This window comes from Poecilia formosa, unplaced genomic scaffold (genome assembly GCF_000485575.1).
Source record: "Poecilia formosa unplaced genomic scaffold, Poecilia_formosa-5.1.2 Scaffold39, whole genome shotgun sequence".
Taxonomy (NCBI): Eukaryota; Metazoa; Chordata; class Actinopteri; order Cyprinodontiformes; family Poeciliidae; genus Poecilia; species Poecilia formosa.
Window position 1 is genome coordinate 2705787 of NW_006799978.1, and position 69111 is coordinate 2774897.

Here is a 69111-nt window from a genome sequence, read left to right on the forward strand (position 1 = left end):
ATTGATGACACTTCTTGTGACACTGACAGAGAGGGATCAGCCGAGCAACCAACCACGTCTGCATAGCTCTGCTTGAGCCAGACGCCAGCCATGCTATTGTGTCATCGACACTGCCGCACACACACAGTGGGACACAAGTAAACACGTCTGCCGACAAGTCAAACACTCATAATGAGTCTCTCGGAAAAAACAGGCTTGATTTATTATTGGTAAAACCCAGGTTCTGATTCATTTTGCATAAATGCAGGACATGTTTACACTAATGCTAATCCACCTGTGATCTTAAAATGCTTCACTTTTGTCTTCAATCCAAAATCAGTTTCTAAGTTCCTGTTTTTATTCCACAGGTTCAGATTTCAGGATCTCCACGGTCAACATCTAAAACATTTTTATTTAAATACACATCAAGCTACATTTTTGACATATTTTAATCATTTTTTACAAATAAAACCATTGCGTAGTTTTTAGTGTCACAGTGAAGCCCACAATTATTCATACCTCTGGCAAATTCAACCAAGAAATGTGTTTCTTCTCTAAACTTAATAAAACAATGATACAGGAGGTTTTTATGCGATATGCCAGAAATAACTGATACCCTTCTTAATAATTGGTGCGAAAGTTTTAATTGGCTTTACAACAACCACATATCTCTTACAAGTTCTAATCAGCTGTTTGCATGTTTCCCCAAAGAAGTAAAGTAAATAAAATGTCACTATAAATACTATTTATCTCAGATTCCTAAACTTCTAGAACAACTTATGCCTCCACTCCAGGCTAAAGGTGGCAGTAATGCACCAAATCAACAGAGGAAGATGTTGTGTTGGAGGATTCCTTGACTTCACTGGCATTTTTCTTTCTGTTCCCAGTAGCAGTTTGAACAGCAACATGATTGTGTGCAAATTGTGCAACAGAGAATTGTCAAGCCTGGGGTGTGACTTAAATGCAAACCATGTTTCTGCAACCATGCAACACTGGCTATGAACGGCTGGGAGCCAAAATACATTCACATACCTTTTAATTGATTCAGTCTCTTGCCAAAATGTATTTACATTTTAAAACATTGCTTATTGTTTCGAATATTGCTTTTTTTAATTGCCTATGCTGCATATATGTTTTTTATATTTTTATCTTTGTGAAATAGAGATAACACAAATATTATTTTTATTCTATTCTGTTCTAAATATCCATGATTCATAAAGGTTGAAAACTAACAAAGTAACCCTAAAATAATATGTTTTTTCATGAATTGTTTATGAATATCAGTTTTTCCCAGTGTGGCTGCTCTAAAATCATAATTTTTCACTTTTCCTCTGCAGCTGTCCAGATGTATGATTTACAGCAGTCTCCAGTCATTTTCATTTTATTGAGTTATCAATTTCTCAGCGTAAAGAAAAAAACTTTCACAAACTCCTGTTACAACTCCAGGCCCACATTGAGATGACATTTAAAGAGCTGGCCGTTAACAATATATCTGGTTGCAGTGAGAAAGCAGGATTTTACTGCCGAGCGCATATCAAATAATGGCGTTTGCTGGCACGTCCGTGTGAACAGAACAATATCTTCTCAGCACCAAGTGGACCGCGGGGAACGCCGTATCCGGCGCCAACCAGAAAGACTGAAAATTCCTGACTTCATAAAAAAAAATCTGGCCCATCGCAGCGCCTGGTAATCAATATGAAGGGCACAGCTGTCACACTATAAAAAACAGGCCTAATTTGGGAAGAGCCCTTTTCTTTCAGAGTCCTCCTCTGTTGGAGGACATCAGGATCACCTAGATGTAGGTAAGTCATCCTCTGCTTTTCACTACAAAATACTTTTACAACACCATAATTACTCATTAAATGATCCTGCTTAATATTAGAGTTAATAATAAATATAACATCTCTCTTCAGTGTAGGCTCATTCTATGAATTTCATTTCCTGAAAACCTAGCAGTGAAATACTGTACCACAACGCTGCTTTGCAATCTGATACGCTGAAGACGAGACCTTGAAGAAGGCCAGAACCACATCTATCAGTGACTAAATCTGTCCTTGCATTCTCAGGGAAGACTCTTAAGGATGAGGCAAGTCTTCAAAAGCATCTCTGCCTTTTGATGTAAACTTCTGTGACTGCTGGGTGCCTCTTCAGCCCTGCCGTCTTTTAATTGATTATGTGAGGCAAAGGGCACTGTATTGTAAATGAGGTGCAAGACAAAGACTTGCAACACTCAGTGGCTTTCGCCCTGTTATTTTCCGCTACTGCGGCGGTTGACGGTAAAGACGGACGCAGTGTACCATTCAGGGAAAAGGTCATGGGAACATTAGGTACCAAGAGGGAATAAAAAAAAATATTTTGAGAAAAAGACCGCAACAAACATTTATAACTTTAAATTATTTCAGAACAGACACGTCTAGATTTGTCTGTCTTGCTTTTCCCCTCTATGGAGAAAGGAAAGTTGATTCTTAGAAGCTGCAGGAGTGGAAATGAAATAAATCTCCTCTGCTTGCTGCTCAGGGTAGCGTGACATTTGACAGTCTTTTAAGGGGCAGAATGAGGCATGTTTGGGTGCGGAAAAAATTCAATTGTGCTGTATTGATTCGCGGGCGTCTGTCATTATTCCCAGGTTGATTGACAGGTGGAAATTGGTAACGTTAAGTATTTCATATGTTATAGGGGCTGACATTTGTTTGTCTGCTCCCTATGTCAATATTGTTGGAGAGATCTGTAGCGTTATGAGATAGCATTATACACCGACTGTGGCTTTTGTGTGATGTTCCAATGTTTTTTCCGACATAATTTAAGATATATTAAAAAACCAGCTGAATCTCGATGTGTTTAATGCCAATATTATTGTCTTTCTCTAGGGGATCATGTATGTTCATAGTCGCTGGCAGCTCTCTGTGCGTGCACACATGTGTGCACTGCATGCTACACAATGCACACACATACACACACACACACATACAGAGAACTAAAAATATATCCCAGTCATGCTTTCAGGCAACAAACACGGCCATGACAGTCAAAGGGAGCTATTTTGATTTAACTGTGTCAACAATTAGCATAAGAATGAAGCTCAATGACCCCAGCATGCTGACAGTAGGCTCACCTGTTCCAGTGGTAACTGCAGTATTTCATCCATCCACATTAGCACAAATGTATATTTGTTTTGAAGTTCATGCCAAATTCATTGAAGCGCCAGTTTGTCTGGGTCAGGGGTCCTCAATTAAACTTCAGCAAAGTCCTCTGGTTTATCAAACAAAGGTCCAGAATGTAGAATATTTGCCACATTTATACAGCCAAAACTTTCTTGGCTTCATTTAGTAATAAATATATTTCCTTTTTTTATCACTGAATCAGACAGGGCAGCATTATACCTAAAAACAACAGGCAGTTGGTGTCAGAAAAGTTACGGCTCTCCTTTGATAACTATTTTCCTATTCCAATTTCTAATTTTGGGGTAACTTTAATACACTTTGCTCCCTCAGAACAAATAATGAATACACTCTGCAGAAAGAAAGAACATGGCGTCGATCTTGTCTTAAGGAAAATCTTTTTGTCTGTTTTCACCTCTTTTTAGAAACAGTTTGTTTTTAATCATTAGTTTTTTTCTGTCTCTCCTTCCCATTGGCTAAGTTCTCTGCAGACAGGAAGTCTTCTTGTTCTTGCTGTTCTGGAAAAGCTGTGTTTTTTAAATTACATACCTGTAAGTCAGATAAAAGATGAGCTTTAAAAAAAAATCAATTTACGTTCAGAAAAAACTGCTTTTTTTCCAGCTCAATACTCTAGATATAGGTATTATAATCAGGATCAAAATTAATATTCAATCCAAATTTAAATCTGAGGAAAGATTATGTCCATAATGATGATGAATTTTGTTTAAACTGAAATAGCACATGAAACCAGATGTTTTGGGATTGAAAAACCAACTATAAAATTTACAGTGTAAAAAAATAAAATGTTCATATAGTTTTATTATTTCATAAAATCAAACATTTTGAAACAAAAAGCAGGCAGTATGTATAACCTAATAGTGGAAAAAACATATGGAAATAAATATAAAAGTAACAGTAAAATGGTTTATATTATCCAAAATGAATTAAAGGTTCAGATTTCTGTGATATAACTAATAAAAAATTAATTCAATTCAGTTTTATAAGATTTGTATAAAACTCCAGTAAAATCCTGAGAAACGGCCAAACTGTACTGACAAATTGTCTGAATTAAAATAAATTAAAATCAACTTTAAGCTCGATGTGTGTCAAGATAAACATCTGTTATGTGAAGATTAATTAAGAGACTTATTCACAATTTAAATAAAAATACAGAATTATTAGTGACGTTGCTACAGTGGATATTTATACTGTTACATCTTTGCCAATGTTTTTTTCTCCTTTTGTTATTTTATTTTTGTTTGGATGAAAATAATTTATACTCTTATTCACTGATATAATTAAAAAAGACAAAAACATTCAGCCACCGACGCAGTATAAAGTAATATCTGATCTGTTGGTGATGAAAAGAGTAATTTTACCGGACGGAACGAACTCCGTTCTGTCTGAGATAAAAACACCGGTTACTTCATCATGGGTAGGTCAGCCTGGTTCCAGCTCTGACTTCAGCAAAGCTTAGCAGGTTTTACTGCCTTTAAAACACTAATTATGTCCATAATAATTCCTCAGCAGTGCTGGAGGCTAGATACATTATTACTCATACATTCATGCTGGCTGATAATTATCTGACTACAGAGGAGAGGAGTTACTGAAAAATATCAAATTTCCAGGAGCACTTATCAGTCTGTGGCTTGTGATAGAGTATTAAAGAAAAGGACGGATGTAAACCACACATTATCCAATAATAGGAAGAGTTTTATATACAAGAACCATTGGAGTACTAAAAATGTTGTTACCATGGTGCAAGATTAATGCAAACAAATCCATTTGTATCCCCTTCAAAAGCTTAATGCATTTCGTTTTGGCACATTTGTAACTGGGGCATAAGTTTTTTGATCCACACAGTAATATTCTGCTGTTCAGAATAATCCTGCTGTTTCAGGATTATTCTGGTCAAACCTAAAGGTAAATGTTTAGATTTTACTCACCCATCCCTTTTGCCACACTAACATAAGCACTGTCCACACAGACTTCTAGTCTTTGGTCAACATTGCATCTTAGCCGGACTTAAGAGTGACGTCAGTGGATCAGTGTTAAGGACATCTAGTTCAATCTGAATTTTATTGTTTAATTATGCAAAAATTGTCATAATGTGCAATAATTGCCCTTGAAATGTTTCGGCAGAAGGACGTTTCTCTTTCGGTACTGATAAAAAAACCTCAGACCTTTGTGTACTCTGCAGCTCCCATCCTTAGCCTGCAGCTACACTTATCAGGTCTAGTTTTAACCTGTTTTTCTGACGGACATCACCAGATGCTTAAGAGGCTCAAGGGTGTGGCAGTCTATTCAGAACAACCATTTCCCATTGTTTGTATTGCTATTGTTGTTTTTTGTTTTCCAATTGGCCTTAAACTGGAACAAGCAAACTCTGATCACTTTTCTAGTCTTACATGTAAAGCTTTGCTTTGCAATTTGACACATTGCTCCAGTTTCAAATTAATCTGGAATTTATTTTTAAATGGATTACAGTTCCAAAGTAAAACAATTATTAGCTACAAAAAAAGAATTGGTCAAAAAATGACTCCTATAAAAACCGATAAAAAGATGAAGGTTACAAAGCTGTAATATGTAGATATATCTTTATAAACCCAGAAAAGCTGAAGGATGTTCAAAGCATAAGTATATTTCAGTCAACCTCATTTTAAAACACATTTTGGCACAAAAACATTGTCTCAGTGGGTATAATAGTCACATTGCTATCGGAAGGTTGTAGGCTGTACATACGTGTAAATGTGTGTGTTTGTAGTGAAAAGCTTTAGTGGTCAGTGTGACTGAAACGACTGGAACGGCACTGACTTGAAGTCTCACAGTGAACACAGAGACAGACACAAACATGGAGCTCTTCACATAAGACAGGCCTTTTAAACGGAACTTAGTCAAATTAATGCGTGGCTACGTACTGAAAAAAGTAGTGCTCACTTTTCTTACATTATGCAGAGAAAATACAGATTTGTTTCAACCAACAAAACAGTCAGGATACGTTTTTGCCCAAGGATTATGAAATATTAAAATCTCAGATTCAGAAAACAACAGTAGCCCAAATCCTAACTCAACACAGATAATGTCAAAGCTAGTTAGCTGAAGCAGGGAGTCAACAGTCAGACCACTGATTTGTTGTTTCTAAACCCAAAGTTTATCCAAAAATAAAACACTCTTTAACCTCATATTTACATTTTATGTGTCTGCTGCCAGTAATGAATGTTTGGAGATCACATGGTAACATAAACCTTCAACTCTCTGCTAAGAGAGCCATAAGTTGCAGCTGTGATTGTTTCTTTTCTTTCCCAGTGTCTGAGCCAAATGAACCTCGTGATAGCCGCTGCCATCTGCGTATTTTAACTTTATCTCCAATGTGTATAGCTTTAAATGAATGTTTTATTGCAGTGCCCCATGTTGTGGGAAAGCATTTAGGTCTGGTTAGAAATTAAGAGTTTGGTTAGAAATAAAGTTTTTGAGTGCTGTGACTGCGATGATAATGTTTTTTGGGGATCGGAAGTGTCCTGATGCTTGCAGGAACAGTTTGGTAATGGTGATCAAAACAGAGCGAAACTTCAGCCTGGCCAGACTTTTATGTTCAAACCAGTTTCTGTCAGAAAAGTTTTAATGTACATATTGAGCTATATGCAGACTGGACTCTCATCAGAAAGCTTTTAAATTCATTTGTGGTGTGCCAGTTTGTTAGATCTCAAACTAACTTTCTCAGACAAAGTTTCTCCTGACTTCCTCCTTCTCACCAGATAAATCAGTACATCAGTTGTTACTTTATCAGCTCAACTTTGATCTGGAGGCTTTGTTGTCCCTATTCTTGTCTAAGGTGAACATTGGGTTATGCATAAACACATGGTTTAATATTTTACATGTAAGTTCATCACTCTTCATCAACTTTTGTTTTTCTCAGCTGCTTTTGTTTCCTTTCACACTTTTTTAAACACTTTTCTTGACTTTAGCAATGGATGTTATTATAACTATAGAATAAGATGTAAAAGCTTTGAAACATGCTCTTTTATTTTGAAAAGCAATGAGAATACATCACCGATTACTAGCACTAGTAAGCTAACCCCATGTGATGGTCATACACCACATGTGTTCAGACTTGGAGCACATTAAAGATTCATGCATGCCTGTAAGACAGAGTTCTGCTGTTACTGCTCCACATTCTGGGAAATGTTAAGTGGGGTAAATGTAGTTGACGTAATCCCTGGATTAGCATAGCTACCAGATAATGGCCAGGAATGGACACACAGCCTTTCAATATTTGTGCCCCTTAACCTGAGGCAACATGTTGGGTGGACTGTTTGGAGAGGGAGGACTTAGACCTCCAGCTGCCATAAGCTTTAGAAGAGGAGGTGAAGAGCAGCTCCAAGCTGTGACTTGTTCCTGCTTCGTCCAATCATTTATAGCTACAATCAGTTAAAAACAGGAAAAAAGGCACAATTTTCTTATTTGCATTTTTTTTTACTTGTTAACCAAGAACAATGTCATCCTCTCCTGTCTGTACAACAAACAACTGGATTTGAATGTCAAATAAAATAGAATTTTTAAAATTTGAATTAAGAAAAATTCAATATAAATGAATTAATCATCAAAAGTTGTTCTTTTTGATGATTTGATGAAAGTAAATGTTTCTGAATCTTCTTCCACAATGGCACACAATTCAACATTTTTACAGGTAAATTTGAAATTTGAAATCAATATTTTTTTTTATTTTAAGTTTATAGCAAATATTTCTAAAAAAAAAAAAAAAAAATAGCCACATTTGAAAGAGAAAAAAATTGGAAGAAGTGAAGTAAAAATACATTATTTTTCTGATTAGTTTACAGTCAGAAATATCTTCACTGATTTAAAAGGCTAATTTGGCAGAACAGTTTCATATATATATATAAATCTTTATTTTATCCGTGATGATGCTAATTCTTCATCACATTCCTCAGTGTTAGGCCAACAGAATGCAAATTGTGTTTGAATGTTGCTGCTATGATCTGGCACTCTGCAAACCTGGAAAAGTTAAATAAGCAGTCTCTCAACTTTTTTCACTTGAGTCGTCAAAAGCGCCCAGAGACTTTTCATCACCAATCACCACAGCGATCGCTCTGCATTCACACAAAAACCAAGGGGGAAAAAAAAGAAAATGACAGTTGGATCATGGCTGTCCACAAACGATGCCTCAAGGCTTGAAGTGTGAGTTTGACCAAGCGTAAAATGTCAGACAGGGAGCTTCCAGGGAACGCTTGTTGGCAGGACGAAGTGGAAACCCAGCTTTATGTGAGGGGGGGAGAGGACGTTCGGTTTGTACTCTGCAGCATGTGGATGGCTGTGTGCTCCTCTCAAATGTCATCCAAGACGGCCTTGCAACAGTCCAACCAGGAGCTGAAGTTGTAGCCTATATTTTAAGAGGGTGATTATTTATGTACCTGCCATGAATTTTCACTCAGGCTCACCATGTACCGAAACCTCCCACATCTCCCCCCAAAACCAGATGGAACAAGGCAGAGTAACCGCAAAGAGCAGCAGGCTCCAGAGATTTTCCCTGTCTTGAGTTATGAATTCAGCATATGCTGCGCAAAATTATACTTGTGAGTCGAAAGGCTGAGGTTTGTTTGTGAGAAGCTCTGTGAGAATAAACACTGCAATCCCACTCTAAGACCTCAATCAATCTTATCGGGTGGTAGGCTGGATTTGCATGATAAAAACAATCAAATTTGTGGTTTTCAGAGATGATTGCTCGTGGTATCCAGCACCCACTGTTTTTCACAGCCAATGCTAATGCATTATCCACAACTGCAAGAGCAGCATCACACACTGGCTTCAGAATCCATTAATACTATATTCTTACTGAAGAAAAAGAAATCTCAAGCATCGTAATGTTACTCCACCAGCTTATCCCGTTTCAGCAAAGCAACGCGGCATACTGAAAATACACCATCACTGACAGAGAGCCTAATCCAGTGATTGGTTTTACCTTATCACACAACTTAAGGAGTGTACACTTCTAAGCTGACGGATTGAACCTCTGTTCGATACAGGTTTTCAAAACTGAATCTGTTGAGCCTCAAAGATTTGATATGGGTATTTAAAGCTCTGCGCAGCATTAACCGCAGAGCACAACAAATAGCCTGCCTTTTAACAGGGCTGGGGAATCCCGGGGCCAGTTGGGATGCAAATTGAAATGATCCAAGAGTGGATTGAGAAGGTGAGGGTGGGCTCGGATGGGGCTGCACAGGCTGGGTGAGGAAGGTGGGGGCAGAATGAGACAAGTTGGTTGGAGGCTCGTGGCGAAGGCTGCCGGGGCCCTGAGGGGTTAGCCATGATTAGCCTCAAACTCCGAGTTCATCATGTGGGTGACAACAGTTTTGTGACAAACAGCAATAAAAAAATGTCAACGTACGTTTTCCACCTCCTCTCCACAGTCGGTCTGCTGCACCGCTCCGGTTCTCCCTGAGCTTTGTGTAGCCAACCAACTAAATGTTGAGATAAACAATAAAAAACAGGAGTCAAGACCTTCAAAAACCAGACTACACCGACAGCATTTTCCACAAATAAAAGTGAAATACAAAGATCTGTATGCGCTCTTCTTCATTCACTAGAAAAACAAGTTGGTGTTTTAATTCAAAGCCTCCAACCCAGGCTGACTGTCTTTAATGTAAAAGTTGAGTAAATCATTTTAATAGCAGATTGTACCATCCCAGTTTTAGGATTAGCCAGTGATGCCATCATTTGGGAACACTCCTCGGCTTCCCCACACACACACACACACACACACACACACACACACACACACGAGGCTCGCTCATTTTCCACCAGCAAAAATCCACTGACTAATTATAAGAGTGTAACTTGCATACTTTTCATCATTGTAATTAAAATGGGATAAATTAACACAGTGGACATGAAAAGAAGAAGACTTCCACTTCTTGACCTTGTTAATCTGGGCTGGAATGATCAACCTAACTGGGATTTAATTGCCTTCTGCTGCTTTTCTTGCAGCAGTAATTTGGTTTGCCGGGCTGCTGAGGCAAGCCAGGCGCTGTTGGCCCATTTAAAGCACTAAAGCAATCTTTTTATTTCTTAGGTTTTTTTTTTCTTTTTGTTGGGTGAGATGAGACAGGAAGAGGTTGGAGGATTGACAGAGGGATGGATGGCAACACACACTGGGCGACTCATGATTGGGAGTCTGCATGGAAGTCAATGTGAGACTATAAAGAAAGCAGCTTCCCTCTCTAGGGTGTGGTGAGGTTTAAGGGCTTTCGCATACAACTTTAAAGAGCCCAAGTTTTAAATCCTAGGATATACTGTTAAATCACATGGGAGGCTTATTGTTTTCAAGGCTTCACATATAAGCACTGTTAACCCTCTAAATGCCATTGAAACCAGTTCGATGTATGCTCATTATAGAGTACGAGCAGTCATCAGCCGGGCAGGTGTGAGTGAAAAGCATCTGTGATCAAGGGTGGGGTTTATGTACTGCTTTGTTTTACTATCCAATATCACGTTACCTTCTCCTTAATAAGCGATTGTCGCCCTTTACTCTGGTCTCCCTCTTCCATCTGCGTGTCCACAGACCAGCGGGCGGATGTCTGCAGCAGCAGCAGGCCTAAAACACCAGGTTTCTGAGCTTCTGCTAAAACATCCACAGAGCCCAGTTAGAGCTCTTACACACCTCCAACAGATGCACAGCGCTGCCAAAAACAGATATTTCTCTAATCTATTCAGTCAACATCAACAAATTTTCCTCCCAAGATAGAAGTTAATTTATTTTATTTTTTAGCTTATTTTCTGACAGCTGAGTTTGGAGCTTAGTGAATGTCACAAATACTTAAAAACAAAGACATTTAAGTAACCAACAGCCGATAAGTGGAACATGTGAACTGCTGTATGTGAAAATAAGGAAAATGAAACTAGAAAAAGCTGAATATTCATGTTGCTCTGAATACCAAATATGATGACGGAGATTATTTCAATCACAACTCCGAAATAGAAACAAGTTAAATTTATTTACATCAAGCCGTTTATTCAAAATGTTCTAGTAGAGACTGTAACAACTCTTTACAATGTATCAGTTGTGTTTTATGTGGAAACCTCAAGTATTCCTGATTAAAAATGTTCCTCATGGACACGAGGCTCAAGCAGGATAAAGAGAGAGAGAGACGGAGCGACGTCATCGTTTCAAAAAGATGCGTCTCGCTTGTAAACGGAAACATGGAACCACCATTCAGAAATGAATCCTCTCTGGGACCCAGACTCAAAAATGATTGTTTCTGCTCTCCCAAAACGCCGGAACAGTGAAGACTCAGCCTAAACCACAAAAACCTTTATGGGAACACAAAAAATACGTCTATGTGGAGGGGTCTGAAGCAATTTAATAAACTCCATACTGCCTTTGCCTTATTAATTTGTACTTATTTATATTCTTACTTTGGCTTTTAGCCAAACTTTTCTGTCAACTTTTAAAGAAAAGAAAAATCTTCACATTATTCGGCCACACTTTGCTTTACTTCTTTTCCAGTTCATTTAGAGTTGGACTACAGTGGACCCCGGTATTCATGGAGCCATTTCTAACCATCCACTAACAGACTGAGCTCCCATCTAAAAATGATAACTGCCTATTTTAGTAGTTCAAGAAGTAGACATGCTCTACAAAAACAATCACAAATAGGCAAATGTTCTGCAAATAGTTTGGAGTTATTCTACCTGAATTTTGTGTTGTTATTCTAGGTGTGTTTAGGTCTGTGTTTTTAAACAGAACAGGCTTAGACCTGAAAAAGGTCTGAAATAATGCAGAATTTTTTCATCTATTATTTATATTTTCTATTTCAGAAGTTGGGCTGTAAGCTGTTAAACTCACTTTTGTTATTTCAAGGCTGTCAGGTTCTGTTGAAATTTGACCACATTAAATACGTCTGGCATGCTTGGGTGTGTAAGGCATGCAGGCACCGTGTTAACCAATCAGATGTTGGTCTGGTTTCATGGTAAAAGTAAAAAAAAAAACAACTGTTTAGAAGAAAGTGTTCCAGACAACGTGGTTCATTTTTACATTCAGTAATATAAACTTTGCCAAACTTCATGTTTCTGTCGACTGAACTTCCAAACATTCAAACTCACTTCATTTTTTCAAGAGTTTAAAACTTTTTAAAGTCAGTTTATTTGTTGCTGAAGCAGCCTTCATAGTCGCTGTGGCTGTTGTTAAAACACAGGATGGAGCTGAATGAACTTTCCTGACGTATGTGGCTCACACACACACAATCCCTGCAGACTGCAGCCGGGAGTTTCCTGCAGAGCGCTGTGGAGATAAGCTGTTATTTTCATTGAAAAGTTCAAGAAATCTCATGAGACAAATTCACAAAAAATGTTTTTACTGTAAATATTGAAGTCCAGAGAATTATTATAGTTGACTAAAAAACAGTTGGTTATTTTTCAAGCTGCATAGCAGTGTGTATATGTTTCTAAATTAAAGCAAGTTGTGCAAAAACACTGAAAAGATTTAAAAAGCATCTGGTGAAAGCAAGATCTTTGATTTTTGCAAACTAAATCTCAATATTCAGATAATTTTACATTTAAGCGTAAAATTACCTCAAATAAAGCATCTTTATTTGAGGACATTTTACTGTTGCAACAGAACATAAATGTCACTAAAACCTCTAGAGTGAGCAGCTCTGCTAACCTCTCCCGTATTTTCTTGAATAAAATAAATCATTCCCAGAGTCAAATCCTTATTTTCCGGGTTGTTTTTCATTTCATCACCCGGCGTTCGCCCTCCCTCGCGTGGTGTGCCGTTCAGCGAGTGTCAAGAAGTAAGATATGATTGTATCTTCAGATATTGATTCCCGTCCCAATGTGCTTCATTGCCTCATATTGATTTCTCATGCTGGCGCTGGGGGCCTGAAATTGGTCTGTGCAGTGAATTTCACCTGTGCAGTGTTTTATTTGTCGTGAAAACATTCATGCACTGCTCACCCATGTCAATGCTCCCTCTCTGCCTGGTCAACTGTCTGCCATCTTGTGATGTGTTCAGCGTTATGTTCACAAGTCTTCAGCTTACATCCGGTTTTCTGCAGAATGTTTAACTACGTCTAATGACCTCTGTTTGCTAAGTTTAAAGGAAAATGTAATTTCAGCCTTGTGATTATTTGAGTTGACATTTTCCTTCAACTGATTTGAAGCATCTGATTTAATGTTAGAGCTGTGAGCAGTAATTATTGCTCAGCTCTGTTTCTAATTTCCTCCAAGAAAGGAAGGATGAGAAATCTTCAGTAATTAAAAAACAAATTGATTCAAATATCTCTGGTTGAAAATATTTATCAATTATCTGTATCATACAAATGGTAAAATATAAAATCACAAATGCTTTTTTGCTCAAAAGCTAAACAAATGGGATTTGACTTTCTTTGTACGAGTGGATGAGGAAAAGCGTAGAATGTGATTTAACTAAAAACACGAGTCGGCTCAGGGACTCCAGCTCCAGTCAGTCAGAGCGGCTGCTTTGTGCCGCTCCCCTGCTGATGACATCAATTTATTTTGAAACACAATTATATGGCGATTTTCAGGTCATAATTTGTCTGATTTGAAGCTGAGTTTTGGCTGTAATTCTGACTCTGTAAAAACCTCTCATTTGCTGTTTAAGGGAATATTAGTGAATGTGTAATTTCAACAGACTGAAATCTTTTACATCAAATATTCAGCTGTCAGTTTCTACTTCTGTTTGCTTTTTGTACGTTAAAAGATCCTCTATTTAAATATAGTTTGAGTATCCTGTCTTATATAAACACATTAAAATATTTAAGCACTATAATGTAATTATTATCTAAAATGTCGGTCTCACTCAGTCTTTCCCCTAATTGTGCTGAAAACTTGGCTTCAGCAGCCTGTAATCCTCCCTGACAGTGGCAGGGCCGTCATGCAGATTATGTGTTTTCACCACTGCAGATAACAGCCATTATTCCAAGGAACAGCCATCTAAACAACATGACTCAGCTCAGTCTAATGAACTCACTAATTTAATATGCCACTGTGCTTTGGTGGCAATAGATTCAAAATCTAATCTGGGCCAAAACTGATTAGGCCTATTAAGTGGTAATGGAGCACGGGGCACTTAGCATGCTTGGAGGTTAAGCACCTCTATCTAAGGCGTGGCTGCTCTTTTGTTGTCCTGCTGTTAAGCTGATTGCATGGCCGCGACCAGCTGCCTGCTTGTGTGGTCTTTGGTTTTTGGTCTTGAAATCCGCTCATCTGGAACTTGGAGATTTTCTCAGGGAAAAGTGAAAACTCAGACTTAATTCTCAGAAATACCAAATCAAAAGATTCTTATTTTCACCACATTTGTTGTTCAGTATATTTGTTTAAATTCCCCGTGTATCTAAACACCTGCAGCCACAGATTAATCCAGCTAAAGCAAAACAAATGTTTAAAGACAACAAAATGCACATTTCTTACTTAAGAATATGTTTGTTGGACAAATCAATTCCTAAATATCTCCATCTTAATCAAATGTCAGAAAATGAGTATGTGCTGAAATAAAATCTTTCCAACAGCCTATTGTGTCGAACATAAATAGTGGTATAAGCTGAGAGCATCTTTTGAAGTGTGAGTGATCTGCAGAGCAGCACCACCAGAAGACATTCCTCACCAGGAGAACTGGCTGCGGGTCTCCGCTCCCAGCCAGCGCAGGCTTCTTTGCCACGGCACGTTTTCCTCTTGCTCGCTGAGGGCCCTGACACTTTTCTGGCACGCCTGAGCGATGGATCACAGGACGTAAAAAAAGACAACGTCCTGCAGCGTTGAAAATTTATGGCCTCACTCACCCATATGTTAAATCTGGGGAGATGGGGCCCGCTCTGAAGGCGACAATCAAATACATCTCAATTAGAGCTGTTTGCTCCTGTAATACCTGCTTTAATTTGATGGGTCCAAGACAAATGAGCCAAGCTGTGATATGAAAGATTATTTCAAAGCGTTTGACATTAAGCTTAAGTTATTTTTGGTTCTTTTTATAATGCTTATTTTTTATTCTATTTTTGGAGGGCTATTTTTATTTTTTAAGAAAACTTGATTTTTAAGCGGGTCGTAAATGTCCTGGGTTTAATTAAAAGCTTTAAGAAAATGTCCTAAAGCAGATAAACTTGCAGAACAAAAGTATTAATCAGTCAGGAATAAATGCTATATTCATCTTCTTTAAACAAAAAAAAACACTTTCCTAGTTATTATCTAAATGTATTGTTAATTTCTTTTTTAACTCTTACAGAAACGTATCGTTATGAAGGTAAATAAAAAGACTTGAGCTGCACAAAAAGTGACGGCGACGGTCAGGCATCTAAAGCGGGGATCAGACGCCATCTACTGGTGACTCTGGCTATTTCATTTCTGCACAAGGTGCTAAAAACATATGGAATACAAAGAATGCAACATTTAAACTAAAAGAAAGGTGTAGATACTGAGTAAATTATGTTATATGATGTATATGTAATAGTTGGTAATGGTAAGTATGTATTTATTCTGAAGTCAAAGAGTCTTAATAACCAGAAATCATTCATTTTCCAGTTGCTAAAGCTCCACTCAGGACCGGATCAGCTGCCGTTTCAGTGCCGACTCCTGACAGCAGCGACACGGAGCAGCTGCCACCATCCTGTTGGTGACCCTGCAGCCCATCTGACCAGATGGACTCCTCTCCAGCCCGCCTGCCTCTGCTGCAGGCCTCTTCACTCGTTTCCCCGGGTCTCTGGGCTGCAGGCAGCTGAGCCGCTCTCCGATCCTCTGATACCTAAGCGAGCCGGGTCGGGCCAGACCTGGAGTCAAATTATGTGTGAGTTTGTTTTGGATTTGTTTGACTAAACAAGATTCACATCCTATGAAGCCTAGCCATGTTGTCATGTATTCTGTACTGTAAGTCACAGTGTTCTGGTATATAAGAAATATTTATTTGCTGATAATTCTTTCAAGCTTTTTTGAAGCTTTTTTGCACATCAGAAAGCAGATGGTCCTCCCTTTAGATAAAATTACTTCTGAATCCCATAATTTGTCTTAAACCTAAATTCCAATCATGTTTAATTGAATAAAACATGTAAAATGTGATGCTGGAATAAACAGCTCGATGATGCAGGAGAAAGATTAATGTGCAGGTACGTAGACCCATTGGGGGTTATTTTTACAGATGCCATTTCCCGTGACCCGGCTCTGTAAGACGACTCTGCCTCTCAGCAACCAGGTGGGAGTCTTCCCTCCTCAGGACCACGCCTTCGACGTGGAGGATCTCCTTCCAGTTGTGTTCTTATCGTTCCTGGACTTAAGCGTAGGCCACTTAACTATCTAAGCTTTCGTAGTGATCATCCCATTTATCTGGGATTATTGCAGTGAATTTACTGTTTGGTCTTCTTCCAGGCCTAAAATGTCAAGTCCAAAGTCATGTATGCAGTAGCTTTATTCGGTAAGACCTTCGCAGATCCGTCCAAAGCTGGTAGCAGTTGATCTTTGGATAGAGCATGAAATAAATAAATCCTCTTTAGCAGATCAATATTCATCCTATTTAATGCTGGATGTGAAACTGCTGGATTTGAGGTGGTAATGCTGATGTACAGCTAATCGTTGGAAAATAAGCAGCGGGGCTTTGTGATTCTCCAGCAGATAGTTTAAACAGGAAGACGGATGAGTAAATGCCGATTGTCTGGGCAGAGAAAAACCTGATAGCGGCTGCTTGTAATTTATAGCCTCTAATTAATACGCAGAACTTCTCTGCTTGAGTGGGATGTGATGGAGTGACGAGTGAGTTATTCAAGCAGGAAAATGAGCCGGTGACACGTTTCTAGCTGCAGCTTTGCAGCGAAGACATGGAGCCCTAATGATATTAGTCGACACTGCTTGCATAAACAGAGAGACAGGAAGTAAATTGAGACAACAGAGGGATGTGAGCGCTCATTATTATCCTGACTCCCTGTGTGTTTTATTGTATAAAGAAGAAGCAGGAGGACACGACCTCTGGCTGAATCAGAGGGAGGAAACATTTCTTCCTGTGTGTAAATCCAGTCTGCAGAAACAGCTCTAAAGCATACCTGTGACAGGCTGTGACAGTCACTCCTGATGAATAGCTACTGTTAGCTAAGTTTGCATTGCAGGGCCGGTTCTCATAGCATGAAGCAAAGTTATTGAGAACTCCACCAATATTATTTATGGGTATGAGACCCACCCACTCAGACTCCCAGCATTTCTTGATGAAGATTTACGGCACATGCAGCTACGAAGAGCTGAGATCTGATGTCTGCATACCTGCAGCTTCTAACATTAGCATGACTGCTGCAAACACACAGCCGCTGCTGTTCATCGCCTGTCTGGACTGTGGAGCCTTTTCTACAAGAAGCAGCATTTTAACAACAAATAGCTGAGGAGAAGAAAGTCACACTGGCACTAAATTACTGCTTCATTTTACTTCATCATCAACAATGGCTTCCCACTCCAAAACCTTTTATAGGGCTCAACAGTCAAATCAAAGAGGTTTCATAAAAAGCCTCTTTTCTTCTCTGAGTCATCCATTCAAGCGCCTTAGAAATGTCCAACAGCATAAATCCTTGCAGTGTCCTCAGTGGGACACAGTGATGGGAGAAGCCATGGATGGTAGAAACTGTGGTGCCTCAATTCAAACTGAAAAAACATGGCCGCCCGTCAGGACCTGCGGTGTTTTGGTAATGAGGGCGACAACCACAGGTGATGCACCCGCAGTAAAATCATCTCAAATACTGATGGATACAATTCCTACTTAATATTTATGCTTTACTTTCCTTATTTTATTGTACAGAATAGGTGTGTTATCATTAATGAACATAAAAACAAACTAAAAAACTTTTATTCATTTAGTTACAGATGGATACCAGGAGACATTAGTGCCCGTTTTCCTTTGGACAAAAAAAGTGTCCTGCTGAAATCTGTTTTTCTTTTTTTGTTTTGTTTTTTTACAGTGTGAGGCCTAATAAATGGTCATTGATTTGAAATATGAATATGGACGTCGTGTTAAAGCTGTGCCTCTGACTCTAAGGCAGCTGGTGGTTCCAAGCTGCCCTTTTCCCCACTGAAGCATCCGACCCCAAAATATCTGACTATAATACACAACAAATAACTTCCCAATATATTTATTAAAATATGGCTTCTAATTCTAGTCATTTTAGGCTCTTATAGATTTAATTCGGGATTCAACATTTCTAACCAAATAAGAATAAGAATTGTGTGGCAGCCATAGTTTTAATTTGTTGCTATGGTTTCAGGTTTTTTTAATAAAAGCCAGAGGAAGAATTTGGATGAATGGACTCTTCCAAAGCATAGAAATGCAGAAATGCCCCTCCCCCACTTGTTGCTTCTCTCAGTAATATTTGTAGCTGCTACCATTATGGGTCAGTGGGTTATGGGAACTAAAGGAACATCTTCCATCAATCTTACAAACATAATGCTGTTTTAGAGTCAGGCTGCCTGAACCGACAGCCTGATTAACTGACCAGATAACCGTAAAAACATGATAATATTCTGTGCAATAAGCCTTTACAATGCAACACCAACTCCAACTGGTGTTAATTCTCCCTCATTTTGCCCAAAGTAAATTATCATTAATCAGTATTCTGTCACTTTAAAAACCGTGGGAATAATTTTCTGTTTTAAATTAGCATAATGTGATCATGTTAGACTGAAATATTTGTGTAAATAAAGTGAATCTGAGTTCATCCATCTCATAAGCCTACATAAAAAACCTTTAGACATAAATATAAAGTCTGTATATTGGAGAAATGTATTTTTGATTGGGTCATATGATGGTCTGCAACAAGTAACTCTCCTTCCTGTAAACAATGTACGTCTAAACCAAGTGACCACTGTGTTCATCAAAGTCCAAGAAGTCATTGTGATATTTAAAGTTTTTATTGTTATTTCTGTGATTATGTGTGATGCGTCTGGGATTGTTTAGACATCAGATGAGACATGGACTATAAATTCACATTAGGTTAGTGAAACCGCTGAACACCAACCATCCCAGAGCAGGCGGGGGGAGCTGAGGGAGAGACCGGCTCAGTGCTACAAAGCTGCCGGACCGGGATGTTTACCAAGGATTTTTGGCTCACCAAGCCGAGAGCCTACGAAAGAAAAGAAGAAAGGCAAGACGAAAGAGGATGAAGATGAAAAAAAAAGATATTTGGCATTTCTGACTTTTCCTCAACAAACACCCGAGGGTCTAAGAGTCTCATTTAAATAAACAAAACCAAGGGGGCTGGATCAATTTGTGGACAATAAGCTTTGCCTCGGGGCCCCGTGCTCTGACGAGCTTTGAAAGTGGCGCCGGACTTTGTCTCAGTGAGTCAGAGGTAGAAATCCCATCCTTCAACAAGCTGTTGTGAAGAAATGTTCACAGGCTTCACTGGTGGCCTCGCCCGTCTCTGCAAACTTTGAAGTTTGTGGAACCAGACGCAGGCTGCAAATAGGCAAATCTCCATGTACAAAATGGCCGCTAGCCACAAAGTGTGTTGGAGTGGTGAAAAAAAATCAGATCCTGGTTGAGAGGAGAGGAGCTTGGCTGTAGAAATCAATGCTTGGAGCAGATTTAAGGTTGATGAAAGTGTCTGGATCGCCTGTAGGGATCAGCAGCATCTCTGTCTCAAAGGTCCTGATCTCTGTTCAGAGGTAGACAAAAGTGTTTCATCATGACTGTTTCCTTCACTCCACACTCCTACTGTAAAGACTGTGTGCCTGCCTGTTGTAGTTACAACAAATGGCCAGCAGATGGCAACCACAACACAAAGAAACCCCTTAAAACTGGAACGAGGGGTTTTAAAATGTTTAGAAAAAAGCCAAAAAAAAATTTCCACAAATAGTTCAGCTGTTTGGATATTTGATAGACATGTAGCATTTATAAGTTCATTATTTTTGTTTTATGATCATGAAGCAAGGTTGTAAAAATAAATAGCATTTGAAACAAGATTTGAGAATATCAAACTATCAGAAGTTTAATCTGTACTGAATTTAAAGAGATGAAGTCAGAAAAAAATAAAATGTGCTTGAATAAAATAACACAACACAAACATAACTGATGTGTTATAAGTACTGCTTGAAGTACTTTTGAAAACACTGATAAATCTCCTCTGCGTTACAGTGATCAGCTGTTGTAGATCTGGTGAGACCGAACTGCAGCTTCACGCTACAAAGAAACTAAACTTTCTCTGCTAACTTCCTTAGTTAGCAAAGAAAACCAGCACCGTCCAACTTTAATGTCTCTTAACTGAAGACATTGTATCTATTTTTGTTCATGTCTGTTTTTCATCTGCTCACATCATTCTTGGATCCACTCATTAAATTCCTCCTTAATCCGGTCGCCTCATGCTGAGCTCCAGGCTGCTCTTCACCTGAGTCTCATGTAGAAGTTTTATGTTTTTGCAGTCAGTTGACTGTTGATGAAGATAAATTGTGGACAGTTAATCATGATATGAAAATCATTGGCAATAATAAGGTTGTGTAAAAATATTTAATCAAAGACTGAAGAGCATAAAGCTAAGCTAGCAGTTGATTTAAATTGAATTCACATACATTTACTGTAACAAAAAATATAGAATGAACACCCATTGAATTAAGCTGTAATTGTTTAGTCCATTTAATATTGTACTTTTTTTGGCAATTGTGCCCCTTCTAGAGGAGCTCAGAGCCTAATCTTAAAATAAGGAATGGGTGGGGCTGCTCCAGTTTTCACAACAGGACGACGTTTCACAAATATTTTCAGTCAAATTTTCCATTTTCCATTTTCGGAAAAATGTAGGAGCCTTTGAGGAGCCAGCTCTTTGACAGTGTGCAGCAATAGGTAAGGGAGGGGTAGCACTTTGTTATTGCATTTTATTATTGGAAAACGAGAAAACCCCAATGACATCAGCAACTTTTGTGGCATCTCAACAGAAGGCATTGAGCCACTGGAAAATTATTGTTGGTATATTTTATAAAGGTGTGTTTGATCTTTATAAACCAAACTGGATTTATAGATAATCCTGTCTGATTATAATTACACCAGGTCTGGTTTCTGTTTCCTAACTGCTAAAACTTTGCATCATACTGCTCCTATGGTGGAAAATTATTTGATGAGAAGCCATGCAAAGCATCAGACTGACTGGAGTTTGCTGTAGTTACACATTGAGTAACACTGTGCTGCCCCTCCCCAACCTGCTGCTGCATGGTCCAGATCAGGTGACTGAAATAACACTTTTCCATCATTTACAAGGAAAATAAAAGCAATTGTTTTTTTTATTTATTTATTTATTTCTGATTGCAAACCCAACACTGTTATTAAGGTAAACCCTTTTAATATAACCCCAACGAAATGCATCATGTCCGTTACATTTAATTGTAACAGGTAAACCTGTGCTGCCTTGGTTAGCTAGGCAGGCTAACTAATGCATAGTTTAGACATTTTGAAGGTAAACGTTTTGTTTTGATTGACGTTTAGTAAAACTCCACTGTGGTTTTACTGGGAGGCTGAAGCTAAAAAACCAACCAGTGAAAATCTGACAAGGTTCATAAAATTGTGTTAAAGTTGCTTCAAGATGCCAACGTCTCTTCTAGCCTTTAGCTTCAGCCTCCAGAATCGGACTCATCTGAATTTATACTACATGTTGACACCAGTAGTGTTAGCCACTGCAGGTAAGATAGTGACTACTCAGAAGCCTCCAACAGAACCTACCTGAAAAGCCTGGACTTTAATACAGTAACTGTTTATGAGCTTTGAAACTGTTTTCATGTTTGCCATTAACAATCTGTACTGTGAGCTTGATAAGAAGCTTCTCTGCAGGTGAATCTGTGAAAAATTTTCAGATTTTCACATTAGATACATTTTATTTACTCTGACCAGAAACTATTACCAGTTTCATTTTGCTGTTTGTATTTCACCTCCGGTTTATTAGTGCATCATATCAGTGCATCGGGTTTATTAGTGCATCATATCATTGTCAGCAGTATAAATTAGCCTTTGCTTGAAAAGCCAGGATCATTTTGAGACAAGAAAGTATAAGATTGTACAAGAATACTGCAATATCTTCAAGTAATCAAAAATGACATGTTTAATGATTTTAAGTATTTTTTTAAAACTAAAGTACAAATATTCAGGTAAAGATAAATATTTGTTGCTTTGAAGGCCAAACTTAACACAGATCAGGTTGAAATCATTAACATTAAATGTAAAGTATTTGGATTTTGGTTTGTACCTGCACAGGGAGCCGTTAGGATCTGGTACCTGGGCGTTTCTACAAGCTGCAGAAATAAATAAATCAACTTATTATAGAAAGTTGTTTTTGTTGTTGTTGTTTTTAAAGAAGATCAAGAGGAAAATTGTACAGCTGAGGATTTGCCAAGATGCTTGTGTCCACATTTTATTATCTGGTGTTAGTTATGATTCATTTCTTCATGAAATAAACAAAACCCACTCAGAGTCCGTTAAGGCCCAGTTGCATAGGTTGCTTCATTGGCTTCATGTTAGATATGAACACTGTCACAGGGGAGGTATCTCTTGCTCTTCAGATTGTATAAATGAAGGACTTCAGAGTCTTAATTTCTTTGATCCTATGGCTTCCTGAAATTACAGGCTTAAACATTGTTCTGCTGTTCTCCATCTTCCCACAGGAGACTTTCCATCCCATCCCAGACACAGAACGAGCTAGCCTAAGCCTCGCTAAGTCACTCTTAGCTCTGCCGCCACAGCTTGTGTGAGCCAATTCATGCTGAATAAGACCATGTTAATCTGGGGTTTACAACGGGACTAAGTAACTTCGTTTCTATCCTCTGTTAACCTGGAATCGCTGCGATGGCCAACTGGACTCAGAGCCGACGCCTCCTTCTTGTTACTGTTCCCAAGACAAGCCACCAGCATGAGCGCGTGTCCAAAACTAAGGCGTCAGATCCAACACCTTGCTTTGTTTCCTGTTCTCTTGGATAAATTCCATCAACATATTGCATTTGAGATTCATTCTTCTTATTATAAAAAGACGCAGGTTTTGTCTCTATGCTCTGCAGGATTATTGTTTTTAGCAAACTTTTGCAAAAATATTTTAAAATCTTTTAAAATCTGGAACTAAGTACATCTGCATGTTTTCTATTTAGGAGTTCCTTTTATTCAGACTTAATAAAAGTTACTAATATGTCACTTTGAGGTACGTTTATACTCTGACAAGCAAACTGACGTAAAGTCGATGCCGACACGCAGCTGTCATCTGCAGATTTGAGACATTGCTGTTTGTTTTGATGAAGACCAGAGTCATCATCAGCTGTCAGCTCATCCTGATGCACAGCAGGACTCAGAGGTTCAAATCTGACACAAACATTTCTATTAGCTGTTTGATTTTAATGAAGTCACTTTATGAACCAAAATGAGATTTGTTTTAATTTTGAGAGGTACACTTGTTTACCCCAAAGAAAGATGGAAAGCAAATATTCTAATGTACAATTATCTACATCTACAGATTCAAGTTACTTTTTATTTTATTGTTTACGCCAAAAATGGAAAACATGCTTAAAAAGTCAAATCCAAGAGAAAAAAAAAAACATTTAAAACAACCTAGCAGCTCTTTTTATAATCCTGACAAAGTGTCTGACATTACTCAAAGCACAGCCATAAATGCAGCTATCAGAGGCAAAGTACAGTCAGAGAACACCCTGCCTGCTGCGGCGTATCTCTGCTCTCTTCAGCCGGGTGAATGTTTTCCACAGGGAGATGGGGAGGCAGATAAGAAGCGCTCTGACGGGTCGCGGAGCCTCTTGTGACTGGGCAGTGTCAGGTGGGGTCAGCAGCACGGCCGGCCCGCGCGCTCAGGAGGAATGCAGTCATCTTATCAGTTATAAAGGAGCTCTAGAGCCTCCGAAAGAAAAGCAAACGTCTCCGCAGGATGACAAAGATATTTTTCTTGTCCTGCTTCGCTCTGGTTGGCAGATTTAAAGCTGGGCTGGAGATAAAAAGTATTCCAACTGTCATGAGGGGTGTGATTTAAGACATGCTTCCTTTTTATCCACGCTGCCTCCCTCTATGTTAATGTTCAATAATCTAATGACATGCAAGCATTAAAATGCATTGCTAATCAACTATTAAAATCAACCAGAATTAGGGTTGCCACTGATAAGATTTATTACTAATTTACTGTAATACTTTAAAATGTATGCATAAAATGAATTATTCAAGATTATCCTGATTGTCAAAAAACAGACTGATGTAGAAATAACAAATAAAACAACCCTTAATTCAGACATGATTGTAACTCCAAAGGGAAGTGAATATGTTTATTATACGTTTCATTTAAATATAACAAAATATTCTAAAACACTCCATGCTCCCTATAAATCACTTATTTATTAATTAAATGTATTATTTATAATTTTGCTTGGTTTAAAATACAGTAATTTACATTTACTAAAACCACGTACACTGTTAGATGCACATTAGCACCAACAGGCAGAGAGTTTATTAGTAAAACATCTGAATGTTTGGGTTAGGACGCATCAAGGGAAGCAGACGGACAACCTTTCCATAGTAAGAAGATAAACTTTCTGTCGTCAGTTGTTACTGTTCATCCGTCGCTCCTGGCTGCCGTCTCTTCAGATTCACGTTCAGATTTTATGTTCTGGTACCAAACAAAACCTTCCCCAATTCCAATGACTCTTATTTAGATCTGTTCTAAATAAATTCAGAAAAAATATGAATTTATAGACCACAGTTCAAGAACGGTACACATTTCTCCCTCCAGATAATGGAGCTGATGCAGAAAACATTTTTAGGATGAGAACTTTCAACTTTCTGACTTTGGTCTGTGATAGAAAAGTTTGGACGCCTCAGACTAAAGTGGCCAACAGCTTGTTGAGCAGCTCTGTCCTGTTACTTCATACACTGTTCATATTTATTTCAGCTGACAGTTACTCTGATTCGTTCTCAGATGATATACAGGTAGAAAGAATTTTGCACTTTTTATTTTACTTTTGGAAACCATGGCAACAAGGTATTGTTTATACAACTGACAGCAGGTGATTGAACTTTGACCCCAGTTCCTAAAGGAGGAAGGGAAGAGAACCAAAAAGCAGAGAGAGAAGGAGGAAGTTCAAACCATCAGGAATCACATCCTCAACTATAACATCTTTCTACCTACAGCCGGATGGAGATTTAAAGAGGAGTGGCAAAAGCAAAGGACATGGATTAGCAGCTTAACAACAACTGATTGTGTTAACCAGGACATGTTACTGTGAAATGTCATGTCTGTTGCCCAGAAATTGAACTGATAGCATATCATGACAGTCATGAAACTGAGCAACAGAGTCTTCAGTCAGAGGCCTCTTCAGATTCGTTGTGAGACTGACTGCTACCAGAGATCCTTCCTGATCCTTCCAGCATCACCATCCACAACGCCTCTCTGAAGATACATGGATCATTTGAGTTATGACAATTAATTTTCCTTTGGGGGAGATAGCTGGTTGTTGAATTAAACTAAATTATTCTAGTCAACATCATTGATGACCTTGACTAACCGACTTCTGTCAGTTTTACTAAACAGATATTAAATTATGTTGTAGAGGATGATGTGTAATTCTGAAAATTTAAACCATTTAATGAGTTAAATATCTTGGTTAGACTTTCAGGGTGAAGTTCCTGTTTTCTGGTTGCTTTGTGGAAAGTATATTAAAATATTTAAATATTAAAATATACATTTTAAAATGTGAAAAAGTAACTTTACGCTTGAGTCTTCACATTTTACTTTAATTGTTACTTTTGCTTTCGCTCTTCTTTGAAGTAAATCCAAAAACCCACTTTTGGAATTTTCAGTCATGATTTTGGTCAAATATTTCTAAATCCAGTATCGTTTATTCTTTCTAAATAGCTCGACTCAATTTTAACCATATTTACCCCAGATGCCAGAAAAATGTCTGAAAGCACCAAATAAAATGGCTGAATCAACTGTCACCAAGCTGGTTGTCAGCAAAGAGAAAGTATTTTTTTTATTTTCTTGAGGAATTGTGCAGGATTTTCCATCAGCTGTGAAGTTGCTGAACTCAGAATGCCTTTTTCTCCAGGGCCATTTCTCATCTCCTAATCCCTGCTCAGTCTCCTCCTCTACTACTTAGAAAGCCGGGGCCAATCAAACACCTCACCGGGACGGTGATAGGGAGCTGGATGAACCAATTACTGCGGCAATGGCTAAAACCCTCCCAGCATACAGCCAAGTCACTAAGTCGGAGACTTGTTGCTCAGCGGGAAGCAAGTACGGGTGGATTAACGCTGCCACAAACAGGCACAAAGGCCAACATGGCAGGGGGCTGTGACCCCATGAGAAGGGGTCTGAAGCCCTCCATGCGGGCCTCATAAAACCTCCCATAACAAGGTGGAGCACAGCTCCATCAGGCTGAGCTGACCAGCAACTTTACGCTGCATGGACTGCCGCTGCGATGCATTCGGGTGGTCATGACCCCGTCTCCATGGCGCTGAGAGGTTGACAAACCAAAAGTAAATCCTGGAGCTCAAACAGAGCAGACTTATATATAGACTCAGTCTGCTCTCTGCTTTAAACTCCTCTCTGCTCGAATAGAACGGGGCCATGTGTGAAGTCCATGACAAACAAATCTGTGTTTTTTGTGGCAACAGTACCAGCTGCACCTGCGCTGGATCAGGCTGATGTTAGGGCAACAAAATGGGGTCAATTCTCACACATACTGTCTACTGCAAATTTAGAAAGTTCAAAGATGTTTGCTTAAGTGAATCAGTTTTAAACTGCACTGCATCTGGAAGATGATGGCAGTCCAAAATTATAAAACTCAAACTATTACTTTGTCAGCAACATTGAAAGACAATTTAAAATATTTTAACCATATTATTCATTCACTTAGTTTACAAACTAAATATTTAGTTAATAAGCTTTCTATTTAAAGCCAAACTAAGTATTTAGCTACCTCACACCTAACTATATTTAGTTTGGAATTTAGAAATTTGTGGTTGAACTCTGAATTTTCCTAATAACTATATGGCTTTGACAAAATATTACTAATAATGTCTGTCCTCTGTATTAAATGCCTCCCTTCAGATTCAAAACCATCGTCGAGCCAGGAAGAACAAATGGTAAAACTACTTTTATAACGGATACAAAAAGAGCCAAATGCTGTCTCAAAGCTTGAAATTTAGGTCTGTCTGTACTTTCGTTCTTTTTACAAAAATATGTTGTATTTTAGTTCATTTTGATGACAATATTTAACAGAAAATGTTAACCACAGTTTATCGCGAACCCATTTCCCATATCGTTGTTTATGAGAAAAGAAAAAACTCTAAACAATAGAAAACAAACCTTACCCTGAAGATTTTGAAAACAGACTGCCTTTCTTTTAATAAGGCAAATGTTTTAGATCTCGATCTGCAGATCCCTTTTCTAGAAATATCAGGTAAAAATGTAAAAGTCATAATAAAACTAGTTTTGCATTATAAAACTGAACTTTTATGACCTATGAATTTCCTCACTGTGGTGATTTCAACCCATTAGGGCAAAAGTTTGGACACCACTGATCAAAATGGTTAGATCATGATTTTACCCAAAAAGATAAATGTACAATTCAATGAAAAGTATTATTAATGATATCGGTGGAAGAGTCTCAAAATACATTTCTTCCAACGATATCAATAATTGTGGATAGTTTTGCACAACTTATGTGAGCTAGTTATTGCCAAACAAAAAAAAAGGACATATATTTCTACACTCAAGTAACATTTCATCACTTTATTTTCATGTATATGAGAACAAATTCCTTTTGAAATAATAGCTTTCATTCTGCTACAGTTAAACATTGGATTCAAATTTTTGATTTTGCGACATTTTATTTGTGATAATAAAAATCTGCAGACATTTTTCTCACAAATCACGTCTTTGTGACTCCACTTGTGCACGCCACACACCGCTCGCTGCGCTGCTCTCAGGAGACACAGATGACACCAGACAACAGAGCACTCTAAACAAATTGCCCTTTGGCTGACCTCAGGAGACCGAACATGTAAACAACCAGAGAGATGCTTATGTTACACATTCTCCCTCTGCCTAATGACCATCAGGAGATAAATTGGAGGGAGACACGGTTATATACAAGCTTTATATGCACAGATTGATGTGGAATGAATTAGGTGGAGCATCACACAAAGACTGTGTCCAAGAAAATGTTTAAACTGCTTAAAGACGAGATTTCCCTCTGGAGATCAGGTAAATGATTAGTTGTGACATTATTCTCATAGTTTAATAACTCAATACGCAAATTTAGTACATCCAAAGGTAAAGATACACACTTCTTTGTAAATGTTCAAACAAGAATATTTCCCCACTTGACAACATAACCAATCAATTAGTTTATTCACCATTTCTACTAATAAATACACAGAAAATTACAATTGGAAATAAATATCATTCAAGCGAGAGTTAAAGTACAAACGTTAAAGACTCCTTTCTGAAAAAAGAAGTTTTTCCGCTTAGTTGCTAAAGCCCTGATCTTATTACAGAACACTAACAGAAGTGTTGTGCACAACATTTGGTTCCACAATGTATGCTAGAGTTTGAAAGTGGCATGTAATTCTGAGGTGTGCTGGTGCTGTTCTGCAGAGCCAACAGGCTGAGAGCGATGAGCTGCAGACGCTCCGCGGTGAGCTGGGGCCTCATCTGTGACTGAGTGGGTGCTAGAACGCCAAGCAGAGAAGCACCAGGTCGCAGTAAAGGTTAACAAAATCAAGGCGGGGAATTTACGATCGTCCGTGCTTCACAAGCGATGTCGCCAGCAGCAAGAGAGGGAGTGTAAAAGACAAGAGTGGATGAGAGGATTATGGGGTGTGTGTGTGTGTGTGTGTGAGAGACTGTGTGCAGAAGTCAATGTGTGTTTGTTTGCATTTGCCAGTGAGATTTTCTCCTAGTTTACAAGCAATACATTGTGACAGAATGATTAGGGACCTTTACTGCGACTAAGTGTTCATTTCACACACTGTTGGGCTGCGTGCCCTCAGTTAACTGGCTGAACCCGAGACAACGCCGGCTTCAGAGGAGCTTCGGTACGGCGCTGTCTGTCTGTCTGTCTCTAAGGGTTGGTTAGTAGTAGTTAACCTTGGTTTTATCTGAGAAACAAACAAATTATGTCTCAACACTAAACCAGACAGTGGATGTCTTCAGTAATCTGATCATCTAACCAAGGAAGTTAAAAGAACTTCAGTTTCACATTTTAATGCACCAGATACTCTTCACCATGCCAGGGTGCTGAATTACATCGACAGTAAATGCTGCCTGGCGACGGAGCCACCAATGATGGGGAATTTCAAATAATTAAAACATGCTAAATGTTAAAGCATTTTGGATGGTTAATGAGCCAACAATGATTTTAAACAAAGTGGAGGGAGGAACTAACATCTAAAGAGTGTTTGAAGGTGACCACAGTCCACCAGTAACTACTTCATGAGATTTATTCAACCCTGGCTCAGTCACAAACACAACAAATGATTTTGTTTATTAGTAAACAAGATCATTGGTTGATTTATTAGACTGATGAAAGTTGTCAGTTATTTAAAGTAATGTCCCATTGGGTGTTTTTGTTCCATTATCAGATTTACACTGGGAATAAAAGCACAGTTGGGTTTTAGAGTTTGGATTTTAATCAAAATTTTACCAAACAAATATTCAAACAGAAACATGTTTTTAAAAAACTAATTTCACAGTTGGTGAAGAGAGGTATGAAAATCAATCTGATCAGTTAGCAATGATAAACTGATAAACTATGTTGGCCTGATAATAGTTAAAATCCTATTACTCCAGACCCCCTATAAAATTGACAATTTTATATTTTATATTCGGTATAATTTATAGCTCAACTATAATTATACCGTAGTATGCATTAATGGAAACCAATGGAAACCATCTTAACACTACCACAGAATCCAACCTCTACGGTCTCCTTGGTACCTCCATGTACCAAAGAGGAATAAAAAAACTTGTACTGGTTGGTGTTGGTCAACCAGAACCAATATTCTGGTTGACTTGTTTATACCACGTATGATGAAAAGAGTTCAGAAAAGGGTTTACAGCAAAAATGATTAAATGCTTTCCGAACCACATTTGTCAGGGTCTTAAAGCCAGACAGTGGCTATTGTACCTGATTGAATGTAGGTTTCCATGCATGTTGTAGAACAGATTCAGGTAGAAGTGTCCATAAGGGCTAAATGATCTATCAAAACATGAAAACCACTGAACCTAGCTGAAACTCAAACTCACTCACTGAAACACCACCAAGGTTTTCTCACAGTACCTTCACACAAGACTGATGTGTTCATAACAAACCATTTAAAAACTTTCATTATTTAACTTGGACCAGCGGATACAGACGGGTGATAATGTTAAAAATACACACATCACCGACACACACACAATGAAGCTCAAACTGTACAGATGTCTTTCCTGTGTCTTGCAGCCACCTATAAGTGGAATTGAGCCCCTCGATTTTAAGAGACAACGTAGTGATAGGACACTTCATCACGGGGAAAGGTCCTCCCCCACTCCGATAGCTCCAGTTTGTCTGGAAGAAGTTATGCTTTGTGATAGTCTGGCAGAATCATGGATTTGTCTCCTTGAACCAGTTGGAACGCATACAGTGTATCAAGTTTTAGCAGCATATGGCTTTAATTTGACCCCCTAAAACCTGCTTTCATTTCTCTTGATGAATGCCAAGGAGTTCAAAAGTTATTATTCTATGCATTATCAGAGAAACAACACAACATAATTTGCAGATTTTCAGCCGAGGGAACCGTTTAGGGTTCATGGGTTTCCTGCTGGCTCCTCACAGGCATCGTTTTGTTGCTCCATGTGTTAACACATTCATCATTCTCACATTTAATAACACAAAGCATTGAATTTCCTTTTTTTTTTTCTACAAAGTTACTCTTAGGCTTGATTCGCAGTGGGCATCCGTCTGCCTGTCCGCGTCACCCACTGTGTGGATGAAGGCTGATCTAATTCAAGCATCGCTCTGTTTCCACTGTGCCGTGGCGATGGGTGGGTGGGGGGAGTCCACAGCTGATGGATCCACTCTGGGCTTGGCACCGTCCGTTTTTTTCCCCGAACGTCGCCCACTGGCTTCTGTTGAAGTTCCATTCAGAGAGCATATTTGCTGGATGACAGCACAGTCTGTGTATCGTTTGGTGAATACGTTGTCGTCAGCAGCTCCTCACACTGGCATAAATCCACGGTCAACAGTTAGTCTCGACTAGGTCAAGTGATTTATACACAGGGGCACGCAGACTTACTTTTGCTCGTCTCTCCACAGACTGCTGCAGAGAGGCATGTTCAAACACACATCTACCTCGCAGCTTCCCAGGGCAAACGATGGAAACCTGTTACTGTATCCTCGAGGGCCGTAATGGGAGTCTTGTTTAAAGTACAGAGGAATCTGGTCTGGAGGTCACTTCTGAGGAAATGCAGAGCCCAAGGGAGTGAGTGCTAGGAGTTTTCCTCTTCATGTAGGAGGAGGAGGTGGTACGCACAGACACTCTTATTCTCACACATGCATGCATTCAACATGTAGGCAGAAAGCTGCACGCAGGCAGGAGAAGATGAAGTGCAAAGTGGGTTGGTGGTACTTGACCGTAATCTCTGGAATAGAAGTGAGAAGCTGCAGTGTGTCTTCGAGGATCATAGCACAGTTTCAACGTTTTCATCAGAAACAAACTTTACTGAGTTTTATGTGTCACAGCAACAGAAAGTATAGAAGAGGGATGGCATGTGGCTCAGTGTTGGAGAAGGTTCACCCAGATGAGGTTTGCCCCTCAACGCAGCTGCCCTGGGTTCGACTCCCACCTTTGGGTCATGTGCTGCATGTCTTCCAGTCTCTCTGCCCTACTTCCTGTCAGGCTGCTGATGAATAAAGGACACCAGTCAATCAATCAATCGACACTAGTGCTAGAAAAAGAGTGGAGCAGAATTGTGATAATTCAGTTTTCAACAATGTTTTAAAATTAAAAATCTGAAAAGTGTGTGCTGATTCTGGTTTTAAGGAAGTTTCTGTGGAACATAACTCCAAATTATTTGTAGAAAATCCACCTATTTGAGGATTTTTTCACAGAACATAACTAAAACAGTCAAAAGACAATGTAGCTTGAGAAGCTGAAATACTATTGTACATTTCCAACGCAGCCAAAACAAGCTGCATTCATCGTTTTTACCATGTATTATTTTACTTCACAAATGTAGTTTACTTTGTTTTGGTAAATTAAACAAACAACCTGAAAAATGTACAAAATTTAAAGGGTTTGAATACTTTATTAAGGCACTTCATATATAACAGCTGTGGTCAATCCCTGGAAGTGCATTATAATATTCCATAGAGGCACATTTCATATGAGTCAATTGCATTCCCAAGGCCAGGCTGGTGTTAAATGCTTCGCCTGCCACAGTTGCATTACACACTGGACAATTTGATGTGACATTTCATCAATAAAAGGGTCAACATCTGCACCATAACTCTCACAGGAGTTTTAGAAACTACAATAACAACAATATATGGACACATTCTGGGTAAAATCTGGATTTGCAGCGTTCCTCAAAGCTGAAAGACAAGCAGCTTGGCAGAACTATTAGAAATCTGTCATAGTCACATCACTGCAGGGAAAAAGTCTGATCCTATTGATATTGCCTACTGTCTAGACTTTGAAAAATACATCTGACAGCTGCTTGTCTTAGCCATAGCCCCATAGTGTCCCTGTTGTACATCATCAGACTTCAACAATATTGACTTCTGTTGAGGAGATTAGCTGTCAAGCTTTTATTTTGTTAAGGGATCAAGGTCCTTCATGTTCTTACCTAAATATAACTTTACTCCATTGCAGGATTGAAATTGCTGGTGCAGGTGGTATTTCATTTATAAGAGCCCAGAATGCCTTGGCTTGACCACTGGGCTTTGGGGGGATTATGTCGTGAATTTGTGTTTTACAGCAGCTGTTAGTGAGAAATCACCAGGGGTCTAAAAGTGGATATGAATGCCCACAAATTGGGCCCTATGCTCACTTTCAGTTTTTACTTTTCTGAAACTCCCCATTAAGCTGTTCATTTTGAACACTGCCTGCCTATTTGAAGCAACTAGTTACATGTCAAATGTTTGGATAGTGAGGGAATGGAAAAAAGAATGCAACACCAGAAGAGCACAACGGGATAGGGGCTGTATCATACTACACCCAAAATTAAACGTCCTTAGCCCTGTCTCTGAGAGCACCGAGTTAATCGTGTTCATGTCTACATTAATAAGGATCTTCTGCAAGACAACTATGCAACACCTCTTTGGTCACTGGAGATATTGATTTATGAGGGGGACGGGGGCACAATTGATGAACTGTTAATGCCTACTTGGATGCTTGGATTGCTGCTGCCATTAAAATGAGACAAGCAAATGAGACCAGGCTGAAAATGTCACCTGGGTGCACAACCTTTTACGCCCCAGAGCCCTTCTCAGAAGTGTAAACTCTATCTTACACACCTCTGACCACTTCCATCGATGGCTTACGGCAGAATCCTGCCAGCAACACAAACCTCTCAACACTTTGCTGTAAATCAAATAGCTATCTAAAGCAGCGGGACTCGTTGTTACAGAGCTGGACGGCAGCAAGTGGGAAATCCCCAGCACTTGGAGGTCCAACAAGATCCGAGGGGGTCACAAGCCTCCGCTGGAACATGGTGTGCCGTAAGAGAGGAAGCCTATCCCCCCTTCAGCCAGATTAAGCCTTGTTGACAGAGAGTCAATAATTAATTCAATAACATATGTATTTGGAAATTAATAGTGGGTTTAATGTGAAATTATTCAAGTGCTGCAGAGTTTCTGGCTCTGATTACGTCCTAATGTAGGTATTAAAAACACGTAAGCAAATGTTTATTACAGAAAACAGGGATGAAGAACAGGAAGCATTGAGCTAGAAATGCACCAATAATTTATCTGGCGACTGGAACCAGCCCATTTTCACCTTTATTGGCTCTTATTGATGATCGGCCAGTCAGAAAGTGAGAAATCCAACAATTTTCTAATCAGAGAAGGCTCTATATGTGATATGGAAAAAAGCAACACTGGGAGCGAGAGAGAGCCAGACTTTTAACATGATGACAAAATGTAGACAAAAACTGAAGGTTGGAAAAGCCACAAAATGCTAAAATGGTCATCTGGACTTTCCAAAGTCAGTCGTCTAGAGCCGGTACCTCAGATGTTTTAGTTCTTTCCCTGGGTCAACGTACCCGACTAAAATGAGGTGGGTGGATCATTTGAATGAGCTGGCAGGGACACCAGCTCTTCTGGTCACATATGATCTAGCTAAATGGGGGATTTTTAAACTAGAGCGAGCCTGTGTGGTTGACATCAAGCCCTCTGGATGTCAGGCAACTTGTCAAGGGTTTCATATATTTAGTTTTAATCACTAAATATATGTGTAAGACCCTGTTAATTTTATGACCTTGATTTCCTTACGTGTGCCAGTTGGAGGACTTTATTACACCAAGTGTCTTCAGTCCCACTGAGGTAAATCTTTCAGACATGAGGCCTGTTGGGCCTTTGCTTTGTTTCTACACATGGAAGCTGCTCTTTCCTCCATCTTCTTCACACACGCACACACACACACAGTCAGAGACACAGGTTCCCTCTGGGAAGCCCCTGTGAGTAATGAGACGCGCCTGTGTTCAGCGTCGCATCACTTAGTGTGACATGAACCTGCTTCACTATGTGTGATCGATCTATTTATTGCCCTGTTTATGTAAAGCCAAGCAAAGTCTCCTGACAGAATTTCATCAGGCTGAAATATCAATGGCCATCACTCACTTTTTATTGCTTTTTTCTTGTCCTTTTGCTTCCTCTGACATTTACCCTGTGACGTATGAAGGACAACATATGAGATGTGGAACATCGGGGGTGGATGTGACTCCTCTCCCTTTTAAATTTTATGTTTCCAGAAGACCAGAAGCCTTTTACAGGAACTCTGACAGTTACAAGGTAAAGTAAAACACCAAACTGCAACAGAATGCCAGGATTTTCATATTATTGTTCATATTGCGATGGTGCTGCATGTTCAGGACCTAACCTGCTATAAACTTCTCCAGAACCTTCTCCCTGACCTGCTGCTGGGTTCCTCTGTTTCCATGATCCTGATATTCTCTGAAGAAATCCTTTAGAGAACTGAAATTATGCTGAATTCATACATGATTAGCATGTTTGAGTGAGATCACATCTCAGGTCTATAAAGAGGAAGAAGAAAACTTACTATTTTGAAATACCTAATTATAAAATATAAGTTATATTGGTAACAGTAATAATACACAAAAAAATGTTGTACTTACACTTCCTGATCCAATAGTTCATTATTTTAGATATATCGATAACACTTTATTTGAAGGGGGTGAATAAGACTGACATGACACTGTCATAAACATGATATAACACCTGCCATGAACATGAATAAGCCTTCATGAATATTTATGACTGTTGTCATAAAGTGTCATTATGACACTTTTAATACAAAGTTGACATTATTCAAAATGTCTTTGTTATGACAACTTGACATTAACCAAAAAATCATTACTGGTATAAATTTGTTATAAAAGAATTACTGATTACACTTTAAAAATGAGGTAACTTTATGTTATTAAAGGTAAAGTTTAAACAGTAATGATTTCCTGGTTAATGTCAAGTTGTCATAACAAAGACATTTTGAATAATGTCAACTTTGTATTAAAAGTGTCATAATTTACCGAATGATGCTTTATGACAACAGTCATAAATATTCATGAAGGCTTATTCATGTTCATGACATATGTTATGTCATGTTTATGACAGTGTCATGACAGTCTTATTCAACCCCCTTCAAATAAAGTGTTATCGATATATCTAAAATAATGAACTATTGGATCAGGAAGTGTAAGTACAACATTTTTTGTGTATTATTACCGTAAACACTGAACTGAATACTTTTGAATGGAGTAGACTGAACATTTCAATTTTTGGCTGATTTTAAAGATTTAACCTTTTTCTGTCACTTTTACTGCAGCTTAAATATTTATATTTTTCTGTCTTTGGAAAAACATTAACATTTAAAATACAAAGCAAAACTACTTTTTTGATTTTTTTTATTTCAAGAATTTTAAAGAAAAGTATGCCTGATGGTTTCACAATGTTTTTCTTAAATTAAGATTAGCTAAATATTACTACCGATAAATATGTTCATTCTCAGCCTTGTTAAGCACTTATGCAACATCTAGTCTTTCTATCCCTCATAATCTTCAGAGGTGTGATGTTTGTAAAAACTTTCATCCGGACCTGTTGCTTGCGACAGTTGTTGGAGCCTCTGGGTTTTTGCTATCGCTGCAGATGCCAGGCCTTCCTAAGAGGGCTTCTCGGGGCAATCCCAGTTACAAGCTGTGGTGTTAACCTGTTGGAGGACTCTTATCAGCGACATGTCATGTTCACATTTTCCCCGCAGCTCCACCAACCACCTCACAGCCATCTCAGCTCTCTCCAGAGCTCCACCCTGAAAGGCCACTTTTATCTGGAGTTTAAGAGGGAAACATATTTGTGCCGAGCTTTCCCACAGTCCTGGAAGCTGGAAAAGTGCAAATAGCAACAGGAGTGGAAGACAGTCAGTTTCTGTAGGCTGCTTGGTGCTGTTAGCATCTACCGATATGTTTGAGACACTTTGATTCAACACTATACAGTACGCACTGTAGTAAAACAAAAATGCAGGAATTTTACTGGCTTTGAGAGAACAGCAATTCTGACATTTTAACTTAAATGTAATTTATTCATCTGTAATCAGTTAAGACTCTCAGAAGAGTCTCACATATTAAGAGAAAAACATTCATTTTATAATGGAACTGAATGAAATTAGTTTACAGTGAAGATGCAGACGTGCTTTCGCTATTTGAGGTAACTGTTTGGATTGTATTAAATATAAAACATAATTAAAAATGTGAAAGTGACAGAGATTCAACGTAAATTTTTAAAATCAGATTTAGAATAATTTAAGACATTATATAATCTAAAATTATTCCATTAGCTCAAAGGCTTTTTCCCAATATCATTCCATGCTACTAAATAATTGTAAAAACTGTATCCAAACATGTTGAAAGAAAAAGTTTGGTACCAACAGGAATTTCAACTGAACACATAAGTAAAACCCTCTAACATTTATCAAAAACAGGAAGTTTGAAACATAGTAAGTATTCAGAGATGCTGAATATGTTTCTAAACTTATAACCAGTTGGGATTTGAATCTGAATCTGGTGGAGTTGCATTGTGACTGGAAGCTCCACCTGAAACCTTTGACCTCATGCTGGATGCAAACCGTCATTCAACTCCGACCTCACAGCAACATGAAGTCTCACTGGCTGTTATCCAACTCATCCTCATACAACTTAGAGATATTCAGAAATGTCAATGTTCGTAGCTCTAATGCAAAGTGAATAATTATTTAGTGATTGTTTTGAATCCATCTGGGAAAAAACATAATTGATAAAACTACAATAAAGATTTTCCATCAACAGTATTAGAGGTGAAAATGGTGGAAATAAAAGCTTTCAGGCTGATGATGTAGTTTAAACACAACAGCTTTTGAAATATTCTAGAAAAAACTTCTTTTTTTCCAATTGAAGAACAAATAAATGTTTTAAATAGAAAATTCACTAGTTTAATTAACTGATGATAATGTTTGACAGACATTGACAAAGTGGACTTTCGGTTTTTTCCTGCTGAGATCCGTGACCCGAGACGCCCACCTACCGCAGGACCGTCAGTAAATAATCACAGAACGGGCCAGAGACATGTAAGAAAATAAATGCTTCAGTGCTTGTGTTATCTGACTTTCCTTTTTAGTTGACTGGAGGACTTTGCTTTGTTAGGCTTCCTGTGACTCCTTTCATGCTGTGAAGGTTTGGGTTCAGAAACAGAGAAAACTGGGATGAAGTTTGTGGGAGAAAAAAGATGGAAAGAAAAGAAGAGATCTGGAAAAACTTCTTTGATGCAGTTTAGGAAAACATGTTCATCCCAACAGAAGAATTACTTATTTTTTACTTCTGCCCATTCAGTTGTGATCAAGCATCCTTGTATGAGAGACACTTTATGTTTCCAGGTGACATAATTTGATGGGAAATAAAGAAATGTAAAATCATTAAAGTAAATACTTATTGTTCAAAAATAGCGCCACACCTGGTATCAGTATGTTGGAGCAGCTCTGGTCCTTCTGATTTGTTCCTTTTGCTCATTTATTTTTTATGAGTTTTTACATGCTATGAAGTTGGAAGGAATTTATTCTTACTTTAAAAATTTAAAAATGAGATTTAAAAAGGAGTGGAAAAAGCAAAGAAGATGTATTAGCAGTGCTCGTTGACAACTGATTGTGTCATCCAGGACATGTTACTGTGGAACAGCTGCTCTGCTGCCCAGACATCAAGCTGTTAGAATATCAAGAGACCAGCTGTTTCCATCTAATTGTCATTCAAATTCTGAGTAAACTTTTAAAATGTCGCAAAAAACAACAACAAAAAACCCACAAAATGCAAATTAGGCATGTTTCCAGGCTAGGCAAAACTTGATTTCTTTAGATCTAGTAAGCAAGATGTAAAGGTTACAAACCAGCATGGACCACACATCAGAAAAATGGAGAGTCCTCCCCTCTGAGCTGGAGGTTTTAAAGTTTTCCAGAGGAGAGCGTTCCACCATTCCCCCGTGTGGAGCGCCTCTGGCCGGCCACTCCAGGCTGACACTCCTCCCCAGCGCGTTGGAAGTCTGGATCCCACCAATAGATGAAAATGTTCACGATACCAGAACTTATTTTGCAAATGTGTTTCCATCTTCCTGCTAGCTCATTTTTGGAAAAACCAAAAATCACCCAAGCAAGCATTTGTTTTTTTTTTGTTTTTTTTGTTTTTTTGTTTTTTGTTTTTGCAAAATTGAGGAAGTTATCTTCACTTTTGCCATTTCCATAGAGCAATATTTTAAAATGTGCATAAAAAAAACATGGCTACTGAAATAAAGCAACAGTCTTCAGTCAGAAGCCTCCTCAGATTTGTTGCAAGACCAACTTCCTGCCCTCAGCATCACCATTGTCCTGCGCCACAACATCATCTGATTTCCCTGTGGGATAAATAAAGTATTTTTATGTTTTCAATCAATAGCAAACTCCTTCATTTGGTGACATAACCCCCTCATGCTGGCACTTCTCTCCATCTTTGTGGATTGGAAGCCATCGATGGGCCCCTCTGCACCACATGCACCCCCATGCACTGCACACACACCACAGTACAGCTCCTCAAATCTCTAGTTCTTAGAGCGCTGTGTATGATAGTGACTGGGCAAGCTTGGGGCTTGATTAGTGCAGTTAGCCCTTCTAAGGCTCTGGCTGTTTACAGTGGATTACAGGGAGGGAGGCAGGGGTTAAGTCTACCCAGGCACAATGCTCCATCCCCCGCCCTCACGGGAGCCGCTGCAGCAGGGCTGGCAGCTCGTCTGGGCTCCACACCGCCAGGCCAGGCTGACAGGTAGCGGGATTTGGCAGAGCACTTTGCATGAGAGCCAACATGAAAAACTGAACACGGCAGATTAGCTTGGGATTATGTTGTCAGAGTTAGCCCTGACGGACAAACTGCAGAGGAATAAATTGCAATCTGTTTGAGGAGCACGCTGCCACGCAAACGGCTGAGGCATCAGCTTGTTGCAAACTGACAGGGTGGACGAAGGAGGGGCGGGGGGCATTAATAATTTATAAACAAGGACCACGGCCGTTAATGACGTCTGGCCACTCTGGCCGGACAAGACGTCTGGTTGTCTAACCCCTGAGACCAGGAGCTGGTTCATGTTAAAGCTTAAAAGCAGAAGTGACAGCGAAGGCACGCTGATAGGAGAAGGTCACACTTGGAGAGGTTCTAAGAAGACCCAGCTACCACTGCGTTTCAACACTATCGCTCTGGTTCTGATTATGATGCAAAAAGGAAGTTCACCTCTTCTGATCAGCCAACTCATTTTCCAACTACAGTTATGAATATTTCTGATAACTGGAATTTAAACTTGAAGATTAAAAACATGCATCTGCAACAGCTTCTGATGAGGGACCAGTAAACAATTAATGATCCAGTTGCATATTCTTTGGATCCGAGCACACCATTTTTGACTTTATATTATAATTTTATCCTTAATGTACAGTATACTACTCTCAATTTAGTTTTGTGTGTGTGTGTGTGTGCGTGTGTGTGTGTGTATTTACTTTTATCTGTCTAACACACTTTGACTGCCTGTCACTTTGTTGTTGCCCCTGAATTTTCCGAATGGGGGAATAAAGGAGATTTCTTTTCTATTCCACCCAATGTCTCTGAAATGTTTTCAAAACTATATATAAAAGTAGATTTTTTATACCATCAGTTATTAAATATATACAAACTAAAACCTGTCTTTCTAAAGTGAATTATATACATTTATACATAGAATAAATACAGATTTATATCACTTAACTAAAATGTTGTTTTCTTGAAAAACTGCAAATTCTACACTTAAATTAATTTTAATCATTTACAGAAATAAAATAAATGTAAATCACATTTATAGGTGAAATATAAGTGAATTTCTGAGAGAAGGATCTAATGGTATAAAATTCATAAAACAAATTCTGGAGAATTAATCTCATTTTATTTCTGTCTGCAGTTTTTTCTCCCTGGTGAATAAACTGAGCTGAATTTGAAGCCGTATGGCAGCGTTTTCATTCCGAAGGCTGACTGGCATGGTGAGACGCATTAATGAGCTTTATTCTATTCTACTCTCCCCTTCATCATTAGGAATGCATGCCTGTATGTTAAACACATGAATATGCATCAGCATAGAGCATTTGCTCTCTGAGTTCGCAGTGAGTTGAATGATAATCTGCCTGGGAAATGAAATTAACTGCATTTCTTTACCCTCAAGCATGTAATAAAAGACTCAAAGCTGAGAAAAACCTATTAATGTGACATTGTGCTTACATTGCAGTTCTGTTTGCTTATTGGATAAAAACTACATTTTCTCTTGCATGACTACATTAATTTTTATTGTTTCTAATAGATCAATTTGTGATCACAGAATCTTACAATTGACTAGCAAACAAGCAGAATGAATTAGGCTTTCTGTATGTTAATTGCATTTTTATGATTGTGAGCAAATACATTAGACAGACATTTGGTTCATGTGTGTTCCACCAAACAGATCTGACGGCATCGGCGCTCAGAGCCACGCCGTCAGGCTGGGGGTGATTCAGAGGTCAGCGCAGATCACCAGATAACGGCTAACAAATTACCATGATGCCTCGCACTCCTGAATGACGCGCAGGGAGGGGTTCATGTGGAGGATGGGTCGAGATAAACTGAAATAAGATAATAAGAAAAGGCTCTAATGATGACACGCTTTAACTTCATGTCTAATTTTATGTGAATGACTTATAATATCTGAAATTTACTGAAACTAGAAGCAAAGATTTATTGATGCAGCTGCCCCTCATTAACTATTGATGCTAGTTTGTGCTACAGCTTTAGCTCCGATAAGACCTTTCATTGTCCACACGGTGCAGAAATGGCAGCGGGGGGGGGACACACGCCGAGGCCCGACTAATCGTTACCCATTTTATTTTTTATATCTTTAAAACTGTTGTAGTTTAACATTAATTTGATGTTTAAATCTGAGTTTTCCTTTCAGAATCAAATGGATTAGGGGTCTTCAACCTGTGGCTCCGGAGCCACAGGTGGTTCTCTGGACCATGCACCATGGCTCTTAAAGAGAAAAGAGACACTTTTTTTTTGTAAAAAAAAAGTTTCTGCCCTGAAACTAATGTTTTAAATATAAACATTATAACAAGTCTAAGTCTGAGCAGTTTTCCTGTTTTTTCATAGAATAGTTTCCACAGAGTGATAATAAATATATCAGTAACAAGTTTTAGGTGTATTTCTCTTGCTATTAAGTTGGAAACTATGTGGGTTTATTCCACAAATAAACACTCCAAAGAAGGAAAAGTATCCATCATCTTTTTGCACAAGTCTTATGATTTTTTAAAAATGTATTTTGAACCCAAAAATTATAAATAAACTGTGGGTTTATTAAAAATTACAAATTTCCTATTGTAGATATTTATTTTAAAAACATTTCAAAAGGTCAAGTAATGTTTGTGGCTCTAAATGAGTTTTATTTAGCCAGAATGGGAATAAAAAGGTTCCTGTGAGCAACCAGACTCATCTAAACACGCTAATGTTGGTCTGGCACTTCAGAAAACTGAACAGCATAAAAACAGCAGGAGCAAAGAGTAACAGAGCATCAGGTGTCACATGTTACAATTAAAAGAGACAGAAGATGGATGCTGGATCCCAGCTGTGGACTGTTTTATCAAAGTGTTTCTACTTCTGAATAGATTCAATTTCACTTGTTTTAAAATACAGATATAAATACTTTTGACTTTGCATCAGTAAACTGACAGACAAATTGAAGCATACAGAACCTGTACAGTAAGCCCAAACATGAAAAAATATGCAGCTTTAAACAGTGGCGTGGTATCTGGGCTCCACCATAGAGACAGTGTGTGCATACAGCAGGCTCTGCAGTGACCCTGCCTGAAAACGCCACGTGTGTTTGTGGATCTTAAATTTCCTAGTTTAGTTGCTGAGCTGTTTTTATTTTATTCATTTTAACTTAAGCAGTGGTAGAAATGGTTAATCTTGGTTATGGCTGACACTAAGGCTGTAAGTTTCTAAATGTGTCATCTTCCCAGCAGCCATTTTGAAAATAAACAGATAAGTTCCAGCTGTACTAGAGTTGGCCTGTGGAGAACATTACATTTTCCATTTTCTAACAGTATTATCTTAGCTTTCATCTGCTGGGAGGTCAAACAGTAGCAGTGGAGAGTCCCATGTCTCTTTAAATAAACCGCATTGTCTGATGATGTTTTAATGGGCAAACCTCCGTCCCCTGGGCGATGGCCTTTCTGACTGCTTCAGTCATGTAATCTGCACGGGGCACTGAGATGTAATTGCTGTGTACATATCAGCCTTTTCTCCAATTTCTGCACTGTAAAAACTGAACGGTTAAATAAATCCTCCTGGCATAAGTACAGAAAACAAGCAGCATTTCTGTAGAAATCCTTCATTCTTTAACCTTTTACTGTAAATGTTATCAACCCTGAGGAGAACACACTTGTGGAACAGTTAAACTTATAGGGGAAGGGGAACTGGCCACGCCTAAAAATTAGCTTGCCCCTCTCTTTCTACCCCTCCCAGCTTGAACTTTGACCAAGGTGCACTGTGAAGCCGACAGAAGATATGTGGAGAAAAGCTTCACTCTCTCTCACCTTTCTCTACCTTGATTTTTCTTCCTCTCCATCTCACTAGCTTTTTAGTTTAGACAAATGCATCGTTATACTATACACACAGAACATAACCATTATCTACTTATTTTAAAATATTATTATTATTATTATTTTAAAATAAGTAGATATTTCTCCAAACCCACAAGATCACCACTGACGACTGCATTGAGTTTAGTCCGTTCTACTTTTGGTCTGAAACACACAATTTTGTGAAAAATTAAGATCAGATAGTAGATAGTAGATTTGTATTCTAATCTGTCATGATGGCTCCTCTCCGAGGTACGATATGTAACACGGATCAAAAAAACAAAACACTCAAGCTCAACCTGTGAAGCAGCAGATCACAACACAACTTTTTTTAAACAAATCCTCTTTGTATCAAAGCACCCAGTCCAAGTCCAAAGGTAGGGCTCACCAGAATATCCACAAACCAAAAACAGAACCATCTGCATGTCAGTCGGAGCAAAACATCAGCCGTTCGTGCCAAAATGCTCCCTCAGCCTCAGCTTAGAGACAGGAGTGAGCAACCAGGCTGGACATCTAGCTGTTCTGTAGGTAAGGGTATTTTCACACCTGATAGTTCTGTGGACGTCGTTCAATTGGGAAACAAAATTAAAACATTTTCAGCTGTTGCTGTTTGCTTTCACACTGCATTGTGTCAAATAATCCAAACCATTTGAAAAACCTGTTCCCCTCCTCGCCTGTGGTGGCGCTGCACCAACAACCACAACAACCACTGTATTTGTAACAAGATCTTTCAAAGTGAAGGACCAAAGTTAATCCTTCAGATTGAGTTAAATTTTTCAGATTAGTTTTGAACACTAACGTAGTTTGATGTGGATTGATCACAAAATCAGTGCTACTGATGAATAAGGATTTATCCAGAGAGCCAATATTGTTGTTGAACTTAGACATTTAAAAAACGTTTACCAAGTAAAATTTTACCCACTTTTGAAAAACTTAGATCAATCAAATTTTGACCCTAATTTGTTGAATTAGTATTTCAACAAATTATTTTTTACAGTGGTGTCCAAGTTTATGCATTATGTTCCACCCACTTTATTCCCACATGGGGCTCCAGTTCCAGTCAAAACAAAGATGTCCTCTAACCAAGCAGACACCAGCACACAGACTCAGTGTTTTAGAGAGAAGAAGCAGAAACATGTAGAATTAGGAGATGACAAAGGGCTCAAGACGGGAAACTTTATAGAAAAAACACAACAGAGGATGTTCATAAGTTTGAAAGAATGAGATGGAAATGCAGACAACTCCCACGTTTTCCTTCTGAGATTAATGAATTTCTGCTCAGAGAGGAAATGCTTTAAGAAAAGGTAAAAATGTCATCAAACAGCCGATGTGTGCGTTTGATTAGTAATTCAGACCAAAGCTGTCTTTGATAAGACAATATTACGAGAGGGCTCAATGAAACAGCTAATGAGCGGCTAAGCTAACTCAGTCTCGGTCCAGAGTATACAGTCATCAGATTTTCTGGGCGTTGAACTCTAATTGGATTGTGGAGACATAAAGAGACCAGGAACATTTACCGTTCAGTCATCAGAAATTCATATCTTAGACAAATTTGCCAGCTTGCGTTACCATTTGATGAAATTAATTATTGATGAGAGAGAAATGTTTGTCATTTCGTTCTTCTGCTCCTATACAGCCAGAGGATAGATGCTGGAAAAATTCCTGGTCCTTTCTGTAATTTCCCAGTTTGTCTCGGTCGCCCTCAACACCTGTCTCCCATTAGAGCGCTATGAGCAACCTTTGACTCGGTGCACAGGAAGCGCCGCGGCGACGTGCCGGACCGTCTAGAACCAGCCTCGGGCCGCCACTGGGGAAGCGGCCTGATGAAGATGTAAAGTAATATCCCAGCAGTACATGAGGTCACTCAGACCCCTTTTACAGTCAACATGAAAAAGGTTCGGGCGGCGGTCACGAGACAGGGCTGGGTCTTTGTGATTCAACAGGGGTTCATCAGTTCAGAGAGCATAACGTGAGTCAGGCTGCTGCTTCAGGCCATTTCTAATCTAATTAAATAATCCTGCATCAATTTATTGGCTTTTAGAGACACGCCTGACCTGTAAAAACCATTTGCAATACTGGAAAAAGGGGTAAAATGTAGCTTGAGTACCTTAAAGGTGTTTATGCCTCCTAAACTTCTTCTCATTCTGTCACATTTACCCCTAAAATTCATTTTATTTCATTGGGACCTCAAGTAATAGACTAGAAGTCTATAACCTGTTGTTCTAGGGCCAAATGTGGCTTTTGGGTTTATTCTAGAAAATTAAGATGTTTTTGTTCCTTTGTAAAAAGTTAGATGTTTCATTTTGTTGCAAAATCTCAAAATACAAATAAAATTTAGTAGAATTTCCTCAGCTTTCAAAATAAAACACTTAATTTAGTTATAAATAGATTTTTCAGCATTATGGAAAATTATGAGCACCTTCATTTAACTGCTTTACAACAACACAGTGTTTTTGGTCAGAGGCCTCTTTTTTATTATTATTATTATTCCTTTATTTAACCAGGTAAACCCCATTGAGATCTAGATCTCATTTTCAAGGGGGACCTGGGCAGAAGTCTGCAGTACACAGCAGAGCCGCGGTAATACAGACTGCTAGAGGAGATTCTTCCTGCCCAAAGCCTTTAGCATCTTCAACTCTTTGAACGGCCTTAAATAATGAGTCATAACATTTAATTTTCCTATGGAATTAATAAAGTAATAATTTTATTAAAATAGGCTGTTGACTTGTGTTTCTTCCACTACTCTTATCTCTTTTCTGTATAATCCACTTTCTCACCTTTCTTACTTTTTGTCTTTGTGTCCATTACGTTTGAAATAAACCCAAAGCAATTTCTAGTAAACATAAAACATATAAACATAAATATAATACTTTACTCAAGTGATTTACTTATGAAAGTAAAAAATAAGTAAATCACTTAAATCATAAGTGTCATCTACAGTAGAGACAATCTATGTATATATAAAACAATTTAACTAAGTTAATAGGTAAAATAATCTTCCAGTGGAACTAGTATTTACTTATCAATATTAAGAAATTACTGACTTGAAAAAAGCCTATATTTGTTGCTGAAAAGATACTTGTAAGTTTTATTTCTAGTGTACAAAGATATTTGAACTAAAAGCAAGACAAAAACACTTTGTAAGATTTTGTTTTTGCAGTGGATATCCCAGCTTTAAGCTGTCCGTCATCAACCAACTAAGACCCGGACGCTCACCCAGACTGACCGGATGAAAAGGGAGAAGCAGCCAGAAGGCATCAAGGAGGAGCTGCAGTGATCCACAGCTCAGGTGGAAGAATCTGTGGATGGGACTCTCCACAAGACTTTTGAATTATTGAAGGAAACCCATAAGCTTTCCCCTCTGCAGGCCTCCACAATAGGACACAGCAAGCCGGTGGAAGGCAGATGGAAGCTTTATGTTTCAGAAATCAGTGATGTTTGTCTATCAGTTGTGTAAAACGACAAAGTTTGGAGTCATTTAATCACTAGATGGATGAAACATCCCACTTGGGAGGTGATTCACCTCACAGTCATATTCAGCCCTAAATGCTCGTCGATGTTGGGGAATTCACAAGCAGCCTAGAGGAAATAAGTGGGGGAGGGGCTGCAGAGGGTTCAGGCATCTTCTGTGAATCACGCTGCGTGGCGTGCAATCGGCACACTGCCCTCCTCTTGACTCCCCCATAAGCTCTGCTACAATAACACACTTTCCTGTCCTAAACACAGTCAGCACCAAGATCCACATGGCTGAAAAATTCAAAAAGAAGAAACGAGTGCGTACCTACAGTAAGAAGATAAAATCTGAGAGGGGGAGTTTACTTCAGCCCCTGGTTGCCCTCAGAACTCCTCTATTGTTGTTAGTATAACTGTGATGACAAAGATAATCTTTGTTATCATCATTATTATTATCATTCCCCGTTTTAATTAATTTTTCCCAGGGGCTCAGAACAGTAATGAGAACCAGACAGCGAATGGTTCTACTGGACCAAAGAACGATCAGCGCCGAGGTCCAAACCCGGTTCAAGTCAGGGTTAACAGTGCCATCTACAGTAGAGACAAAAGCAGTCCATCATGTCTCAGGAGGACGTCAGACCAGCAGACAGTCAGATATGAAGCATTCTGGAGATATTATGGGATATTCAGCAGAAACTAAACACAATCCAACCGGAGTGTAGAACGATCCGTTTCTTTGCAACAAGTAGTTATGGAGCTATACACATTTAATTAAAATGTTTCTAATAATTGTTATATTTTATATAATTTTACTGAATGTTTTGAGTTTCAAGGTCAAACTGATCATTTTGTAAATACACATGTTCTGGACATTTACTAGGACAACTGTTTTGCAAAATTAACTAAAATAAATATTTTACACTTCCTGATATGTTTTTAAAACTGTTGATGAATTTCATACACAGATGCTTCAACTTATTCTGGAATGACATACTTGCTATAAACATTCATGTTATTTTAATTAATGTTGGTGTGTTTTAATTTTGTTTTATCAAACAGATAATTGTAAATTAGATCTTGGATCAACCTGTATAAATAAAGGTCAAAATTAAAATACAAATCTGTTAAATCTAGAGAAGTTGTGGAAAAAATACTTAAAATACTTAAAAATATTTAGTTTTTTTATGTAGCGATTTATTCAAGAAAAAAAATAGGAATTTGGTTTTGATTCCTATTCTGACCTGATGAAATTTTTCAGCTTATGTTGAATAAAGATACACAGGTAAAATATAAACCTTGATTTTAAAATGCTATTTTTAATCACCAATCTAAACTTATTTATTATTATTATTATTATTATTATTATTATTTATTATCCTCCAATACAAAGAAATTCTCAGTAAATTAAAAAAAATCCAGAAACCTATCTCATTGTGACTGGTTAAAATATTTATTGCTCCCCAGTTTAATCTTGTTAAATTCTATAAACCTCTTCATTACTGACTAACTTTGCACATCAGTGCCAGAGACCCATTAATACAGAGATTTAATTATTTGTGCTGACTAAGACAAAACCTCGCTGTTTATCCCCAGTCTTCTCACCCCTGGCAATGGGCTTGTAAATATTATCCTGTTTTCTTTAATCCAGCGCACAACGCCACGCTCGCCCACTTACCGGAAGCTCCGACATTTACTTCGGGATTTGCCGGGGCTTGGGCTAGAGTGGCTGTGAGAGGGAAAGTGCTAATCTACACAGCAGAATCAGGATTAGTGTGGTGAGCCAGGTGACCCTGGCCTGATACCTTACAGGCCACAGGAGAGGACGGCCCGCGGCAGGGGCCGGGGGGACGCAGGCGAGCGGAGGGGACGGGGGTCCCCCAACGCTGAGGCCGTCTTGTTTCCCTCCTTTCATCTCGCTCATTCTCCTGCCGTCTCCTTTCCACACACTTTCTCATTCTGTCTCAAGGAGCCTTGATGAGAATTCCACTAATCATCTGAGGATTAACAGCGACTCAGACAACACTACATCTAATTCCTCCTTCATCGCCGCCGCGGTAACAAGAGGGCTCACACAACAGCACTCTCACACATACGAGACATGTGTGGAGCTATTTCTATATGTCAAATATGTTCTGCATGATTTCAGTACGAGATTGCATCTGCAACAAAATAAATCATGTTGGCCCTGTGCAAGTCTTACATGGAATTTGTTTTATTTATTTATTTTTTTTCATTGCTTTCTTTCTCCTTTTCTAAAAAAGAACAATCCACTCAATGCAAACTTTGTTTTGATGAAAAAAAAAATGGCTGTTAATATTTGTCAAAGTGACTAGTCAACTAAACTGTTGACTAGTCATTAAGGAATACTTTGATTTTTTAGCTCAATCAAGCTCTGACCTGCAGGTCAGAAAATCAAGAGCCCAATCTTTTTCTGATCAGTGAAAACAACTATCAGGTTGCTCTGACAACAACACTCTTTAGTGTGGAAGGAGCTGGTGAGCAAAGATGACTCAAAGTTAGTTATGTTTAGTAGAAGTTTAAACGAAGTTAGAGGAAACAGAAAAAGACATTTAAGTCTAACTTCTTTCTCTGACATATCAAGACTTTTGTAGTTCACTGAGGAAGCAAGAGAGGACAAGTCTCAGCAGATAACAGGAAGGCTGAACAAAGCAGTGCAAAGTTATGTTTGTTATCCTTTTGGACTTTTAACTTTGTCAGGAAACATGCTGGCTTTGGAGATCTCAGTATTAAGGCCTGAACATGAACCCATGAGTCCATGGAGCTGTGAGCCATGACTGCATCAACAGGAATGGTCTGGAACCACCATGTTCATCCTGAGGAGAGGCGCCCAAGTCTTTGGGAACTAATGTCCTGCTACTTCCTGGGTACATTTACACAAAGCAGGCAAATGTGACCCAAATCTGATATTTTTGCCCAAATCAGGCTCATATTTGACATTTTTATGGCAGTCAGAAGGGCCCAATTCCAAACTTTTCACCACTCAATAAGTCAGACTTGTGCCACAACATGTGGTACTAAATCTGATTCGTATCTGATAGTTTTCAAAGCATCTGAAAGGTCATGTTGCATTTTATTTGGTTTTTATGTCATTGATGTGAGAGATGCGTCACAAATCTGCACCAGAAGAAGCAAAACACAGTAAATCCTGACATAAACAACTGAAGCCTTTAACTTTCTCTTTCCTTAACCTCCTTCATCTTGTTATTGTCTTGTGACAATATTGTTGGCTCTTATTGCTCAACATCTTTAAAATAAACCATAGACAGCAGCATCCTTTACTACCTTTGTAAACGGAGCGCTGCTATGTGACGTCTACGTTGTTCTGCAGAAGCAGATCGCTTTGGGGTCTGAAAGTAAATAGTAGTATGAATGTCCACGTAAAAATACAAAAATAAAAAATATTGGAATTGAGTATCATGACCCCAAAGCCTTTGCTTTGAGGTCATTGAGCCTCAGCTGCATCAGCTGCTAACACAACATTAGTCTTATTCAGGTGAGTTGGAGAAGAAATGCATCTAAAGTTGCAAGAAGGTAATTTTACTAGTTTACAACTTAATTTTTGCCACAATTTTCAGATTTTCATTTGCATCAATTTTGTTTTTAAGTTTCATTATGGTGCACTGCATCGTGTTTGTCTCTGACATAAAGCTAAAGTGAAATACATTAAGCTTTGAGGTTCTAGCATGATAAAATGTGTAAAATAATAAATTCACATTGCTACGCTTGTATGTGTTATTTTAATCTTCCAGAAAGATAAAACAAGTTATAAAAACAAAGATAACTTACTGCTGGCTTACAATAAAATTCATTGGCATTAAAATCTCATTCATTTTGATAACAACTTATTTTCTTTCAGGTCATGATCGGCCACCCATACAGACGAAATAAAAAAAGATAAAGAATTTATTTAGATCAAGGGTGTGTAATTTCACACCAGCTGCAGCAAATTAATTGAAATAGTTCTGAAATGATTATTTTTCTCCATCTATTGAATCTCATTGACACAAAATGTCCACAAAAAGAATTGATGACAATATATTAGAGGCATCAGAGCTAAGTGGCTTGCAGTTTCAGTCTGGTTAAGTACATTCTGGCAGCAGTCTTGCACTGTCTCAGAGACAGGTTGGCTTCCCAGCCTCCCACAGTTTTGCTGTAATGAAGGAGCTGTCTTACCCAAACAAACAGGCACTCTAGAGAGGTACCTCAACTGCCTCCTTAATCCAGGAAGTCTCTCTTATCTCCACACAAATGGCCCTGCAGCACATTACAGTGCCATCCATCAGGTAAACCGCAGGGCGACGTGCGGGTACGCTTGCATCATACTGGAAAAGTGAAAACGCTGTGATGGAGGAGTACATCAGGGCTCCAACACATGATTTGTTGACATGTCGTCATATTATTCTTTTTGTTGGTTGATGCAGATTTAAGGTTGGTTGGTTAAGATTTTTTTTCTTTTGATTATGTAATCTATTTTTAAGATGATTAATGTATTTATAACTTTTCATAACTATAAATATAGTAACAGCTTGTTACTGCCTAAAGTAATATTTTTCTGCATGTTTTGCTTCAGTGTTAGATTTTTTGAAAAATAGCTACAGATCTGCTAAACTGCATTATTCTAACCAGTTCATTTTTCTGAGTTTTCTCCTTTTTGCTTTCAGTCCAGGTTTGGCTTCACTGCACTGATTTGTCAGACATGAAAATAAAAACGGTGAGGAATTTACAAAAAATATTAAATAAAATAAAAATTGTTTAACAATATATATATATTGTTTTACTCAGATAAATTTTAATGTGAAAGGTTTTTGACCAGATGAAACAAAACTCTGTCTCTGTAGAGCTGCAGATGCAGACAAGCAGAACATGATCTAGTTGTATCTGTTGCTGGGTTGCATAATGAATTAAATTATCTCCTCCCATAAATATTTCATAAATATTTCCTACAGTCTGTTTGCTTTAGTTGTTTTTAATATGTGAAACGTCTGAATTAATTTACATAAAAACAATATGAGTTTTATGATCTGATGTTTACAAAATAAAGAACATGAATTATGATTTTCATTATAACTTCAAAAATAAAGTATTGATTCTTCGTCCTTCATTCAAATCTGAGATTCACAGCTGAGATTTTGACAGATTTCAGAAAAACGATGAATTGTGAATTAATGTTTTGACTTTTCCATCCACTGATAAAAAGAAACCAAAACAATAATCAATGTTTAGTTCTGGTTATAATTCATTGTTTATAGGTAAAAAGTAAATTGATCACAAATTAAACCAATTAAAATCTAATAAGTTAATAGGAAAGTTTAATACATAGATTGTTTAAAGGAGTTAGAATTATAAGAAATTTTACAAAATATTTCAGATTTTAATATTTTCTTTAATGCTTATTTTGTGAAGAAAAATGTTCATCAAGAGTTTTTTTCATTGCATTGGTTGAATTCCTGATGACTAGGACTTAACTAGATGAATGTAAAACTAGATGAATATGGACTCATGGGTTCATGTTCAGGCCTTAATACTGAGATCTCCAAATCCAGCATGTTTCCTGACAAAGTTAAAAGTCCAAAAGGATGTAATTACAAACTAATTTTCTCTTGCTAATTTTTCCTGTTTGTAATCAACCTTTTTGTCTATTTTCTTATTTTCAGGTCTGTGTTTAATGGGAAAGCTGTTGTCTTCTTGCTCTCCTGTAAGTGAATTGTCTCCCACTCTGTGTTAATATGCGTATGTGCTAAATTGCCAAGCAGTTTCCCATTACTATCAGTTACCCTGAGGCAGCTTTTGAGCCAGTTGCTAAGAGCTTTCATCCAACAGTGTTGATCGTTAATACTGATCTGTACATTTTCCCAACTAAAGCTCTTATAAAGAGCTAAGACCATAAGACTGTGTTTGCGAGTCTAGTGACTATGCCAACAAGGCAACAAGGAGCTGGAAAGAATTGGAGACGGAGCACGCAGCCGCTTCAGAAAGCTAAAAACAGCTGTGTTTTTACAACCACTGAAACACAACGCTCCAAAGGATTTTTTTCCCATTGGCTACCCATACTGCACCTGCCATTTCCATCACAGCCATGTGGTCACAAAGGGAGCAGTATATCTGTCAACAGGATCAAGTCCTCAATAGACCCTGCAAGCCACTCAATCCTCCAAGACACCCCCTCCTGTGGCCCCAACAAAGCCTCCAAACCCCTCAACCTGGCCATTTCAGCCCAACTCATTTTACTTCCTGTCCTCTGTCTGAGCGTACCTGAGGAGCACAGCGTTACCAAAGCAGAGGTTTTCAACTTTAAATACTTGCTGAATTGTCAGTACTACCAGTTTCACTTCAGGTATAATTTATTATGTGCAGAAAATCATCTCCACTTTTTTATGTGCTGTAAATTAATATTTAATCAACATAAAAATCTCCTCCTAAAACAAACTTCCACATCTCTGGTGACATCATGAGGCATTACACAACTGATCAGAGATTTTCTGACAATATGCAGTTGTTTTTCTATTGTTTTATTAATTAAAATGCTTGTTTAATCTTGTTTTCAGATAATGTGTTTTGGTCAGTTAAACTACTACAAATACAGGCTACATAAACTCCCACTGAGTTGGAATAGTAGTGATATGAATTAAATGACTCAAACAGGATTATGAATAAAATCACACCAAATAAAGCAGTGAAGCTCATCTTTGGTATTGTAACAGTTTGCTTCAGTGAAACCATCCAAGCCTACATCGATAATGTTTTTAGCAGTCTAACTCTGGATCAAACTAATAAGGTTGAACCCTTTGCTCTTCCATTTTAATTCCAGTTGGAATCCACACATTTAAATGAATCCATTTCATCCACCAGTCTTTTTAAGTCACACCATCCTTCAGCTCCATTTTAAGAAGACAGAGTTAGGAAATAAACGCTACAGCATCTTCCTCCAACACATTCAACACTGTTTAATCACCAGACAAGCAAAGCTGCCAAACATTCTGCCTCACAAGCGCCACTGCTAATGAGACAGAAGAGACACACCACTGTGACAAAACTGACATGACTGCAACTGAAATATCTAAAAACAATTACCCAATAATAACATTACTTAGCTCACATTGCATACAGAAATCCTGCAAAGCTAACAATATTTGATTAATAGTTATCTGACCACTAGGGGGCTTTCAGTGAGAGATGAAAATTATTTCCTAAGCAATCAGTCGACCCGTTCGCAAAACAATAGCAATAACAACCTACCCACACTGTTGGTACCACAAGAGAGAAACCATTTAAAAAGTAATCTAAAGATGTCACAGGACTTAATGTTGCAGTTTTTCCCAGTGCTTCCACTTTTATACATGTTTTTTTTAATACATCAGTCTACACAGCAAAATAAGAAACGGTCTTCCAGCAGCTCAAAAACAGATTCAGGATTTTACAACATCTTAAACATAAGAGAAGTTGAATGTAGGTTTGGATCAAATTCTGTCTTTAGGTCAGACTTAAAGACAGAATTTAAAAGTGTCAGGTGACCAAAGATGGAGAAATGAAATATGAGCAAGCTTGTAAAGAAAGTTGTCATCGTGGCTCAGCTCTGAGCTTGTGAGCATTAAATAGCACGAGTCTTGAGTGATTTTCCTGTGTCCAACTCGAGTGTCAGCATGGGGTATTCGCCCTCTGAGACAGAGACGCAAGAGAAGATGAAGGAAACTGAGAGACCGGGTCGACCTGCTGGGGATTAAGGACGGGTCACAGTGGATCAGCTATGTCTTCCTCTCCCACAGAGGAGAGAAAACAAATATTAATCACCTCTAGAACTTCACACAAAGGGCCCCAAGACAAGGGCAGGAGAGCCAGTTGAGAAGACGACACGGGCCTCGACAACTAATGAAAAGACCTCTTATGGGCTTTTCTGTGGTGGGCCCATGATCTCAGGACACCTCACTGTGGAAATGTGTTTTCAGTGTTTGAAGGAAAATCTAGTTGCACTTCATTAATATGCTGTTGAACATTCATTCTTTGTGGATTTAATGTCCATCACTGTGCACAAAGTATTTATAATCCTCTGAACTTTTTTTGCATTTTGTAACTTCAGTGCGTCGAGTAGCGTGCCATGGGATGTTTAATTATTTATTCGTTTAATCTCCATGAATATATGTAGCATAAGGGTTTTTTCACACCTGAGAGTCCGGTAGATGCGATTTGATTAGGGATCAAAATTGCAACATTTGCTACATTTTCAGCTAGTGTGGTTCTCTTTCACACTGCACTGCGTCAAACCAACAAAACCCTTTGAGCAAACAGTTCCCCTCCTCGCCTGTGGTGGCGCTGCACCATAAACTACTGAAGGAAATTACACAAGAAGAAGAAGACACTGAGCACAACTTCCTTTTACACAAAATGAAACTAAAAATGTAGTGGTGTCAGATTTTACCAGTTGTAGTCTTTTTCTTTTGCCTTTGGTAAAAGAATACAAGACAGTTTTTCTGCTAGAGTTTGTTGGTTTTGATTGTATTTTCCCAGAATGCCCTGCGCTGTAGTTGGCTTCCTCCAACATCTAGGTGTATAAGTACACCATTAACTAATCAAATAAAAATGTACACCACACTTTTCAGATTTTTGTAACAAAAATGTAAACCATGTTCATTTTCACCACAATTCTGCATCACTTTGTGTCAGCCTGTCACATACAGTAAAATCCCAGGAAAATAGATTGAGTTTTACAGTAGTAATGTGACAAAAGGAGGTAATAATCTGTACTTATTCTGTGCTGGATATCAGGACAATATTGATCCCAACAGAAAAAAGCTCTGAAGGTGACAGGAAAGACTCTGTCTCATCTTCCTCTCGCTGCAACACAAACTCGTCCGTCCTCCGTCCATGAGGCAACTCACGAGTGACAACAACGGACCCCACCTGGCAAACTGGTGGCGGTGCCATCTGGTTGCGACCAAGACTCGCCATCCGGCCCACAGTCGGTACCCGATGTGCCAGTGTGTTGTTGTTTAATGAGCGCATATGAGCAAACATTTGACTGCCAGGTGGCGTTGCAGCCACGCCACGCAGACCAGGCGGGGTTCAGCCACTGCCGTTCAAACCCGGGGCCATCAAAAGGGGGCCTTGGATTTCTAAAGTAACTAAGCCATAATCCACCCCCTTATTGGTCCCATTCATATTGAAATACATGATCAGAGGAACTGCAGAGGCCCTAATCTTGCCAATGAGCGGTCCGGCACAGCTGCAGGGATAAAGTCAGAGTATGAGACTGCCAGTATATTAGAAAAACTCAGGCCTCACTGATTGGATTAGGGGAGATGAGGGAGGGGAAGGGGTAGAAAGGGTCTCAGGGGTGAGGAAATGTCATCTTCTAGCGTTAGCTGCAGCGTGGTGGTCTCTGAGAATCAGACGCCGGGACAGACGCACTTTTGAGGGTTGTGCAATCTACAAAAGAGAAATCGGAGGGGGCGCGAGGGAGAATAGCAACAAGAGAAAGAAAAGGAAAGGCTGAGTGTGCAGCGATGGGCCTCGATAGCACCTCCCAGCCACCTAATGTGATACCACGTCTGGTATTAGCAGGGCAGTTTTTAGGAGGAAACAAACTAGAGAAAAAGAGAGAGAAAACTAAACCGGGCATTAGCTGTCGACTTAAAGGTTTGTTCTGGTTCCTCTGGTAGGAAGAGCCGCCCCGTTTAAATGCGATTGAGCGTGGCTTAGCTGGGGATCATTGGTTATCCTCTCAACTGTTTTGTTTTGAGGTTTCTTTTCTGTATTTACTGCGAAAAGTAGGAGAAGCCATTTTGTCTAACAAAGCAGGAGCCAAATATTTCCTTAGTTGTGCATCTGGCTCTAAAATGTAATTTATTCATTTAAACTGGCAAACACAAACTTCTCTGCTTATTACTGTTGCACACACGATACTGTTTTATCCTTAACACAGATTAGAAAAGAACAAACTGTCAAATCCCTTCTGTAATTTTAGAGAGCTGGTGCATCAGTCGAGGACGCCGCTCACCAAACGTTACAGGCTGTTACTGCTGAGCTCAAGTAAATCTAATAATAATTACCTTTTTCCCTGTTTTGACATATTTCTTACATCATTGACATCCACACACATATGTCTTAGAATGCATTTAAAAATGATGGTTTTTATGTAAAATTTGTGTATATTTCAGCACATTTTATTTTGGAAGATAAATCAAAAATTTCTTAAAATTTATGCAATAAAAAAAAATCTATTATAAGGTAAATTTAAGCATAGTGTTATGTAGAAAGGCTAGTGTGTATATTTTTATTTAAAATGTTTGATTTTAATGTTATTTTAGTTGAAGTTTGACTAGAAAAATTTAAATGTTGCAAAACAAAATAAAATACAATTCAAAGTTCTAGTTGCCCCCAAAAAATTTTAGTAACTGAAAGAAATATATATTTTATTCATATTTATTTTTCAGTTACTAAAAAAAAAGAGAAAAAAAATATACATTTATTTTTCAACTGAAAACAAAAAGTAGTAAAAAGAAGACTGTCACTATATGAAAGATTATAATTACGGCTGCAACTAGCAACCGTTTTAGTTTTTTATTTTTCTATCAATTATTCTGAGGATTAATTGATTAATCTCCAAAATGAAATTGGCATACTCCAGAAATTTTTCATTTAAAGTGTGTAAGGCTAAACTGTTGATTGTTTTTGAATTAATAAATTAATTGATAATAAGCGGTGCTTCTTTTTACAGAATTTGAACGAGGTGAACGTCTTTTGAGGAGCTTTGGATCTTTTTATTTTAAATGTAAAATGTATGTTCTTTACACAGTTTTGGTTTAATTTCTATTCTCAGTTTGTTGTTTTAGCAATTTGCCTTTTTACATTCTTTATACTCAAGTTAATTAATCAATTACTAAATTAGTTGACTATTTCAACAATTGATTTACCAAGATTAATCTGATTATTCATTTCTCTTTCTAATTTTGTTATTATCATGCCATTAATGTGAGAGATAGTTGAATGCTTCAGACATGCACAAAACCACAGGTGGGGCATTTTTAATTAGACAATTCTAGTTTGTAGTCAACAAAGTTTTGCTGCTTCTCTTTTTAAATAAAACTGTCTCAATCTGATGATTCAGCAAAAAGGGAAAAATTATAATTTAAATAAAAGACTGCTTTAAATCTAACCTCTACAATAAACAAAGCGCTTTAGTTATTTGCATCATAGCAATAAAGTTATGTGAAACATTTTACTTTTTGCAGTAGTAGTATAGTTCCATTGTTTTATTTTTTTGTTTTTTTTTAGCTGAATATTGGATAGAAAACATGAAGACATTATTGGCGTATCGTCCACACACTACTGTAACATGTTATAATTATGGAAGCTCTAATGTGCCAATATAACAAAGAGCATTTAACACAGTGAGTTATAGATAGAACAATATTTAAAACAACTTAATCTAAAATGCAATACAAATGATGAATTAATTAAAATTAATATTCATTTAGATAATAAGTAAGGCAATGAAATAATTAAAATAATTAAAAAGTGAAATATATGTGGAAACCAAATCATTAGTAAAGACTACTTATTAATTACAGATACAATCAATCCTATATTAATTTATTTTAAATTTTGAATGACAAAGCATTATACAAATAATTGCTTTATGTTTTGTGAAGCTCTTACATTTTCACAATTATAAGAATTTCATCATTTCGTGTAATCCTGATTATCTAATTGGATCACATAAACAACTTATTGTTATCAGCTGCAGCTTTAGTTCATAGCTTGCAGATGGGACCTCTACAGGGGTTCTGTGTATTTTTCTGTTTTTCATAATGCATGAAATTCCTGATCTGTTCTTTGTAACCAGCTGACAGAGCACCCAGTAGTTCTGGTCTGACGGGTTTTCTGGGTTGAATTCATTAGAGCCACATATGTTCGGCCTTTTAACATTTCAGAGATTTTGCTGTTTATTCCTTCCGTCTGTTGTTCATGCTAATAGACAGGCTGAGTATGCCAAACTTCATTCTGCAGCTACAGTGATCGCGGTGCGTTTGCTGACAGCTGGGTTTTTATCAGGAAGCACCTGCTGTCCCTCCTCATCTATCTGTGAGGTGGTTTCCATTTCTCTATCAGAAAGCTCCTCGCTAACGGGTCTCCTTACCGGTGAGCGGTCCCAGAGCCATCCATCTCTTTGGAACTGGAAACATCCAGGTTCACCGTTGAGTCCTCAGACATCAGCTGAGTCGCCCTTGTCTGGCTGTCGATGTCGCAGTTGTATATTCTTACAGGCTGAAATAACAGAAAGAGCACTAGTGAGTGAAAGAGTGAGTGTTGAATTTGCCCACCATGTTAACTCTGGACTAACACTTTAAAAATACACGTTGCACACAGTAGTGTAATAGCACAAGGATCAAGTCTCCAAGCAGGCATGAATGACACCATAATGGACGTTGAAGTGGATGCATTAAGTGAGCTAAATTTGTCATCTAAATAAACCAAAAACCATTTCAGGCTTAATTTAAAGTCACTTCAAGCAACATCAAACTTTCAGCAAAATCAACAAAATAAATCCTGACTGATTGCCCTCTTCGTGGTTGACTTAAAAAAATAATTGTTATCTTTGCCCCACACAGGTGTTGTGATTCACCTTTTGTCTGACAGTTTGTTTTCTCTATGGTTTTTTGTTTTATCTACAGTCTAAAATTTACTTGAATATTTCAAACAAGCAAACATTCGTCAAGATTATTTAAACCCAATGAACTGGTCATTTTTATCAGAGCATTTTTCATACTATGAAAACAACAAAGATACAGCAAACAAGAAAAAAAGGTAGAGAGATGTGTAGGTAAGAGGAAACAATGAGTTGAAGAGTTTTTTGCAATTGTCTTTATTGTTTCGAAAGTTCAGTTGTGTCCTCTCAGGGCTTTAATGAAAAAAATAAAAATAAAAAAAATTAAAATGGAGGAGGGGGGAAGGGGAAAGGTCCTATCAGCTGGCCATCGGTTCGGTTAGGTCCTGTTCTGCTCATTGGAAGGTAAGGGGGAAAACCTGACCTGTGAAAGGCCTGAACAATAATCAGCAATACAATCATTAATTTAAATCACTTTATCGATAAACACAAATAAATTACACACATTACATAACTAAGCAAGCAGTTCAGAAACCACGAGGCTTCCAAAGCAGTATTCCTTAGGAAAACTCACTAATATTACCGCGCAGTTATATCCAAAAATGCTACTTCCGGTTAGCATGCCCGCCAAAAGATATGTCAAGAGTACTAAAATAAAATACATAATCAATTAGAAATCATAGCCGAATAAGCCAATACATTAATTTGCACAATACGCACGTACAAATGAATTATAAAGGTTTAAATTAAAATTAAATTTGAAAAACGTTTTTTCAATGGAGTTCCGCGGTGGCAGCGCCACAACAAATGATTTTAAACTAGACAAATCGAATACTGCTATAAACAGGAGAAAAAAATACAAATCTTACTGCTCAGTCAAGCGTATAGCCACGTATTGTGTGATAATGGATTCTGAAGAGCGACAGATTAGAATGCCAAGTTTTCATCTGGTAGCAAAACAGACGCGAAAAAACGCCAACGCTCCCTTATCAGCTGACTTCCGCCAAGAGGTGACGACCAATCCGGGAAGGGTTTATTGATCATGTGACATTTCTTAGTTTTTCTTTTTTTTTTCTTCTGTACTTTAGTGACGCGTAACAGCCCTTGTATTTCAACGATGCACAAAGATAACCAGTTGGGTAAGTTACTTTAAAAAGGTAATTAGTTATAGTTACTAGTTACTTTTCAGAAAAGTAAACAAGTTAGTTAGGTAGTTATAATATTGCACCATTTACCAGGAAAGTAACTATTGTGTTACTTAAAAAAAGACATGCATAAAAGCATTCAGGTTCACTATGTAATGAAACTTCACAATATGTTTAAATGTTCAATGGACACAAGCAGAAAACTAATTTACACTGCTGAAGCATTACTTTCTACATTCATACACTGATCACCTCCACAACCTACACTGGTAAAAATCATGGAATGTTGGATTGAAGCCGACTTTCCTTGGATCCAGTCCAACTAATTGTGTTGATTTATGAAACCAACACAATTGGTTGTTATATGAAACTTCAGCATAGCAGACCTAAAAATGACATACAAATCATATATAATACAAAGAGGACTGACTTGTTTGCAAGAGAATTAGAAGCTCTATTCTGACTCTTTCCCTTGTTACTCACTGCTGTTGGCTGACATCATGATGATGGCTGGCTGTTCTGTAACTGGAGGTGAGGTGTGGTAAACTGGTGCAACTGGACGAAGCATGAGTCTGTCCGTCTGGTGGTGACTGTTGGCAGGTGTGGCTGATGTTGCAGTGGTTTTGCAGGTTTAGACACGACACATAATTGGTTCTAAAAGGTCCAACGTGGTCATTTCAGTCCGCCCTGGTTATCATAAACTGGCATCCATAAACATATGCAGTTCTCATATAAAGACCAAAGCAGCCTGATTGGAGAACAAATGTAATTAGAAACACAAAATAAAATAGAAATAGTCTTATTTAGTTCACTTTAGCCTTACTTAGCAACACTTTAACAACTTGCATCGAATGCAAAAGTTGGTTTGCTCTCAGTTCAAACAGTTAATATATATCTCCATTACAAAGGTAAAAATCAAAACTTTTGTCTTTTTGCTTTATACTAGTCAAGTTTATTTGTATAAATTTGCCTTACATGAGAAAAACATATCACAATATCCAATTATGTTGAAAACTGCAAACCAGTAACAAACATTACATTTTGTCAAATACCATTATAATGAAGTGAACTATGTGTAATTTGAGTTTGACTGATTATGAAGCAATATCGCAGCATTAATTATTTACAATAGCATAATCCCAGACAGATAGACACAATATCACTGTAACATACTTAAAGGAAGCAGCTGTTTTTGTTTTTCTTATTTCTTCACGTTTTGATCCACATAAAACATGTTTTGGAAAATTAAAAATCAGCGTTGACAGGTGGATGAACTCTAAGACGATCCTTCCTTGTAAACCTGACAGGCCTCGATCGTTGGCCTTGATTATCTGAATCAGACTGTTTATTCTGGAAGTTTGGCCGACAGATCCGTGAAGTTGATTCTTGGAACAATGGAGGCCACTTTAGTCTTGAAACTTTTCTTCTTCCCCAACTCTAGAACCATATAGAAACATTTTATGCCGGTCTATTGAACTCAAGACACACAACATCCATCTGTTTATGCCCATCTTGTCTTTATGCACATTTGATTCTGTTCAAGTTGTGGACTTAATGTGAGGACTAGTCTCAGGAGCCAGATGTATTGTTCAAATGTGTTGAGAGTATCTGCTATGTTGTTCAGGTAATGAAGCATTGAGCTGTGTTTATGTTTGGATGATGTTAAAAACACTGAAATGAAGTGAAGTAGATGGTTGTAGCTTCTCTAGGAGCAGCCAAACGCTCTTCGTGGATCAACAGGAAGTTCCCTTAGACTCTCAAGTTTTAGAGGAGATTATCTGTTTAGATTTTGGAGACATTAGCAGCTTTGAATTCTTTATGGTGCATAATATAATACTTTTCTGTTCTTTGCGTTGTTTACAATAAATTACCTAAATAATAGACAACTGATGATTAAATGGCTGTGAGGAAACATTTAAAGAGTCTGTGGAAAGAAATCTTTTGAAACATTTGTTTTTTTAAGAAGATTAATGAGAAACTCTATTGTCTGAATTCCTTGTTGTCTGTTTACTCAGCCGTTAACTCTACATGACGAGAACTTTGAAGAAGCTCATTTTATCTGGAGCTACTGGGATTATTTTAATTACACACAATGACAGACTCAGTCCTTTTAAAGTTAAACCTCGGTTATGCCTCGGTTTAACAACAGGTATGGTTGAAAAATCACTGGAAACCCCCTGAGTAGTGTGAACATGTTCGGGATCTGCTGTTTCCCTAAGTAATAAGGAAATGCTTGATGGAACGATGAAAACTAAGTCCAACAGATGCTGTATGCTGGAAACTGATTTAAACTTTAGTTCATCCAAGATGTTTTCCATCTTGTTGGCTTTTTAACATTTTTGCAGGAGTTTTCAAGCTCCTTGAAACTCTTCACAGGAAATCATGAACTCTTAAGTTTGTGAATTTGGAATGGTAAGATGTGGAAAAGTTTGTGCAAAATTGAAAGCTAAATTATTTTATATCTTGGTGAAGAGATGAACTCACATACTGTAACTTGCTGACATACCATTCAAGAGTTCTTCATGAAAATCTGCGCACTGTGTGTATGAATACACCGGCTGTGAGGTCACACAGCTGCACTGACACCCGCTCCACCTGACGGAGGAGTCATCTGGTCAAAGAACGGCTCCTGGGTTGGACTTCAAAAATTTATGGCTGTCTTCTTGCTCTCATGCCTGTGTCATAAAATTTTATGATGTCTTTTCCACTGTATTTCTTAAGCACATCTTTAGCAGACAATGGAGACATAACTCAGCGGTGGTCATGATACAGTTGTAAATTATCTCAGCTTGATGGAAATCTGCTTTCAAGAGCTGATTGTCAGTGTTGTGATCTTGAGCTAATTTAAATTCCCCTGCAGGTTGGCCTGGAAGAAAACTTTAAAAGTTGTGCAAATTTCTATATTGTGAATATTTAAGTGAGGGAGAGGTGGACTAATCTGAAAAGTTTGGCCATCCCAAAAGATTCTGGGTCTTTCATGCAATACAAAGGTTTGAAACTTTAATGAGCCTCTCTGGGATGTGGGCTGGTGGTTCACAGACATCATTAGGACAGGCCAAGTGATGTAAGGACTCTCATCCTGCATTTCACCACGTCTCAATGAAGTAACCGGCTGTAAAGTCTTGTTTTAATACTTGCAAAAGTATGAAGATAAATTGATATGAGGTAGCTGCACAATAACAAAAATCGGCATCATATAAGTGATAAAATAGATTAAAAGTCACCAGGCTTGCAGCACTGTCAAGCAGACATAAATTTATTGTTAAAAAATGCTTAAGTTTATGTTTTTATCATTGAATTTGTAGCTTACATTTAGAATTTATTGTCTTTAAATGATACAGCAAGACCACATAAAATAATTATCCAAACACATAAATGCATAAAATAGTCTGTTTGAAAATGTTTCATGGTGGACAGTTTTGGCAGCAAAGCTTCTATGAGCAAGCACAGATTTTATTTTCAGTTTTCGAGTTTAAACTCCATCATTTTCATTCAGAGAAGTCGGAAAGGTCCAAACTTGTCCTCTGAGTGAAGCTGTTGGAGGACACTAAATCCTCATTCTGTTAGTTAAAGCTCAAAGAAATTTTGTGGAAGAGAGAAAATGTCTTGGCAAAAAACAGCACCAAGATTTCCTCAGGGGAAATTATTGTTTTTAATTTAATAAATTCTTTAACTCTTAGCAGAGAAAAAAATGGGATTTTAGAGATTCAAATCAAAACAAACAGAATGTCCAAGTGAACGTAAAAGAAAGTGAATAATCTTTGAAAGAAAATCAGTTTTACACAGAATAAAACAGGATCCAGATGCAGACAGGCTAGCATTCAGCCTCAGCTGTGCTTGCACACACACGCACACACACACACACACGCACACACACACACCCCCACACACACACACACACACACACACACAGACATGCTCTATCAATGATAATGAATTTTGAAGGAGCCGACAATATCTCAATGCTAATCAAGATGAATGGCTTCAACTGTAGCAAACCAATCAGGCTCCATTTACTGCTGTTTTAATTTCTTATCTGGGTGGCAGCGAGCCATTAAAAGCATTTATGAACAGAAACATTTGGATGAAATGTAAAAGCCTGAAGGCAGTCACATGATGAATGTTGTATGGTTGGCAGACAGGAGAGAGATTAATGATGCTGAGCTCAGAGGCAGCCAGGTTTAAACACCTTGACTGCAGATGGAAACTCTGCTACTCCTGAATTTTATTGAAATATCCAATCAGGAGCAAAACGTTTTGTTTTCCAGATTATTGTTACTTTATGTGGTGTGATGTCATACAACATTTTGCATAAATGCATTTGTTGAAATAAAATTAAACTATTACTATCTACTAAAAAGATTATACATCTCTATCTTTCTTTAATTAAAAATCATATCAGAGAAATCTGAATATAGATTATTTGGTATCCAATGTGAGAAAAATATTGAACAATTTGAGATCGATTTACTGCAACTAAATTATGCCAAATATTGTTCTACATTGCAGTGGCAGTTGAAACAGAAATGCAGATGTCCTTCCAGGTCATTCAGTCCGTTTCTCTCTAGGACGTCTGACCATTTGTGCAAAATTGCTCCACCTAAAGAAAGAATAGCTGTACTGCAGCTATAAGGAAAGAAAGAGATATAAAGGAGCAGGTCGAAGTTTCTCTTTCTATGTTGTTGGTTTTCAAACTCATTTTGACTCTGGAGGAGCTACAGAGATCTTCAGCTCAAATTACTGAAGCACTTTACAGATCTGGCCTTTATGGAAGTGGCAAACAGCAGACATTACATTTCAGAAAATGGGCCAGACTATCTGCATGGTGGTGGCAGTGTCATCCTATGGAATTGCTTTTCTTCCACATGAACAGAGAAGCTGATCAGAGCTGATGAGAAGATGAATGGATTTAAATCAGGACAATAGTGGAGGAAAACCTGCTGGAAGCTGCAGAGGTGCTGAGCCTGGGCTGGAGGTTCACCTCCCAGCAGGAAACCAGCCTGAACATCCGATATAAAATGTGAAAAAGTTCAATGCAAGGTACTTTAAGAATAATTTTCTAGCCCAGACTTGCAGGTCAGTTAGTGGATAGAGTGCTGGTTCTTCACCACAAGAATTAAATGAATTTGTTTTTTAACCGAATGGTGAGGCGTGTGTGTGGGAAAAAGGGCAACATAGTTTTCAAAACCATCAGCATCATATTTTCCCATAGTTATATTTGCAGTTTTCTTTAAACAGAAAGTAGTATTTTTTAGCTCAAATGTAAAAGGTAATACTCTTTATTTCAACTTTTCCTTTCTAATCTTAAATTTTTGTCTTTATTTCTTTCTTTATAACTACTAAAACTGCTATAATCTTTTTATAACATGAAAATACTTTCCCATTTCAGATCTTTTGTAAACATTTTGACTGAGCTAAAGGCCTTACGGTTAGCATGCGGTGGTGACTGTGGGTGTTCCACCGGTCTGCAGAGTGCACCAACTTGTCAGGGCAGGACGGAGCTCTGGGGTGGGGAAATCTTCCTCCTGCACCCTGGGGACAAGGGATTACCCTGGGCAATTTAGCTGTTTCCAAACAGGTGAGAGCCAGGTTAGACAAGACCGACTTCGTTGGGGTGTCCGGAGCTTAGCGGATATTAGGCTAAAAGCGACTTGGTGGGTGTTCCCGCTGCTCCTTCCTTGTCTTCCCTTGGTTGTTTGTTTGTCAGTCATTAGAGATGAAGCATCATGTGTGGGTAGCTGCTGCTAATCCAAGTGCTAGTGATTATGTGGGCGGTCAATAGAAGCTAATTGTGTGGACTGCAAAGTTATTACCACAAACATAATTAGTCAGCTTTAAATTATGAGGCAATCTCTTGTTGTGCAGCAGTGCTTCCTTTGTTGTCTCCAAGAAAGACATTTCTGTGGGTGAAATGTAATAATCCTGTGAAATGCAAATACAGTTTAACAATCTGAGCGATCAGAGCCCATAAATGGAATCGTTACTGGACCCATTTGTCTGGCATAAACCCTCTCAAGACTGGGGACTTTGTGGGCCTTAATAAAGCCCTAATAACCGGGACGTATTGTTTATTTTCTGTTACACTGGCCCTTGGGCCACACAAATATAAACCCTCCAGCACAGTGGCTTTGCCTCAAAGCCTCGCATATCCGCTAAATACCATCAGAGATCTGAGACTTTTCCTCAACCGTTTCTCTCATTACTGCTGGTGGTGACCCAACTTAAAGTCTTCGTTTGCTAATGATGTATTATATGTGCTTTCACTATAGAACATTACCTCCTCAGGGCTTTGCTCTCCAGAGCATTTGCTGCTTTGCATTTTAAGATTTGCAGCTTGTTTTGCTGAAGGTTTAAACAGTTTACGAGCTGCGGTTTCATCTGTGAGAAACACAACAGGATTTCTAAAAATACCAAAATGGACTCAGAGTTCTGCCTTAAAAAAGGAATGTTGGTGGATAGTAGATGATTATATTTACTTAGTTATAATTTCGTGAATAAGTTTAAGAAGAACATGTAATTTTTGGGGTGATTTTATGACACTGTACTTAATACTTTTAATTTCTAAGTATCACTACTTTTAATGAGTACGTTTTCCGGATACTCTACTACTTGTAGATGTGAGTAACTTAACTGAAAGAAAAGCAAACTAAAAACACACAAGACACAGAAATAAGCCCACAGTTTGTGTTAAAGTGAGACCTCCTGTTTGTACACAATGTTTGCTGTTTGATGTTATTTTTCAACTGCTGACCCTGTTGTGCTGTTTGTAGATCAAAAAGATACGGAAAGTAAAATGAAAGTACTTAAATATATATATATATATATATATATATTACCTACTGTAAGCATCAATTTTTACAAGTTTTATGTTAAAAAAATGGGAAATTTGTTTCTTTTGTCTTATTTTGTAAATATTTTATTTATTCATATTTTTTCATTAGTGTTTAAAATACCAGATTTTGCCCATAACTTGTTTGCCTGATATTAAGTCAGATTAAGTCAATCAGTTAGTATCTGAGTCAACTTTTTCCCAAATACGTTTTTATTCTTACTTGAGTAATTTCTTGGATAGCTACATTTTACTTTTTCTTTAGTGAAAATATATTAAAGTAGTGCTTCTCCTAGAGTACAACTTTTGGCTACTCTACCCAACTCTGAGGTTGCATAAAATACTTTATTAAATATTAAAACTTGGAAATCTGATGTCATTTGTTACATGCTTACTCTTACTCTTTATAAAGTTCTGTTTATATGCAGTGGCAAATAAACACACATATAAAAATTATTAGAGTGTGCATAATGTCTGTGGATCTTGAATTACAGCTCCACCTAGTGGAGGTTGTGGTTTTAGCACCTACATGAGCTTGACTCGTACTCAAATAATAAAAACTAATATTCAGACAGCAGAAATAAAAAGGTGGAAAATGATCCAGCAAGAGTTCACCTGAAATAATGGCTTCTACATTTTTTAGCAGAAGGTGTGTGGACGTCTCAGTGAGGTTCATAACATCCCATCGCAGTCACACCTGGCAGTCAGAGCTTCAAACCAAGGCCAGGTTTCGCTGTTTGCTCAGAGAACATCACATTCAACCAAATGTGTTTGCTCATACTCTCAAGACATGTGGGCTGAGGAAAGAAATATCAAACAGGACAACGGTTAATGGGATGCACAAGTGTTCACACAGCCAGGTGAGAATGCACACACACACACACACACACACACACACACACACACACACACACACACACACCCCTACACACACAGCAGATGATTATGCATGCATTCAGATTTGCTGCATTTCTCAAACACATGACAGTGACACAGTCCCTGACACTCCACACCTCGCTGCCCTAAAACATAATTAGTCCTCTCTCCTGCTTGTTGAATAATCAGTGACTGTATTGTGGGTTTTGCATGAATAATTTCTAATGTGACAAAGACGGAGAGGAGAAGGAGAGGTGTCCTGTTGTGTTTTGGGACACGGGAAGGCTAGATTACCCGTGTGCCAGGGGAATCTAATGCAATTATGAGTGTTTGCTTACACCATGTGTCCTCTTCCGTCTGCGCAGCAGCGTCAGGACTGCGCCCGCCGCCATCCTCCCATTCAGCCCTCTTGTTTGTTTTCAGTATTTACACCATCACCACAGGCAACCCACCCACCCCCACACCCCCCTTCTCATTTACCCCTGCTTTCAATATCACTAATTAAAGTAAACCAATAAGACTGGGGGAGGGCAGAAAATAAGACGTGTTTGAAGACCAGATTGAACTCTACCGGCAGCTCAGAAGTCAAAAGAGACATTGTGAGAGGGCTGTTGTGTGTGTGTGTGTGTGTGTGTGTGTGTGTGTGTGTG

At 38.2% G+C, this 69111-nt stretch overlaps 1 long non-coding RNA gene across 1 annotated transcript; it reads right to left on the reverse strand.

Moving 5' to 3' along the window:
- Positions 1 to 30190: 30190 nt before the first annotated feature.
- On the reverse strand, positions 30191 to 60628 carry LOC103137350 (uncharacterized). Its single transcript, XR_476118.2, has 3 exons — positions 60481 to 60628; positions 59144 to 59271; positions 30191 to 32032 (listed from the first exon to the last, which is right to left on the reverse strand). It is a non-coding gene; the product is annotated as an uncharacterized LOC103137350 (long non-coding RNA).
- Positions 60629 to 69111: the final 8483 nt, after the last annotated feature.